The sequence below is a fragment of the Arvicanthis niloticus genome, chromosome 9, assembly GCF_011762505.2.
Source record: "Arvicanthis niloticus isolate mArvNil1 chromosome 9, mArvNil1.pat.X, whole genome shotgun sequence".
NCBI lineage: Eukaryota > Metazoa > Chordata > Mammalia > Rodentia > Muridae > Arvicanthis > Arvicanthis niloticus.
The window spans coordinates 59,891,716-59,952,663 of NC_047666.1; the positions used below are offsets into that span (position 1 = coordinate 59,891,716).

General features: G+C 39.5%; 1 protein-coding gene and 1 pseudogene across 2 annotated transcripts; one reads left to right on the top strand and one right to left on the bottom strand.

Annotated features, from left to right (window-relative positions):
• The first annotated feature begins 13,781 nt into the window (after nucleotides 1-13,781).
• On the top strand, nucleotides 13,782-56,502 carry LOC117715737 (murinoglobulin-1-like). 2 transcript variants are annotated; one of them, XM_076940514.1, is made up of 36 exons: nucleotides 13,782-13,974; nucleotides 15,158-15,341; nucleotides 15,801-15,960; nucleotides 16,074-16,126; nucleotides 19,389-19,409; nucleotides 19,638-19,806; nucleotides 21,284-21,368; nucleotides 22,353-22,461; nucleotides 27,904-28,033; nucleotides 28,175-28,284; nucleotides 29,278-29,439; nucleotides 32,235-32,465; nucleotides 32,653-32,716; nucleotides 35,045-35,187; nucleotides 37,086-37,235; nucleotides 38,127-38,276; nucleotides 38,891-38,972; nucleotides 41,083-41,206; nucleotides 41,800-42,028; nucleotides 42,764-42,890; nucleotides 43,150-43,271; nucleotides 43,741-43,792; nucleotides 45,670-45,753; nucleotides 46,578-46,754; nucleotides 46,969-47,056; nucleotides 48,111-48,267; nucleotides 48,484-48,558; nucleotides 49,284-49,464; nucleotides 50,234-50,457; nucleotides 51,837-52,055; nucleotides 52,216-52,343; nucleotides 53,189-53,279; nucleotides 53,945-54,013; nucleotides 54,794-54,896; nucleotides 56,000-56,041; nucleotides 56,359-56,502. In XM_076940514.1, the coding sequence occupies exons 1-36, from the start codon at nucleotides 13,886-13,888 to the stop codon at nucleotides 56,373-56,375; spliced, it is 4,401 nt and encodes a 1,466-aa protein (XP_076796629.1). In that variant the 5' UTR covers nucleotides 13,782-13,885; the 3' UTR covers nucleotides 56,376-56,502. The 2 variants fall into 2 exon arrangements, with proteins under 2 accessions (XP_076796629.1, XP_076796628.1); XM_076940513.1 differs by having other exon boundaries at nucleotides 56,000-56,414.
• LOC143443523 (thymosin beta-10 pseudogene) lies at nucleotides 22,468-27,894 on the bottom strand (annotated as a pseudogene).
• Nucleotides 56,503-60,948: the final 4,446 nt, after the last annotated feature.

Sequence of the window (60,948 nt, forward strand, 5' to 3'; positions counted from 1 at the left end):
TCAGAAGATGGAAAGATCTCCCATGATCATGGATTAAAAGGATTAATATAATAAAAATGGCTATCTTGCTGAGAGCAATTTACAGATTCAATGTAATCCCTATCAAAATTCCCACTCAGTTATTCACAGAGATAGAAGAACAATTCTCAAATTCTCAAATTCATTTGGAATTTGCATTAAATATTAATACTTTAAATATATAGCGAGAACTATTCTCAACAATAAAAGAACCTCTGGAGGAACCACCATCACTGGCCTCAAGGTGTACTATAGAGCAATACTGATTAAAAACTGCATGGTATTAGTATTGGTACAGAGACAGGCAGGAGAATTGATGGAATAGAATAGAAGACCCAGAAATGAACCCTCATACCTATGGTCAAGTCATCTTTGACAAAAGAGCTGAAACAATCCAGTAAAAAAAGACAGCATTTTCAACAAATGGTGCTAGTTCAACTTAAGGTCAGGATGTAGAAGAATACAAATTGATCCATACATATCTCCTTGTACAAAGCTCAAGTCCAAGTGGATCAAGGACCTCTACATAAAACCAGATACACAGAAAGTAATAGAAGGCCAGGCGGTGGTGGAGCACGCCTTTAATCCCAGCACTTGGTAGGCAGAGGCAGGTGGATTTCTGAGTTTGAGGCCAGCCTGGTCTACAAAGTGAGTTCCAGGACAGCCAGGGCTACACAGAGAAACCCCATCTCAAAAAAAAAAAAAAAAAAGAAAAGAAAAGAAAAGAAAAAGAAGAAAGAAAGAAAGAAAGAAAGAAAGAAAAGAAAAAGAAAAAAAAGAAAGTAATAGAAGAGAAAATGGAGGAAGCCTCTAACACATAGGCACAGGAGAAAAGATCCTGAACAGAATACCAATGGCTTATGCTCTAAGATCAAGAGTTAACAAATTGGGACCTCAAAAACTGCAAAGCTTCTGTCAATAGGACAAAGCAACATCCAAAAGATTAGGACAGTATCTTTACCAATCCTAAATTTGATAAAGGGCTAATATCCAATGTATACAAAGAACTAAAGAAAGTAGAATCTAGACAATCAAATAACCGTATTAAAATGGTGTACAGAGCTAAACAAAGAATTCTCAACTGAGGAAATTTGAATGGCCGAGAAGCACCTAAAGAAATGTTCAATATCCTTAGTCATCAGGGAAATGCAAATCAAAATAACCCTGAGATTCCACCTCACAACAGTCAGAATGGCTAAGATAAAAAACTCAGGTGACAGCAGATGCTGGCAAGGGTGTAAAGAAAGAGGAACGCTCCTCCATTGTAAGCTGGTACAGCCACTCTGGAAATCAGTATTTCGGTTCCTCAGAAAATTGAACATAGTATTAACTGAGGACCCAGCTATACCACTCCTGGGCATATACCCAAAAGATGTTTCAAAATACAACAGGGACACATACTCCACTATGCTCATAGCAGCCTTATTTATAATAGCCAGAAGCTGAAAAGAACCCAGATATCCTTCAACAGAGGAATGGATACAAAAATGTGGTACTTTTACACAATGGAATACTACTCAGCTATTAAAAACAATAAGTTTATTAAATTCTTAGACAAATGGATGGAACTAGAAAATATCATCCAGAGGGACATAACCCAATCACAAAAGAACACACATGGTATACACTCAATGATAAGTGCATATTAGCCCAAAACTTCACAAAACCTAAGATACAACATGAAGCTCAAGAAGAAGAAGAAGGAAGACCAAAGTGTGGGTGATTTTGGTTTTGTTAGATGGAGTATCAAAATATTCAACCAGAGCTTTCAGTGTCTAAACCTCTAGCCTGGGAACACTAAGGGAGGGACTAATGGCTCCACCTGTATAGGTAGTTGAGGATGGCCTTGTCAGGCATCAGTGGAAGAGGAGGGCCTTGATCCCTGAAATTTTGCATTCCCTAGTGTTGGGAAATTCAAGAGCAGGGAGGTGGGAATGGGTGAATAGTGGGGCACACCCTCATAGAAGTAGGAGGAGGTGGGATGGGATAAAGGGTTTGGGGGGTGGAATGGGAGAAGGGATAACATTGAAAGGTAAATAAAAAATATTCAATAAAGAAACAGATACTGAGTCTGGCAACTGTAGTCGAGCAGTCAAGACTTCTTGTCAAGAATTTATTACAGGGATTTCACGAATTCCTCAAGGAAAAGCTATTGTGGAAGAGGTCCATGGAACTCTAAAAAGATTGGTGAGACATACTGTTGCTGAGAAAAAGAATGATGCCAACCTGTGAGCTTGCTGAGTGCCCTGACAAGGGTGACTGGGGAGCTGTATTAGATACAGGTGTTTCTGAACCACCTTTGCTTGACTATATCCCAGATGGGACAAGCTGCCTTGCCTCAAGTTTTTAGTCCTTGTGGGATAGAGAATCAAAAAGAGAAATTATAGTGTCTCTTGTATTCTTCTCAAAGGTGACCAGCTATTAGAACTCAATCATATACTGGTCTAGAAATCAATCCAATATTGGAAATAACAGTCTCCTTTTAGAAGACTGTATCTGGACATTGTCAGAGACATATTTGGAAGTTAGTTGTAGCTCACTATGATGTTACAATAACAAGAGATAAAGTTGGGACAGGATCTGGATTTCAACAAGGGTTAGTGCATGTTTTAAGGCTCTTTTAATTGTCAAGCTAAAATTGGTTTTTTCACTTCTACAGTATTTATTGTAAGTTGCATTGACTGTATAATTTCCAATTGGTTAGTGTGTTGGAACATGGCATATCTGTTACGGGAGTCCATCAACCAGCTTTTGTCTTACTGCCCTGAATATTAGAAAACCTTCATTTGCTGAAAAAAGCTTGAAAGTGCTGAAAGAAATAAGTTAGTCTTTGAGCAGAAGCAAGAAGGTAGCAGGCTTGATTGTTGCCGGTATAACAGCTTTAATTTCATTAATTGCTAGCACCACTGCTTCTGCAATAGCATTGACACAAGGAGTTAAGACAACTATTTTTGTTAACCATCTAGCAAAAATATGTTACTAATGTATTGAGTATCCAAAAGGATTTATATAGGTATCTGGAACAATGGATGATGCTCTATAACCTATTCAAATTATCTGAAGGAGGTTCAGGGTTCAAGAGTTAGCAGCCATGCCAAGTGTCATGACAAATATGATTGGAGTAGTGTTACTTTGAAATTCACAATGATTGTTATTATAATTAGAAAAAAGTTTAAAGATACCTGTAAGATATTTGGCATAATCCTAACACCTCTCTGAGTGTGTTAACTTTGCATACTGAGATTATAAATTTAAAGAATGCTGCTCTGCTGACCTTTGATGCTCCAGATAATGCCAATAAAATTATCCATGGCCTGAGGTCAGTATTTCCATTTTGGTCAAACATCAGGAATGACATATATAGCTTGATCAGGCTAACCCTTCTTGTCCTGAAACCACTTTTATTCCTGCTCATAGTATTAAAGCTTGCCCTTACATCAACAAGCTGGCAGCCAAAGTACAGAACTTGAAACTGATAAAGGACTCCTAGATAGAGTTATTAATGTAACAGGCTGGCAAGCCAAGGACAGGTAAGTTTCTGCACACAGCCTTTCCAACCTAAGACAGAAGTGCATTGCTTTTGATAATGCATATTCCATGATGGGTAAGGAAAGCATTCTTTTCAGAACAACCTAAGACAGGCTCAGTCTTATTAATAAAATAAAAAAGGGGGAGAGGTGGAGAGACTTTGGGGCTGCTTGGCAAGAAGCTGACATGGGCCAATGACAAGGAAATGGGCTGCTTGGCAGGAATCTGACATTGGCAAAGGACAAGGAAGTAGGCTTCAGGCAGGAATCTGACATTAGGCTAGAACAAAGAAGTAATTTCAGGTAGGAATCTAAATCTTATACTACAACAAAGAAGTAATCTCAGGCAGGAATCTAAATATTAGGCTAGAACAAAGAAGTAATTTCAGACAGGAATCTAAATTTTAGGCTAGAACAAGAAAGTAGGCTTCAAACATGAAAATGAACTTGGGCTAGAACAGGGAATTAGACTCAGATACTTATCATCCTGATAAGCCTTTAGAAATAGTGATCAGAGGAGTGTTGACATAATTGGGTTTAATGCCTTGCTTTTTCTGTGACTATTTGTGTTTATTGTCTTGTTTGTCCCTTGACTATTTGCATCTATTTTATTGCTAGAGCCTCAACCTAGAACTCACATTAATGCATGCATGTAATCACAATGGTATAAAAGCACATAGGAAGAGGAAGGTATAGGATAGGGGTTCTAGGGAGGGGAAATGAGGAAAGGAGATGACATCTGTATTGTAAATTTAAAAATATTAAATAAAAAAGAAAGAAAGAAAGAAAGAAAGAAAGAAAGAAAGAAAGAAAGAAAGAAAGAAAGAAAGAAAGAAAAAGTTACAGGCCATTATTCCTTCATGGTCCTCATTTACATTTCTCTGATCGGGCATAACAGGATTTGGCTTATGTTACATTTTATCTCATGTCTATTACCTGTTCCTTTAAGAAGAATCATCAGAGCTTTTGCAGTTGTCAAAGCAGAGTTACCGTCAAGCTCCAACCTCTTCACTAGCAGAAGTTGATAGTCAATGACATGTAAGATCTTCTTGAAAACGTCTGCAAGTGAAGATGGGCCATGAATACAAGGCTTATTCAAGTGACAGTGATAGGTAAGAGCTGTGATTTCAGATAACAACCTAAGACGGCCATAACTTTATGCTCCATGACTGATAAAATGCCTCTTATAGATCAAAATGACAAGTATGATTTCTACAGAGGTGGATCAACCTAAGACAGGGCATGAATGATAGAATTCTTGTACCAATGACAGGTAAGGTCCATATATCTTAAGGGGGTGCCTAGACAAGCACAGTCTTTCTGTGCCAATAGCTGAAGCAGCTTTGGCTTTAATAGATCAAAAAAAGGAGGACATGTGGGGAGCACTTGGAAGTTAGCTTTGGCAGACTTCTTGCTTGTGAATAATCATGAATGAGTCTTCAGACATCTATCTTTGTTTTCAATTAAGACATGCATGCATTATATCCTGCCAAGTTCCTCCAATTACACATACATCCTTTCGAAACTGTCTTAGATTGAAGAAAATGGCATTAGTCAAACATAGATACTGTGAACCATGAACTCACCATGTAAGGAATTGTAACCATGGTTTATTTTCTTGCAATTGGTCATGGATTGTGTTTCTTCTCTTTAAAAGGCATCAAGAAAATATACTTGCTCACTAGAATGGTATTAACCAGTGAACATCCCATACTGTGGGAAGCCATGGCAAGGTCTTACTCTTGGCAAACATTCACCCTTGGCTTTCCTATCTACTATTCTTCTTTCTGCTTACCTTTCATGATTCACTTGTCAGTTCTCACAACTTCAAACAAGGCCTCATAGCAACCCACCTTAGTAACCCTTCCTCCTGATCTCTAGATTTAGCCAACATCCTGCTAGATAAATTTTTTTAGAACCCCTGGTAACAGAAAGGCTTCATGAGAATAACTTAGTTAGACCCTGCAGCTGCAGCTAGCTTCCTCCACCTGCAAAGCCCTCTTTTCTTTTTTACCCATCCCCATACCCTGTTTTTAGAGTATAAAATCTGTGTGAACAATAAAAAATTTGTCAGCTTTATCAGACTTGTTGACTTGCTGTGCCTCCTTATTTTCTCATGCATCTCAGTCCTCTTCACAGGATCTAAGGGTCCCACTTGATTGCCCAGCTGGCCTGGTCACTATACCTTCTCTTGCATCTTCTTTCTGTCCTTCCTATAATCATCCTCACTCACCCAGTCCTGGTTCTCACTTTGACTGACCAGCTGGCTCCAGTAGCTGTGGATACCAGCAAGTGCTGGTATGATATAGAACCTTGCTGATTAGGAGTCTGCTATGTTCACTTTACTAACTTTCAGGTAAGGAACAGCTCTCTGAGACAGCAAAGGCTGCCCAACTGACAGGGAATGCAGTTGAATCACTCAAGCTCATTCAGTTTCAGTCCACTGAGTATCTACTTGTGGTGGAAGATGAGTTTCTGAAGTCTCAACTTAGTGTAACACCAACATATTTGAGTGTTCTCTGCAGGCAGCTGGCTGTGGTCAATGGGAATAAGGGCATTTGTGACAGCTTATCAGTTCACATTCTTGGCCACATCTTACACCTATAGCCATGACCAAGTAGATACAGCAGTCTGCTCTATCCAGCCCTCATAGCAGTCATGGTACAATAGCTCATCATAATAAGAACTTGGATCTGGGTTCCATGATGCCCTGGATCATGTCCCTTCCCCTGTCCACTTACTGATGAGACCCATCCCTTCTGTCATAATTTGTAATCTATGGCCAGGCCAAAATATTATGATCAAGGTACTTTATAAGGGAAAACATCAAATTTTGAGGCTCCCAGTCAAGAAAAATTAGAGTCTGCAACCATCATTGAGGAGAACATGGCCACAAGAAGACAGGTACAAGTCTAAAGAAGTATTGAGAGTTCATCTCTGATCCTGAAGTGTGTGTGTGTGTGTGTGTGTGTGTGTGTGAGAGAGAGAGAGAGAGAGAGAGAGAGAGAGAGAGAGAGACAGAGAGACAGAGAGACAGAGAGACAGAGACAGAGACAGAGACAGACAGAGACAGAGAGACAGAGAGAGATGGGGGAGAATTCACTTGGAATAGCTCTGTCTTTCAAATGCTCATAATTGGCCCACCACCCACTAACACACCTCCTCCAAGTAGGCAACACCTCCTAATCCTTCCCAAATAGCTTCACCAACTAGAAATCAAAGTATCAAAATCATATATGTCCAAGGGAGTCATTTGCATTATACTCTCCCATATTGTCTGGAGAGTTGGAAGAGGACCCACTTAGGAAAACATCATACTACCTTCTAATGTAGAATTCTCACTGTTTTGTGCTCTGCTGATACTTCCAGAGAGCAGAACTATCTCCCATGTCTGTCTTCTCATGTAGACACTTCAGAGTAATTGCAGATTCATCCCTCTATGAATATCTTAGAACTGAGTTCTCAATCTTCCTAATGCTGTGGCCCCTCAATACAGTTTCTCATGTTGTGGTGACCCCTAAGCTGTAAAATTATTTTTGTTGATACTTCATAACACTAATGTGGCTATTGTTATGAATCATAATATAAATAATTATTTTCCAATGGACTTAAGTGACCCCTGTGAAAGGGTCACTGACCCTCCCAGGGGACTCATAGGTTAAAGAATCCACACTGTCTTAGAAAGATATGAAAAGAGATTCTTGTGCTCCAGTTTATTCCTCTGAGTTTTTGTTATCTGCTCTATTAGAGAACCCAGGTTTGGCTCTCCCCACCCACACTAGATGACTGGTATCCACCTTACAGGCTCAAAAAAGAATAAATCCTGAGCAGAACTCTGTTTCAGAAAAAAAAAAGACAAACACCAAGAACATCTCACAATTCTTACTGAGAGACAGAACAAACAAAATCAGTGGTCTGCCATATGTGACCATGGTAACAACCAGTCAATCATCCCATGCCATAGCCCTTTTGCAACTGGCTCAAACAGGTGGGCTCTTCAGTGTCAATGTCTTTCAGCCCCTAACTCTCCCAGACACAGTATGTCAGTGTGAACATGTGTTATGGCCCAGTGCAGTGCACCATGGTGTTTAGGCAGTCTTCTGTCCATGAGCAACTTGGCCTGGGAAAGTCTGCTAAGCAAACAATGGAAGGTTTTCAGAGCCTGGCTCACAAAGATTTAAGACATGGAAGTAGAAGAGATAATAAATACAGGATGACTGCAGTTATCAATATTCTGTCACAGTGAGTAGTATGTGAGACAAGGTTACTTTGTCTGAATAACATGTAAGCAGAAAACATTCATATACTATCCAATCATTTCTGAAGACAAAAGTTACCTAATTTTAAGAAATATGAGAAAAATTAATACCTGGTAGATGAGGTTACAAGAGCAACTATGAATGCTCTCCATTTATCCAGGCGACTTGCCTTCAATACTTCCTAGGCACAAAGTCTCATATGCTATGAGGCCATTTTTTGTGCCTGGACATGTTCATGGATGTGTCTATTTCAGCCAGAATATCCATTTTTGATATTAAAGATACAACTTTTAAAGCTACACTCCCTGGGTCACCAGTATTCTAAAATGACCAGAAATTGATAATAACCCATGGTGCTCCTTAGTTTGCAGGCTTTTATTAGTCATAAACCCTAAACAATGCAGAGACCATACTCTACAGCCAGCATGTCCTGCATCTTGTACAGAGCTGCAAAGAGCATTAACCATGGCACAATGTTTATGAGCCAAATGCTCTGTGAGTTAATTTAGGCTCATGAGAGAAGGAATACTATGAGAATCTAGTCAGTGAAACTACCCTTCTTCTGTCATGAATGAAAGCTCACTAGACAAAAGCCTCTGCAAATGGAGGGACATGAACTTAGAATTACTATCCACATAAAAGCCTTGCATAAAAGTGGTGTGCCTATAATCTCATCTCTATGGAGATAGAAGGAGACAGACCCCTTCATAGTTCTGTGTTAGATAGCCTCACCTAATTTACAACTTTCAGCATCAAGGAAAGTCTCTCAGTAAGCAAGGTAAAAATGACACAAGAGCTCTGTTCTATTCACACATGAATAAATGCATGCAAGTGATCTAAACCACACATAGAAACTCATACACCTGTACACAGGTACATACATACTATACCATACCATCACATATATGGGAGGTATAAAGTAAAGGAAAAAGAGGAAATCAATGATTAATATTTTATCTTTCCAAAATGATAGTTTTTACCAGCACCAAAAACTCAGGACTGAACCTGAGAGTACTCTCATAAGGGGTTTATAAAGGCATACCTAACAAGGCTATGTACTTCCTGCTTATGTGCAACCAGCCACACATCCCACCTACATGCAGAAAAGCACACGTCCTTCATGCTTTCAGGGGCAAGCAAACTTTTTTAGAGGAGTGGAAACATGTGATTTGTTATCTTACATGCACAAATCATATAATTACAAAAATAATTCCCAGGATTCCTGGAAGTCCATCTATCATTGGGCAAGTGGAGCTCACAGGTTAGAGGCATTTTGTTTTATATTTCTCTTAAACATAGTAATTTTCAACTTTTAAACATAATATTACCATCACACCAAAATATCCTACTTTTTTGTTTGTTTTTTTTTTCAGTATTTCTAGGAAATATGTGTCTCTTGATCTAAATACCTTAGAAAAAGCTAATATTTTTAAGTTAAAATATAAAACTACCTTTAGTAAAGTTGCTTTTTTGTATGTTGGTGCCCTTGCATAGATGTTCAAAACTGAGAGTTCATCTTGGTAGATTTTTTTCTTTTGATAAGTATGAACTGTCTTTCCTTATCTTTTTTCATTACTTTTGGTTCAAAGTCAATATTATTTGATATTAGAATGTCTACTCCAGCTTGTTTCTTGGGACCATTTCCTTGGAAAATTGTTTTCCATCCTTTTACTCTGAAGTAGTGTCTTTGTCACTGAGGTGCATTTCCTGAATGCATCTGAGTCCTGTTTATGTATCCAGTCTGATAGTCTACTTCTTTTTATTGGGGAATTGAGTCCATTGATATTATGAAATATTAAAGAAAAATGATTGATGCTTCCTGTTATATTTTATATTAGAGGTGGAGTTATGTTTGTGTGGCTATTTTCTTTTGGAGTTGTTGGAAAAACTAATACAGTAAAAATGGCAATCTACAGATTCAGTGCAATCCCTGTCAAAATACCAAATCATCTTCATAGAGATAGAAAGAGAAATTTGCAAATTCATATGGAATAACAAAAAACCCAGGACAGTGAGAACTATTCTCAACAATAAAAGAACTTTGGGAGGAATCACCATCCCTGACCTCAAGCTGTACTACAGAGCAATAGTGATTTAAAAAAAAAAAACCTGCATGGTGTTGCTCTTGGTACAGACACAGGCAGAAAGATCAATGGAATAGAATTGAAGATCTAGAAATGAACCCACATACCTATGGTCACTAGATCATTGAAAAGGGAGCTAAAAACCATCCAGTGGGAAAAGGTCAGCATTTTCAACAAATGGTGCTGGTTCAACTGGAGGTCAGCATGTAGAAGAATGCAAATCAATCTATTCTTATCCCCTTTGTACAAAGCTGGATACAAAGTACAAGTGGATAAAATAACTTCACATAAAACCAGATACAAAGAAACTAATAGAAGAGAAGGTGGAGAAGACCATCAAATACCTAAGCACGGAGGAAAAGTTCCTGAACAGAACACCAATGGCTTATGCTCTAAGATCAAGAATTGACAAATCATTAAACTGCAAAGCTTCTGTAAGGCAAAAGACACTGTCAATAAAACAAAAGGGCAACCAACAGATTGGGAAAAGATCATTACCAATCCTAGATCTGATAGAGGGCTAATATCCAATATATACAAAGAACTCAAGAAATTAGATTCTTGACAACCAAATAACCCTATTAAAAATAGGGTACAGAGCTAAACAAAGAATTATCAACTGAGGAAATTAAAATGGCCAGGAAGCTATGCTTTGTGCTTCCTATAATTTTAGTTAACTCAGTCACTCTGGATTTCTGAGAGGGTTGAAAACTTATAGTCTCATAGCCAATCCTGGCTATTTACTTTGAGAGAAAAGATTTGAGTGGATGGTTTTCAGCTGACATTCATTCTAAAGCCAAGAAAAAAGCCAGGTTCAGAACTAAGTGTTTCAGTTAGGAGAGATAACAGAGGTTCTGGTTAGTCAACAAAATGATGGACTGGGTAGTAGGACTATCTTGTACCTCACTGGTACAAATTGGCAGAATTATAAAATTGTATTTTGAGAGAAAAGTTTTATTTTAACAGGAAGGGTGATATGTAGGAGGAGCTAAGGTGAGAGAGGTACCGAGAGGAAGAGAAGGAGTAAGGAGAGGAGAAGAAGGAGAGGAGAAGCTAGGTGATGAGAGAGAGAAAGAAAAGAGAGGGAGGATGTGGAGGCAGTTGTTCATGTCTTCACCAGTCAAAGATAGTTGATATATCTAGGCTGGGTATTAGGTTACACTTCTGATTGAGCATTACCAAACTTATAAAGCCTTTGATTAACATTTTTAAAAAGTGTAGAAAAGCAAAAAGAAAAAGGGGCATGAGATAGGGTTTTCTGGGGGTGGGGAATGAGGAAAGGGGATGGCATCTGAAATGTAAATAAAATATCCAATAAAAAAAAGAAAGAAAGAAAAGAAATGTTCAACATTCTTAGTCATCAGGGAAATGCAAATCAAAACAACCCTGAGATTCAACCTCACATCAGTCAGAATGGCTAAGATCAAAAACTCATGTGATAGTAGATGCTGGCAAGGATGTGGCAAAAAAAGGAACATTCCTCCATTGTTGGTGGGTTTGTAAGCTGGTACAACCACTCTGGAAATCAGTATGTCAGTTCCTCAAAAAATTGACATAGCATTACCTGAGGATCCATCTATACCACTCCTGGGCATATACCCAGAAGACACTCCAACATTTAACAAGGACACATGCTCCCCTATGTTCATAGCAGCCTTATTTATAATAGCTAAAAGCTGGAAAGATCCCAGATGTCCTTCAGCAGAGGAGTGGATACAGAAAATGTGGTACTTTTACACAATGAAATATTACTTAGCTATTAGAAACAATGAATTTAAGAAATAGTTAGGCAAATGGATGGAACTAGAAAATATCATCCAGAGTGAGGTAACCCAATCACAAAAGAACACACATGATATGCACTCACTGATAATTGGATATTAACCCAAAAGCTCACAATATCCAAGATACAACTCACAGACCACATGAAGCTCATGAACAAGGAAAACCAAAGTGTGGGTGCTTTGGCCCTTCTTATAAGGGGTAACAAAATACTCATGGAAGCAAATATGGAAACAAAGCATGGGACAGAAACTGAAGGAGGGGCTGTCTGGAGACCATTCCACGAGGGTATCCATCCCTTGTGCAGTCACCAAAGGTTGATGTTGATGTCAGGAAGTGCATGCTGACAGGAGCCTGATATAGCTGTCTCCTTAGAGGTCTGCAAGAGCCTGAAATATACAGAGGCTGATGCTCACAGCTAACCATTGACCTGATGATGGGGTTCCCAATGGAGGAGTGAGAGAGAAGACTGAAAAAGCTAAAAGGGTTTGCAGCCCCATGGGGAAAGCAACAATACCAACCAACCAGAGTTCCCAGGGTCTAAACCACCAGCATGGGAGCACATAGGGAGGAACCCATCGCCCCAGTTTTATACATAGGGGAGGATGACATTGTTAGGCATAGGTGAGTGAGGAAGTCCTTGGTCCAGTGAAGGCTGAACGTCCCAGTGCAGAGGAAATCATGGATGGAGAGGTAGGAATGGGAGGGTGAGTGAGGGCATATCCTCATAAAAGCAGGACGAGGGGGGATGGGATCAGGGGTTTCTTAATAGGGAGGAAATGGGAAAGTGGATTACATCTGAAATGTAAATAAAATATCCAATAAAAAATTTTGAAAAGTATAAAACGTCCTACTATGTTTTCTGTTGTTTTTGTTTCGTGTGAATGTTGGGATCCATGGACATAACTTGAAGCACTAAAATGTACAATAAATCTTAATGCATGCTCTGTTTCTCCCACACCTGGGTGTCTTTGACTCTCATGGTCAGTGTGAGAGACCAGACCAACTCCACCTTGGGTTCAGGCTCCATCTTAGAGAAACTGACCTAATTTTGAACTAGAGATAACCAACAAGCCTGCACCTAGCACTAGTCTCCTATTGATTAATTGGGATTCAGAGGTCCATCAATGAAATACATAAGTTTTGTGTTACTCTTTTTTCCAAACCAGGGTTTTTCTCTGTGCAAGCCCTGGCTGTCTTGGACTGGCTTTGTAGATCAGGCTTTCTGCAAACTCATAGAGATATGCCTAACTCTGTCTCCCCAGATTTCAGACTAAAGGGGTGACCCACCATGAGAGGCATAAGTTTTATTTCTTTTTCATCCCTTACATCACCTTCTGGCATGTTCTTTCTTTTTACTTAATGCCTCAACATTATAATTGATTCAGCTTCTACTATGCCCCTCCTCAAGCCAATGTCATAGAATCTTTGCAAAAATAAACAGCCCCATGATCTAGAATAGAAATTCTAATATGGTTTCCAACTCATACCTTAATATCCTTCCAGAGGAACTGACCTGCATCCCAAATACTGACACCTCCACATTTGAAGCTATCACCTTGAGTTGCACAGGTTATACTTGGCCTCCTAGTAAACTGTAGAGATAGAAGCGAACTTCTAGATGAGGTTTGTGAACTTCTGTTCTAACAAAGATGATTAAGGCACAGTGACTTGTAATGGGTGAGTTTTTGAGCTTTCCCAGTATCCAAAGTCAACTTTTTATACACAAGACACATAAAAGTACATGCTTGGATGATCAGAGACAGGAGAACATAAAATCTCCTATCTGGATGATTCTAGTGACTGTCAAATAAGGACAGAGACCAGAGAGTGCTACTAGATTCTAAGTGAGTAGAAGCAGGGAGGTGGCAAATGTCACACAGTCATAGCATAGCCACCTACTGCAAAGATTTACTGGTCATTAGGACTGAGAGAGTCTGCTCAAACTGTGGCCTTGATCCTTTACCAACACTATCCAAAACTCTTCTGGCACCTTTCCTGAAACTTTTGTAATTTATTTGAGTTGTTCTTAGGCAACCACTGAACACAGTGACATTGACAGAGAGCAAATATTCTATGTTGCTATTTGTACACCTTGGGCAGAGCATTCTGTCCACACAGAGGACTCATAAATAAGCTGCTGTGGACTGGAGGACTCTGGACACAGTGTTGAGGAGGACACCATAAGCCCCGTCCTCCTGTCCTTTACCACACCATGTGGAAGGACAGACAGGCTCAGCTGTGCCTTTTTTCAGTTCTTCTTGCCTTCCTACCTTCTTCTTCTTCCTTGCTCAATGGAGACCCGTGAGTACCTCCAAGGCCCTCTTCCATATCAACCCTCCTCCAATCAAAATGATATTCCTTTCTTTTCACAGTCCCTTCCCCTGAAAACATTCCTAAGTTATTTTTGCTTTTTAATTAAAAAATAACTGTATATATGTTCTCTAACATAATTCTAGGTAATCTTTTTTTCCAACTCTAAAGCAATCAGTGTCTAAACTGAGATGTGGTGTGATTTAGAATATTGTACCCCTTATTACTGAACCAGCAGTATCTCAAATCCCAGCGGTCAGAGGCATTCATGGGTGTTCAAACTATTTAATCGCTTTGAAAATAAACATTTAAATTGCTGGCATTCTTGGTTGGAAATATGCAGCCTATAATTCAACCTTGAAACAGATAATACTTCAGGTACATCAGAACCCTGTGGATGTTTGTGTGCTAAAACAATATTTCTATTAGGATCAAAGACCTTGGATTAAACTACCACTAGAATTTGTTATTTTGTTATTTGTTATTTTGTGTCTAAAATAACCATATAATTAAGATTATATTGCTGAGTGTGGGTTTTTTTGTATCTGTGTTCTGAAAATAGGTTTAAGGTGGCAAAAATATAAAGCAAGCTAGTGATATTTTTGCATACTGTGATATAGCAGTGACAGGCTAGATTTGGGGGGACAAAAATCTCTAAATCTAGGAAAATGTAGAGAATGATTCCTACAGAAGCCTTTGGTACTTGCTAAAATGTAACATAGGTGAATCATGCAAGTTTGAATTTCATGGTTACATTATAACTCTTAGGTTGAAGAGTACCCAGAAATAAAAACAGAGTATTGAGGGTTTTTTTTTAAGAATCTAAAAATGGTAATGAAAACCAATCATGATAAATTTTTATGAAAATAGTAATTATTACTCCCATATTTTCATTTTAAAAAATAAAACCGTTCTAGACCTTGAGTGCTTGCTGCTTAGTGAAGTGAGGACATGCCATTTGAACCTGCCTTAACAGCTATCACTGATGAAACTGATGATTAATAAGTTGATAACTGTCTTGCCACTCTGCTGTGTGGCAAGCTGTGACAGCTACCACAGTGTCATCCTACCATCTCGGGCTGTGGAAATGTGAATGATAATGGTTACTGTGATGAAACTCCAGTTATAGACAATCAGATCTGCCATCAGCTGGCTGGAACTCCTTCCTTTCCAGGAAGTATATGGTGCTGGCCCCTTCCCAGCTCTACACTGAGACCCCTGAGAAAATCTGCCTCCATCTCTACCATCTGAATGAGACAGTGACTGTCACAGCTTCCTTGATATCACAGTTGGGAAGGAGACAGCTGTTCGATGATCTTACAGTTGACAAGGACTTGTTCCACTGTGTTTCCTTCATTGTGAGTACTAGATACTTGTCCTGATTTGTTTTATATACTTATGAACATGTGTGTGAATATGTATGTATAGTATTCAGACATATTTTAAAAGGTATATCTAGAAGCATATCCATGAACTCAAAACCATAGAAATTTAGAACATTTCCCCAATAAACAAATACCTTAGATCATCCCACCCCAAATTCTTTCATTTATTAGACATAATTCTTAATAACATTCTATTTACCCCCTAAAATGACTATGTTGCTGTTACACACATAAACTCACATTGACTTACACAAAAGGTTGTGTTTTCTTTTCATCCTTTTTTTCCCCTCACACAGTTTTTCTATTCATATAACACTTAAACAGAAACTGATGGACCCCCCATCTCTTTCCTGTGAGGTGGAAAGAGAGAAAGTTAATGAGGTAATCTAAGAAGTGCAGAGAGTCAGATGGTGAAGGTTCTCGTGTTCTCAGATCCCTAGATTATCCTCTTCTGAAGGGGAGGAGTCTCTTGAAATTGACATCAAAGGGCCAACACATAAATTCAACAAAAGGAATACTGTGCTGGTGAAGAACAAAGAAAGTGTTGTCTTCATCCAGACAGATAAGTCTGTGTACAAGCCAGGACAGTCAGGTATGAATCTCCATGGTGGGCAAAGGAATTAAAACACCATCTTCAACATGACATGAAGAAGGCCTGGGTCTTTGGATCTCACTAGAAAATTCTCTCTCTCTCTCTCTTTTCAGTTAAATTTCGGGTTGTCTCTATGGATAAAAATCTACATCCCCTGAATGAGTTGGTGAGTCTTTTATCTATAGGTATTGATGAGTTCTTCAAGACAAAAATGTCAATGCAATATCCTAATTTTCAGGCCGTTTTCAAGATGAGTTGGTCTTTTTGTCTATTCTGCTTTTTTGCCAGTTTATATTTATAATTCGGTTACCATAGGCCATACTATGGCTTCCTTTTATATGAGTGTCTGTATTTTGTAGTCCATTAGTGGGTAAGCATCTCTGGGTTTTCTTTATATTTTGTGGTGACTTACAATGTATAGAACCTCATGTTTTTCAGTCATGTGTTTTGCAGATTCTGTTACTTTGTGTCATCCTTAAAATTCCATTGCTAGTATAACAAAGGTATTTCTTACACAATCTTAATATTTTTATAACTTCATATTTAACACTTGCGTTCTTCCCTAATCAGGCTCTTTTAAGAATAAAATTGTGTTTCAGTCTCTTGTTTTGTATATGAAGGCAAGTTGTGGGTATCTGTGTTAAATACACTCTACTATGAATAAAAGCTTCTTGATGAGGGCCAAGGGATACTTTAATCTATAAATATAAAGATAAATTAGTAACAGTTGGTTTAATACTGTGCCTTTTAGCAGCATAATAATACTGGATTCTCTCCTGGGGCCTCTGATGCATGAAACCCCAGATTCTTGGCTCTACAATCATTCCAAGTATCTGATTACTTTTTATCACATTGAACTTGCTGAATTAACTAGTAAAAATTACTTACCTTGGATTCCAATAAGTTTTGTGTTCTGGTTATAAAGTGGTCTTTCTGCTACTGTTTGGGGTTCATTTCTCTGCCACTTAAAGAATTAAAAGGCAGGAAAAATCTTGAGCACAGTAGACAAAATCAGCCAGTGAAGAAGTACTTTTATTAGAGGTGAGGAAACACAGACACTGCAGGCACATGGGTGGGAAAACTGCAGAAGGGGACTGGGAAGTCCTGTCTCTCTCTAAGACTGGGGGCTTTAAGGATCTATAAGATGTCTTCTTTCTTTAATTTAGCATTGATCAGTTTGATTGAAGACAGAGACTTTAGGGCGAACTTGTCCTGGTCTTGGACTTGAGTGTGTCAGACTGGTCTACTGCAGAGGTGCCCTTGTATTAGGAGGCAGAGCCTCATGGTAGGCCTTTAGCTATTTGTCATAGATCAGGAGTGTGAGGGGGAAGGCAGAATTATACCATTTTTATTGTCTGTTTGTGATTCCTCTTTCTGTCTGTCAACCTACCAGGAACTGGTCTAATTTTTACTCCCTTGTTCTGATAGGAACAATTTTACTTCTTCACTCACAGTTTTTATAACTTAATTTTCTTTGCTGTCCAGTTAGGCCGAGGCCTACAGGCCTTCTGTGAAAGATTTGGGTTTTTTTTTTTTTTTTTTTTTTTTTTTTTTACAAATTTGATTACTTTGCAGTGTCAATTGTTTTGTTTGTTTTGTTTTTGAGTCATGGTTTCCTCTCCTGTAGCAATGGAGTAGGCTTGGCTGCGAGGGAGGAAGCCACAGTACCAGCTTCAGTTCTCTACACCCTTTACCTAACGTGTGTGGTGTCTTCCACAATAGAATATTATCAACTAGTTATTGCAGGCAATCAAGAAGAGTGACAAGATGCATTATGGTTTTGGGGTCTCTAGGACCTCTCTGACAAACAACTCATTGAAGAAGTATCTCATGCCTAATACTGAGAGCTTTGTTTAATGACTTTTGACCTTCACGTCCAACATCATCTAGACATGCAGGGTGTCTTCCTACATCTCTCCTTTTAATGGATGTTTCTTAATCTGTGTATAAAGCAGTAGGTTTCCACATGGCTTTTTCAAAGATGCTTAGTGTTGGTTAACCCTCTCACCTCTCCCACCTCACACACTGATTCCTGTTTCAACTTTCTGTATGTCCCCCAGTACACTGTGCTTTCATGTCACCTATATCATGCTATTTCCCCTATGTGAAGAATCCCCCCCCCAACCCCAGGTTGCCCTCTTCTGGTTTTCTCACTTCCACGGGTACTCCACATTAAACATATAACTAAATATTTGAAGTGAGGAACCACATTTGAGAAAGAGCACACAGCCGTTCTCTCTCTGAGCCTGCCTTATCTGTGTGTGTGTTTTTTTTTTTAAGTTTTAACTATTTGCCTGCAGGTTTTGTGACTTAGTTCTTTATAGCTAAATAAAATTCCATTTCAAACACCTGTACCATATTTTCATCATCCGATTCATGGCTTCTTTTCCTTCCTTTCAGAAATGAGTTCAACATCGCTAAAATTCCCTTACAACTGCCATTGCTTGCTCCTTTATTCACTGCTAGAATGGCTGTGTCTTTTTTAAGCTGTGCTCACCTGAAGTGAGCTTGCCTCTTGAGACAGCTCAGTTACTAGAGAACCTTAAAATGACTTTGTCACTGTCTGTCTTTACTGTGTACACTTCATCTGATTGATCAGAAACACTTCACCCACCAAAGCTCTGAACATGCAGTTTTTGCCCTGGTCAGCAGCAACTCTCTTCTGAAGCAAGAGCAGCTACTGAGCCCTTTCTTGATATTTCTTGGGCAGAGTTAGGCACTGATTTATTCTGTTGAACTGTACTCAGGAGGTGAGTACTGACTACACAAGCTGATCCCTTAGTAGCTCATCAGACAAGGAATGGGAAGGCACTGCCTCCTGTACAGTGGGTGTATATGACTTGCCCAGGACACCCCTAAGTTATACATTTTGAGTGGATATATTTAACACTAGTAACCCCAATTCACACTAAAAATGTTTCTGATTTGGACATTAAATTTTGTAATCTCCATGCTGTGAAAGCTCATGTCAGGTGGGTCTCCCAGAACATCAGAGAAATCCTGCACTTGATGTCCCTCACAGTTTCCTTTCTGAGTCCCTGTCCATTGAGTGATTCATATAATGCAGATAGTTCTAGAAAATATACGTAAAAGTTTTCTATGGTGATGAATTTCCTTATAATTGACTTTATTACTAGATATTAAGTTCATCACATTTTGGCTGAAACTCCCATCCTGTGGCCTATTCTATAAATGTATTTAATTTGCTGTGTTAGTGAAATTTTTAAATCAGTGGTTCGTATCTTTCCTAATACTGTGACCCTTTAATGCAGTTTCTCAGGCTGTGGTGACCCCCAAACCACATTTTTCTTTTATTTTTGTTGCTACTTCATGACTATAATTTTAATATTTAGGAATTACAATGTAAATATTTGTGGAAACAGGTTGGCCTGCTGTTCTAAACTAACATATTTTTCCTTGTGTTTCAGTTTCCTCTGGCTTACATTGAGGTAAGAGTATTAAATGTTTCATAATCAGAGAGAAATCAATCTTATGAAAGTAACCAGTTATTGGAATGTTGTTAACTGGTTTGTTATTTCCCAGGTCACCTTTATTTCTTCCTTTCCCAAAAGAATATGACCAAGCTCCCAAATGCTTCCACCACCAACACAGTGATCCTAGATGCACTGCTGACTTAATACTTTATTGACTTAGAGAACTTACAACCTCTTTCACAGGATCCAAAAACGAACCGAATTATGCAGTGGCGGGATATTAAGACGGAGAATGGGCTTAAGCAAATGTCCTTCAGCCTGGCAGCAGAGCTCATCCAGGGCCCTTACAAGATAGTGATGCAGAAACAGTCAGGATGGAAGGAAGAGCACTCCTTCACCGTGATGGAATTCGGTATGGATTGGGAAGCCCAAAAAGAGAGAGTGGGTGTCATAGGTTTCTGCTCATCATAGGATGCATTATTTTTTTATTGGGTATTTTATTTACATTTCAGATGCCATCCCCTTTCCTTAATTTTCCTCCTAGAAAACTCCTATCCCATGCACCCTTTTCCTTTTTGCTTTTATACAATTTTTTAAATGTTAATCAAAGGCTTTATAAGTTTGGTAATGCTCAATCAGAAGTGTAACCCAATACCCAGCCTAGATATATCAACTATCTTTGACTGGTGGAGACACGTGAACATCTACCTCCACGTCCCCTCCTTTCTTTCTCTCTCTTTCTCTCTCTCATCACCTAGCTTCTCCTCTCCTTCTTCTCCTCCTCTCCTTACTCCTTCTCTTCGACTCGGTACTCCTCCTACCTAAAGCTCCTCCTACATATCGCTTTTCCTATTAAAATAAAACTTTTTCTCTCAAAATACAGTTAGAGCATAACTATACAAATTTATGTCAGTAAGGTGCAAGATAGACCTAATACCCAGTCCATCATTTTGTTGACTAACCAGAACCTCTGTCATCTCTCCTAACTAAAACACTTAATTCTGAACCTGGCTTTTTTTTCTTGGCTTTAGAATGAATGTCGTCTAAAAAACATCCACTCTAATCTTTTCTCTCAAAGTAAATAGCCAGGATTGGCTATAAGACTATAAGTTTTCAATCCTGTCAGAAATCCAGAATGGCTGAGTTAACTGAAATTATGGGAAGCACAAAGTATAGCTTCTAAAACTTAGCCAATTTATGGATACTGCTGAACATCTGGACAGTTCCAATACTATAAAACGTTGGAGCATCTGATCTTCAGCCTTCTGGCCCAGGATCATCTGATAGACCTTAGTAATTCAGTTATTAAGGGCTGATTACTCTGTCTAGGTAGATATAATCAGTTGACTATTCTGCAACTGTGTCCTTTTCTGGACAGTAATTTGTCTGTAGATGGAAAGAGGCGATTCTTGCCTACTGGCTGTCTCTCCACAATTGGAGTAACTCCAAAGATGCTCAATTTCTTCTTAGAATCAAAGACAGGAAACTGTCAGGAGCAGACAGGTCTCTAATCAAAATGAACCTTAATACAGAAATGTTTGTAACGTCAATTCTGTAAACTTCTGACGTTTTGAAAACCAACTATCCAAATAAGAAAGGCTGGGTTTCATCTGACCCCAGCTAAGGTTATCCATGTAGCAACATGGGACTTCCAAAAAGTTCTAGGATTTTTCTGAAGCAAATTACTTGTTTGTTGTTTGTTTGTCGTATTTAAGTAGATACCCCTGTGATTTTCAGGTAGTGACATAATGTATAACCATTCAACATCCTAACTTTATTGGGGGAACATGCCTTAATAATGGGAACTCACCATTTCTGGGCAGAGACTGATCATTTAGGCAACTAGACAAGTCACTCGGCACCTGAATGTCTCCTCTCTCTCCCAATAGTGCTTCCTAGATTTGACGTCGACGTGAAGGTCCCAAATGCCATCTCTCTGCATAATGAAATAGTCAATGTGACTGTATGTGCAAAGTGAGTTACCTGATTCTGTCCTTCTACCCTGAATAATGTACTCAGACACAGAAAATCCCTAGAATAATGTATCATTGAAGCATACACAGAAATGCTATAGTTGTGTTTTTCCCACTAGAATGTTTCCCCTGTGGTGTTCATTTGTGTCACTTACTACTCTGCATCCATTACTGCGTAATCACTCACTGCATATGTTGCTGATATCAATGGATAAAATGAATTGTATGATGCAATTGCTGCCTCTGAAAACAGGAAGGGACCTAATAAAATCCACTGATCCATGTGAACAGAACACAGGCACTCAATCTAGGCATCTCGCTGCCCTCTTATAGGCTGACAGAAAGAGCAGAGAAACAAGAGCTCCCAGTCTGCCTCCAAGGCAAACCACTGCCACTCAAGTTTAACCTTCAGACACCTCAGTCTTCTGCTTGCATTTCTGTGCATGATAAATGAGGACATTGTACTACAGCTAATGTTTCTATTGAAGTCTAGAACCATACAAGAAGGAACTTACAATATGTGCCTGAATCAATCAGAAGACACACACCTCAGCTCACAGTTGCTAGTCCTTACAATGGACAGGCTTAAAAACTAAAACTAATAGAACAAAGGCAAAGGATCAAGGAGGTTTGTTAGATTAGGATTCTGACTCCTTTCCCATGCTCCCGTTTCATCTCAGCCCCATCATGTAGTAGCTGGGGATCCTAGTTTGGTTACTTAGCCTTTTTCAGAACCACAAAGGGGAGAAAACCATGTCTTCAATAGATTCTTAATAGGGCTATTTTTAATTAATTAATTATTTATTTATTTATTTATTTATAAATTGCAGATTCTTAACATATACAGTTAGAAAGTGTCAGTAGGTAATAATAATGGGCCATGTTTGTATCATTATAAAACTACACAGAATCAGTGAGAAGTCAGTAGGTGTCTGCTTTAGAAAGACCCTTGGTCTCTGTGAATTTATCTTGTGTCTTGTGACAGATATACCTATGGAAAGCCTGTGCCTGGAGATGGAGAGATAAACATATGCCAAGAATTTCAATTATCTAACTTTGATAATGTGTTTACATGCAGTTTATTCCTCCCCGAGGTGAGTGAATCTGTTCAAAGGCCTGTTTTAAATATCCAAGGTTAACTGACAGAAAAGCAGACAGCAAAGATAAGAGGAAATGCATGCCCAGACATTGAAGGAGGATGTCTGGGACCTTGGGCTGTAACTCAGGAATAGAACACTAGCCAGGCATGTGTTCAATCCCCAGAAGCCCCCCATTGACAAAAGTGATAATCCTGGGACCCACTACTATTAAAGGCATATTTTAACAACTTTCCTTGGCCACCAAATTTATTTTGAGTATATATTCATGGTACAAAATAGTAGGTTTATGATATTTCCATACATGAGTGTCATATATTTTAACTACATTCTCCTGTCCCATTGCCATCCCTGCTCCCTTAGGACCTTACTTTTATGTGTCCTTTTCCTCCTCCTATGTCACCCCCCACTTCCTTTGTGCCTTATAGACTATCTTTTGCAGGTGTGTTTCAATTCGCAAATATAAAGTGTAAGTAAGCTTTGTTACTATATATTCATTCAAGTGTGTCATGAACTTGATTCCCTCCATTATTATGTACCTCTTTCTTTCCATCCCTCCTCCCTCCAGACCCTCTTTCTTCCCAAATAGAACAACTTCTGTTTTGCTGTGTTTTGCTTCTCTTTTGTTTTATCCCATATGACACAAAACATGCACTGATGTGTGTTAGAGTCTGGTATATTTTGTAAAAGGTGATAATCTTTATATCCATAACATTCTCCTACCTGGTTTTGATTATCAATTTATCAGCTGGTGGACTCACTTGGCTGTCACTCACATAAGTGAGAAGCCATGAATGGGAACATGTTTTGGTGTGCTGATAGAGATTCCATTTGTAGATTTCTGACAGCTGAGCATATGGTACCTCGACCTTCCATTTTCTGAGGAGCTTTTATACTGATATGGGTAGTGTTCGTACCAGGTTGTATTCTCACCCACAACTTATGAGATGTATACGACTTCAGGCTCTGTGCTCACGGATAAGCGTTAGAGACAGCAGGAATGTTAAACACACAAGCTTGTCTCCTCAACAGATGAGACAAGGCCACACCTGAATCTATTTCAGACTCTTCCTTTCTAGACTTGTATCTTGATCAGTTTCTCAGGCAATAAAACCCATCGTTATGGGAGATGTCATATGTACTGTACAACAGACTGTGTGACCTGTGTGTTATCTGTAGGGTTAAGTGACTCCTGATGCCCACAACTTTTAATTCTATCTCAGGCATTCTCAGCACCTATTGGTTCCCTGTAGCTCTTGATCTAGGGGTGGGGCTTTGTGAACTTTCCCCCTTCTACCATGTTAGCAGGTTAACTTGCTTTACCATTATTTAAGTCGTGTTCAGGCAACCACTTTGTTGGGATTTTATGGGTGTCTTGTTCCAATTGTATCTGACAGCCACTATTTTTGCAGCAGGCTTTCTGATCTTTTACAATCTTGCTGACCCTTGTTCCATGATTTTCCCTTATCTTGCTATGTAGGGTTATGTTGGAGATGTATTGTTGGCATTGGGCAATTTTAGGCAGTTATCTGCATTTTCTAGGGTTGTAGATCTCTATAAAGATCTCTGACTGTTGAAAAATAAGATTCCTTGATGAGGTGAGAGCCACATGCATCTGTAAGAATAAGGGTAAATCTTTAGGTACAGTAATGAAATATATTGATCAAGGAAAATGGCAGTAGTAGGCTTCTCTCTCTAGAGTCTTTTGAAGTTATCCATTTCTTCTTAGTTTAACACTTGTGTTTTGAATGAATGTAGAAGTCTGTCCACTTGTTTTAGGTTTTAGAAATTAATTTCGTACAGGTTTTTGAACTATTCACCTACAATATGCCAAATCTCTTTAATGTCTGTGTAATGTTACCCTGCACATACCTGATTCTATTAATTTGGGTCATTTTCTTTCTTTCTTTTGGTTAATTGTGCCAAAGATTGGTCTTGATCTTATCTTCCTAAATAACCATCTCTTAGACTCATTTTTTTTGTATTCTTCATTTCTGCTCCAATAGTTTCTGCTCCGGTTTTTATTATTTCTTCCTCTCTGTTAATACAGAGTTTGGATTGATCTTACTTTTTTCTGAATCCTTGATTTATATCATCGAGTCATTTGTTTGTGTTATATCTTTTCTTTATTTTCAACAGAACTCAGAACTAGTTATGTCTCTCTCACTTTGAATATCTTCCAAAGGCTTTTGTGTTGTGCTATTATTTTCATTTAAATCCAGGATTTTTTTCTCTCTGAGCTCTTATTTGATTCATTCATTATCAGGTAGGGTATTGTTTGATTTTCATGGATTTATGTAATTTCTATAAATCCTTCTGCTGTTGATTTTAAGCTTTATTGCATTGTGGTCAGATAGGGTGCACTGGGTTATTTCAATTTTTCTGTATTTGTTCAGATTTGATTGGTGTCTTGCTTTGTCATCTATTTTAGAGAAACTTCTGCTCACTGATTCAAAGACTAAATATTCTTTGGTGTTTCAGTGGAATGTTCTATAAATATCCATTAGTTCCAACTGATAAATTGATGTCATTTAATTCTGACCATTCTGTGTTTATTTTTTGTTCAAATGTCCTATTGGAGAAATTAGGGTACAGAAATCAACTATAACCACTGACTTGGGTTTCATCAGTGTCTTGAAATCAAGTGGTATGCCTTTTATGAAAGTTTGTGTGTTAGAGCTTGGTTCATAATTGTAGTGTCTTCTCAGTTAATTGTTCTCTTTATCAGAATAAAGTGTCCTTCTTTATCTGATCTAATAAATTTTTGCTTCAAATCAGTTTGGTCAGATATTATAATGGTAATGCCTGCTTGCTTTCTGGAAATTTGTTTTGAATACTTTTCCAATCCCTTCACTCTGATGTATCTACCTTTGAAGATAAATTGAGTTTCTTGAAAACAACAAAATGACTGATTTTCTTTCTTAACCCATTCAACTATCCTATGTCTTTTGGTTGGAGAGTTGAGGCTATTAATACTTAAAGTTATCATTGAAAAGTGGATCTTGATTACTGTCATTTTACTTTTGGTATTATTTATGTTTAATCTTATTTTATGTTTTAGGATTTACAGTTTCATTTGTTTTCTTTCAGTAGCCTGTTAGCTTTGCTTTTTTCTCTCTTCAGTCCAAAGTATTGTTTTTAGTATTCTCTTTAGAGGTGGTTTGGTGGGTATACATTTTTTAGCCTGTTTACAATTTTGTCAGTTTTAGGAACTTATTGAGGCTTTTAAGTTGTTTATGCCCTCAGTTTTATAAGTCTTCTAAATGTTCTGAGTCTAAGTAAGCCTCCTTTCTGATGGAATATTTAAATTCAGATGAAATGTATATACAATGGTCTAAGAATTATTAGTTTTGGCCAGATGATCAACTAATTAGTGTGTAGTAGTAAAGTCACCCATTATTATTGTACCTGGATCTATCTAATCTTTGCTTAATAGTATTTATTTCCTGAAATATGATGGGTTGTCATGTTTACTCAAAATTCTTTTTTTTTCAGTTTATTCCTTTCACTACTAGGTAGTGACTATTTTATTTCTTGTAACTACATTTGGACTGGTCTATTTTATCAGACATGAGTATATTGTTTCTTCTCAGCTTGGATTTACTTGATTTTTCCATTCCTAGTCTTTCATTTTTAGTGTGTGTGTGTGTGTGTGTGTGTGTGTGTGTGTGTGTGTGTGTGTGTTCTTTTTAGTCTAATTAGCTAGCCTTAATTTTTTCTTCTTTTAGCCATGAGGTGTGTTTTATTTTTATCAATCATACAACTAATTTTCTATAATATCACAGGGGAAACCGAACAGCCTTGTGGGTTCACAGTGCATTTTGTGTCTTCTGTCTGTCCATCTTATAGGTAGCTCTTCTTCTACATCATGAGAAGTGTCTCAGAGACTATGGGGTGATGTGGAAAAATCCTCCTAGGCTTCTACGAAATTTCACTCCTCTTTTTCTATTCAATGGTCTCTTTGGTTGGCAGGGTGTTCTTCTCATGCATCCCGGGTTTCTACAGCTTGGCCTTATTGAAGCTGATGATTTTCCCCAATGCTGGCTTATCTGCCATTTTCTAACAACTCAAGACTTGTTCTGAGCTGGTGCTTAAGGTGCTCCCACTCGCATTGCTGCAGCAAGAGACCTGGCTTGTGTATCTTAATTAAAGTGTTAAAATAACGTATACTTTGGATTATTGTTGATGATTGTGTGTTTATTCCTATGACTTTATTGAATGTTCTGGTTGGTTCATGTACTATTTATCTTTTATTAACCATCACATCTGTTGCTAATTTTCTCAGTCTTTTTCTGAATTTAGCATTCTTATCTTCATCTGCTTGTTTAAATTCTCCTTGAGGTCACTGGTCATTTCCAAAATTAGACTACTGGATTATTTGTCCAACATTATGACAAATTGTGTATCCTAGGATTCAGTTAGTGAAGAGCTATGCACTTTAGTACATGTCATACTTCCCTACTTGATCATGTTTCCTCTGTTTCTTTTTTTAAAGTTATTTATTTACTTTGTGTCCTGTCCACAGATTTCCCTCCCTTTTTCCCAGTCCCAGTCCTCTTCCCAGTCCCTCCTTCTCACCTCCTCTCATCCCACCCACTTAACCCTTTTCCCTTCCTCCCTGAAAAGGGAAGAACTCCCATGAACTTTAACCAGGTTTAGCATATCAAGTTGCAGTAACACTGGGGGCATCTTCTATGAAGGCTGGGCAGATGAGGCAGCCCATATAGGAGAAAGGGGTCCAAACAAACTAACATAAGAGCAGAAAACCGAAGTTGTTAGAGCAATGTGATTTAAATGAAATAATGTATACTACTGTGCCAACAATAATTGCAACAATGAAAAGTGGGGGAAGTAAGCTGTGAAGGCAAAATATAATTAAGAACAAAATACTGATTCTGGTGACTCTTATCTTTCACTGTTCAGATTAATGTCAATTCTTTCTTATAAAGACTTTTCTTTCTCACAGAACCACATTCTGGCAGCTTCTATGCACCATCTCACTCTAGAAATGAATTTCACTTTACTTACTGGCACTAAGTATCAAGCCAACAATGTCCTGCCTGCTGGTAAAATGTAGCATTGAGGTACATTCATGACTGTAGTTGCTATTTTAATAATAGGAAGTTATTATTAAATCCTAATGGCATGCAAGTTAAGTGTTCCATACATTATAATTGAGAGTTTACTTAATACTCCATAGTAGATATCACTTAATACTTAATAGATAATCACTATTTTTATAGATGACTAAGCCAAGGCAGCAGTGTGACTGGTCATGATCATGGCACACAACAGCCCTGTCTTTGAGCTGAGTCCCATGCTTATAACCAGAACACCATTCAATAAGTGCTCATTTTTCTGAAAGAAGTCCTCAAGTGTGGGTTTGAGTAGACCATCAATCTGAACAGTGTGCCATATTACCTTGCCTATCTCATATAGAAGCTAGACAACAATGGCTGCAGGACACAAGAAGTGAACATCAGGTATCTACAATCAAGGGGAACAGAGAGACAATATTGTAAAGTCCAGCTCCTTCATGTGAATGCAACTGTTACAGAAGAAGGGACAGGTATGTGAGTAACCTATGAATATAGAAGATGAAGCTGTGAAAATTGATATCTTCTCACATCGAGATGATGGTTCAAAGGATGCAGATTGCAAGCTACTCTCTAGCTTGGGCTTTCAATGTTGTCACTATTTTCTTCTTCAGGATTACAGTACAGTGAATCCAGAACAACTAAAGTTGAAATAAGCACAAGCAAGCTCATATTTCTGAAAGCAGATTCACACTTCAGACACGGGATTCCATTCTTTGTGAAAGTAAGGTGCTTTTTGGTTTATAGATGGTTAAGCTGTAAGGTGGTACCTCAAACCCAGGCCATTTTGCTCATTGTTAAATGTATCTGACATCATTGGTTGCAACACAACAAGTACAGCTTTGTAGTGTAGTTTGTACATCACATGCAATTCCCAGAACTAAACTGAAGACTTAGAAAGGTTATCAAGAGGCTCCAAATCTAAAACACATGCAGCAAAGTTTTTATTGATAACTACTGTGCCTTAAACCTCAAATGTGACTGTGTTTCTATGGTCAAGCAACATGTGCTACATATCCATAACAAATCCATGCTCTCCATTAGCCTCTGTGCCCTCACAAGTTGTTCTTGTGATTGTATCAGAGCATCTACTTCCTGTAGTTTACCCAATGAATTTGTTGATGATTTCTTATGAATAATAGGAAATAGAAAGCATCTATAAAGCATCTGTTATGATGTTAAGAACATGATATGGGGAGAACAACAATACCAACCAACCAGAGCTCCCAAGGTCTAAACCACAGGCCTGGGGGCACATAGGGAGAGATCCATTGCTACAGCACTATATGTGGCAAAGGATGGCCTTGTCAGGCATTGGTGTGAGAGGAGGCCCTTGGACCCATAAAGGCTGAATGCCCCAGTGTTGAGGAATGCAAGGGCGGAGAGCTGAAAGTGAGTGAGTGGGAGTACAACCTCATAAAAGCAGGAGGAGGGAGATGGGATAGAGGTGTTCGGGGGGGGGGGGTGAATGGGGAAAAGGGATAACATCTGAAATAGAAATAACGAAAATGTCTAATAAAAAAGAATATTATACCTCCAGATCCTATACTTTCACAGCACAGCTAGTTCTGCTGGTATAAATTTTTGAAAACCAGTTTTTGCATGCTGAATTAGTTGGTGCATCTTTGGAATCTTTATATAATGCTGAAACAGGGTTTTCTCTTACATTCTGTGTCATGTTTCCATGCCTAGACTATACTTTTCTTGTTCAATTTAGGTCCGCCTAGTGGATCTCAAAGGAGCTCCTATCCCAAATGAGCAAGTCTTCATCAAAGCACAAGAGATTAGCTACACCAATGCTACTACCACTGATCAGCATGGCCTGGCAAAGTTCTCCATAGATACCAGCGGCATCTCGGTCCATTCCTTCAATATCAAAGTAAGTCAGAAATGAGGAGGGCATAAGACACAAGGTGAGGCTTTGCAACAGCATGAACTCAACAATGGCTAGCATAATGAAAAAAAATATTGCATACAAACTCTCTTACTTTAGAGCAAAACCCAAAAAGTTTCTGATCATCAATAAAACTATGATCATATGTGAACACATTTTTAACATAATAGGTTTTTTTCATAGTCTCTTTTACTTTATTTATGTTTTAAATATCTCAAGTTACCAGGCAGTGGTGGCTCACACCTTTAATCCAAGCACTTGGTAGGCAGAGGCAAGCAGATTTCTGAATTCAAGGACAGCCTGGTCTACAGAGTGAGTTCCAGGACAGCCAGGGCTACACAGAGAAACCCTGTCTTGAAAAACCAAAACCAAAAAAAAAAAAAAAAAGAAAGAAAGAAAGAAAGAAAGAAAGAAAAAGAAAAAAAGAAAAAATATATCTAAAGTTAGGACTTTCAAGTAAAAAGTGATTAAAAGTCCGTTTTTGTCTACTTAGTAAAGAATAGGTGTTATGCAAACTCAAATTTATTACCTCTGTATGATACCAACATCTTCATGTCTTGTGTCTTAACTGGGTTGCAGGTGCCTTGAAAGTCTGAGAAAAAGAAAAAAATTGTATAGTCTATAAAGAATAAAATTCTACAATAAATAATCAGATAGTTATCAAATAAATAATGTACCTTCTGCTGTACCTCTTATTGTTAACACAACTAGAACAGGACAAATACAAATTTGGTGAAAGGAAGGAAATAATAAATATGACTGAGAGTAATGATGGGGACCAAAGGGAACAGTAAAAAGGTCCAGTGGAACCAACAATGATTCTAAAGTCACAGAGATAACTGAAAGTGATTAGCCCTCATCTAAACCCAAAGAGATTTAAAACCCAAATTAGCAAATTAGAGATAACTATTACAGCACATACTATGAAATCCATGGAGTTCTTAGAGAATAATCTGAACACTTTCATTCCAATAAATTTAAAAAATCAAGAAGAAACAAATGAATTTCTGGATATTTATATTCTAACAACAGTGAACCAGGTGAATATAAAAAACCTAACAGATCAGCTATGAAAAATAGATTTGAAGAAATAATTAAAGGAACCCAGCACATTAAGAGCTGAGACTGGGAACTGCCGAATTGAATCAAATTTCAAAAATGAAATATTATTGTATAAAGATTCAAAAAGAAATACCTCCAAAGCTGTTCTATGAATCTAGAATAACCCTGGGGCCAAAACTAGAAGAGGACACACTGACAAGACATCTTCAGACTAATTTACCCAATGGCATTAAAGGAAAGTCTGGTTTGAAATTCCTCCATGTCAAATTCAACCACACATTAAGCAAAACATTTACCATGATTAAACTGATTTCATAATAAGATGACATGGATGGTTTCACATTTGTAAGCTGACAACTCTAAATGGCATATAAATTAGAATCAAGAGTTAAAATCACATGGTCATCTTAGTAGAGCCAACAAATAGTCTATATTTAAGACATCAATGACAAATGGTCAAGAAACACATGTGAAGATGCTCAGCACATGTGACTCTCAATAAAATGCAGGCTAACACTATGCTGAGAGTTCATCTCACCCATCAAAATGGCTATCAGGAAAGCAAATGTTGGTAAGGTTATGGGAACAAAGGAACCTAGATGCACAGCTGGTGCAAAGGTAAATAGTATGACCATTAAGCTCAGAGCTTCTACATAATCCCAAAGGGAAGCCAGTATACACTACAGGTATGCCACGGCCATATACATCCCCATATGAATGAAAGCTAACATATGTTGGAGACATCTACAAACCATGGCTATCTCAGCAGTTCTCAGCACAGTTGGGATATGGAGCCAACTTTAATGCCTATTGGTGGATGAGTGCTTACAGAGAATCTCTTGGTCAATGTATGGAAGCATCACCTGTCAATAAAATGCTGTTGGACTATATTAGCTTAGGCAGAATTTCTGGGATAGTTAGGCATGGGAGATTCACCCCAAACTGAGAAGAAGTAACCCCAGAAAAGAATAAACAGTATAATTGAATTAGGAGCTAACAGGAGAAGCCAAAGTTTTTGGAATAAATAATTATTCATAATAATTCAGTCTCTGAGTCATTATTTCCTGAACTTGGGCACAGCTGAAAAAGCCCACCATTACTTGAGTAGACAGAGAGTATTGGAATTGTGTACATATTGGACTTTTACTCAGATATTTATGATAGAATCATCTTATCTATAGAGAAAAAATGGATTTAGCAAATTGTCAATTAAGAAAAAGGATAAGACTAAGAGAAATTATCCCTCATATGTGGAATCTAGAGAAAGAACAGGAATGAAAGCAAGAGGGTCTGTTAAGGAGAAAGAGAACCAAAGGGAAATATAGGATTGGGTACTGGGATGAATGAGTATGCTCAGAGTACATTACATTAATGTATGAAAATGTTTCCATCAACCCATTATTTTGCACAGTCATAATGCACTAAAATTCATATATGTAAATTTTTTTCATTATATTATTAGATGCACATTAAATGCTTTCTTTTTCTGAAAAAATGGAAAGCTTTTCTTTTCTCTCTTCCCTGGTATAAATATTTGCCTCCATTCTGAAAATTCAGGGTGTTAGACATCAATTTATTTAATAAAATTCTCCTCCATTTTAATAAGCTGTACAAAATATTGGATCATTAAATGAGATGGGAAAATCCTCTGATTGATCACAGAAGAGAGGTTCTGCCTGCTAGACAATCTACAGCACAGTACTTTGTTGTTTCTCCAGGTCTACCACAAGGAGGAAAATTCAGGTTACTATTCCTTTTGCATGGAAGAAAGACATGCAGAGGCAATGCATAGGGCCTATGCTGTTTACTCCCCCAGCAAAAGCTACATCTACCTTGAGACAGAGACCAGCAGCATCTTGCCCTGCAACCAGATCCACACAGTTCAGGCACATTTTATTCTGAAGGGGAAGGACTTGGGAGTGCTGAGAGAGCTCCTTTTCCACTACCTGGTGAGTTCTGGCTCCACATTGGGGGGGAAAAAGACCTCCTCTCCTGACCATGTCTCTCCTGACACATTGGGTTCTAGGCTGGATATTTCTGCCTGGAATACAATAGATTCTTCCATTTCTTCTAGCACACTTAGAAGAAAGCCTTCTCAATTATATATGTAAGCTTGGAAAATGCTTTCCATTTTAGGTCATGGCCCAGGGCAGCATCATCCAGACTGGAAACCACACTCATCTCGTGGAGCCAGGAGAATGTAAGTGTCTCCCATACAGTAACATTTCTCCAACTGAGAGTCCACATGCTCACCAAGGGAATCTTACCACTGAGCAACTAACATGCCATCATGCTTCTGTGTCTCCATAGACACTCTCCACAGTAGGAACTCATGGCTCTGCTGTCCAATGTATGCTCTCACTCATGACCTTCAGGAAAAAGTCTCAGAGTCCCAAACTGAGTATCATTCAACATGGTGAAATATCTACTGTGAATTGTAGCACCTGAATAGACACAGTGCTCCAAGATACATTCTACATGAGGAACCTATGCATTCACATACAGATTATCCCCAAGGCAAATAAGTTATCTTAGTGTCTGTCCAAAAACAATCTGGAGGGTGCCAGCCTTGGTCCCTGCCATTCTAGCTACACTGATTTTCCTGTATTTGATTCATTTTTATTATTTTTAAATTGTGTGTGAGGTGCCTGTGGGTAACTATGTGCATGTCAGTATAAGTACTCTGAAAGCCAGAGGCATCAGATCTCCTGGATATCCAGAATCCAGAATTACGGAATTCTGAGCACCCTGGTATGTGTGCTGGGAATCAAACCTTGGTCTTCTAGAAGAGCATCATTTGATCTTAACTTCTGAACTATCTCTCCTTTTCTTTATTTTACTTTTAAAGACATTTTCTTTATTCTTTGAAAGTTGCATATATTTAGACAGTGTATTTTAATCATACCATCTCTCCACTAAGCCACCTTGACTCCTCCCTGCCTACCTCAAAAGGCCTCTTCCCTATATTATGTCTTTTTTTGAGACAGTGTTTCTCTGTGTAGCCCTGGCTGTCCTGGAACTCACTCAGTAGACCAGGCTGGCCACAAACTCAGAAATCCACCTGCTTCTGCCTCCAAAGTGCTGGGATTAAAGGTGTGCACCACTACTGCCCTGCTTCTTTTTTTAACCTACTGAGTTTAGTTAGTGCTACCCATACATGATGAGGTATTGGGCCAGCCTGTGAAACATGGACAATCTACCAGGGGTCATATCACTGGTGGTATCTGACTATTCCTCCCCTCCATAGCCATCAACTTTCAATAGCTCCTCAGTTAAGAGTGGGTCTTCACAAAACCCTCCCCTTCCATGCTGGAATATTGATTGGCTTGCTTTTAGTAAGGTCTTGGGCAGGGAATCATAGCTGCTGTGACTTTGTGAGTTAAGTCACCCTGTCATCCCCTGGTGATATTTGCTCAGTTCTACCAGAATGTTACTCAATTGTCACTCTCTTAATGGGGCTTATTGCACCCACTCCTATTAAGTTCCCAAGTTATCACTGAATCCTGGTAGTCTCAATGCTCTGATCTTGCCATCCTTTCCTTCCCAAAGAGCACTTACCACATGCAAACACATGTTCTATACTTTCCATCATATTATTCATTTCTCTCTATGGCCATATCAACTACATGGAGCACAATTGAAACCCTATACTATTTACAGGAATCTCACTCAAGTTAGTGACAGTAAAACTCTTTTTTATATTGAATTAAAAACAAGACTTATTGGGAATAATTATGTAATTAATCTAATGGCTTAAAAATAATTATTGGCACTGGCTAATAGCAAGTTTTAGATGTAAACCTGCTTGCTCCATACATTCACAGATGTCTTTCAAGTAATTTCTAGAAGTGGTGGATACTCAGTGAATGGTCAACAAATTTACTGAAAAGTGGTTTCTCTGTTATTGAACAATTATAAAAAACAATTTGCCTATTTAATAAAATATGCAATTAGTTCTTCAACAAACAGTAAGTAGGAATCAAAGCACCCATCTTGAGAAACAATAAGAGAGACTTCAAAAATGCATAAATTTCTCTCAAGAAATGTAAATACTGTGAACATTGCATTGAGAAAAAGTTCAATACCAAAGATATAATTATTATTGCCAAATGTGGCTTGCTCCTCTGAGACGATTATTAATTTTCAGCTTCCTGAGTACCAGGCTTTCCTCTCTATTAATCTTCCTTATATCTAAATAACAAGTGAGACAACAGCCAAGGTTGTCTCATCCCTTTTCATATCAGGAATATCTAACATGCTGTTTGGGATGCTAAGGTATACAAGAGATAAGAGGTTAGCATATGTCTAGCTATAAATAACCAAGATAACTTTTGACAGTGAACATCTTGGTGGAAGACATCTTTGGGATATCCTCCTGAGATCATTAGCATGCAGACAACTAACCACAGGACAGGAAGACTGTCTTCCACATATGGACAGTCCTCCAAATCCCTGTGCTCAGTTATGTGGGTTTTTCCTGTCAGTAGTCTGACCCATGACCATCTCTTCCCACTCCCTCCAACTGCAGTAAAAGGCAGCTTTGCCTTGGAGATCCCTGTGGAGTTCAGTATGGTCCCTGTGGCTAAAATGCTCATCTATGCCATCTTGCCTGATGGAGAAGTGATTGCAGATTCTGCAAGCTTTGAAGTGGAAAAGTGTCTTCGCAACAAAGTGAGAGATTTATTACCTACAATTTCTTTTTTTTTAAAGATTTATTTATTTTATGTATAAATACACTGTTGCTGTCTTCTGACACACCAGAAGAGGGCATTGGATCCCATTACAGATGGTTGTGAGCCACCATGTGGTTGCTGGGAATTGAACTCAGGACCTCTGGAAGAGCAGTCAATGCTCTTAACCACTGAGCCATCTCTCCAGCCCTTACCTACAATTTCTATTTAAAAGAAGGAAGTCGTGAGGACACAGATTTCAGATGAATATGCTAAACCCAGTTACTGGTGTGTGCCTCAGTGGAAAAGTTGTGGACAGTACCAGAGTGCCAGATTTTAATTTACAAACCTCACACATAGTCGGAGGTTTAAGAGAGAGGAAACAAGGAAGGGGAGAACAAGAGAGGAGAACTGAATCCTTAATAACTAATTTAAAGTTGTATAACTTACATTTTTATTGTGCTGTCCTTCCTCATGAGTCTGAGAGGTCAAGCTCAGCTCAACATGCTTGTCAGCAAGCACCTTTACCCACTGAGCTATCTTAAAGACCCTTAATGTCACAGAGTCTTATGTGTGACAAGTCATACAATCCAGGCCTGTCAATTGTTAGTATATTTATTTTCCCTCCAGTTTTTCATTATGATTTTTCTATATGTGTGATAAGCACATAAGACCCTTTAATTTTATGACGCAATGTATTGAATGTGTGCTGTATCATAGATCTTCTTTTCACATTGGGCAGTTGGAACTAAGTCTGTTGGTGAGAATCTATGCTTTTCTTACTTTAGAATAGTTAACCACACCTCTGATCTGCTTTCACCAGCCCCTATCAATACAACCCAGTCCATGGCACTGTGCTTCACTGGCTGCAATGAAATAGGAAGCATTATGAGATGAAGGTGAATAGCAGAAGACCTCGTAGTCAGAGAGGCAGATGTAGACATATTTCTAATTAGAATACTTATTTTTCCACCCCAGGTATGAGTTTCATCATGAAAAAGTCCTTTCAAATGAGTAACTTTTTTAGTTGGTTGTGGCATGAGCCTTTAATCCCAGCTCTCGGGAGGCAGGCAGATCTCTGAGCTCAAGTCCACCTTGGTCTACAGAGTGAGTTCCAGGACAGACAGAGCTACACAAAGAAATATTGTCTCAAAAAAAACCTCATCACGAGAGAAGGTGGGGAGGAGGGAGAGAGAAACAGAGAAAGATATACAGAGAGAAAGACAGTGGTGACAGAGACAGACATGGAGAAAGAGGGAGAGAGAGGGATTTGGGTGATATGGGAGAGGGAAAAGAAGAGAAGAAAGGGAGAGACGGGGAGTGTAACTTCAGGGCTACAGAGTGAGGTGCTTCCTGCACTGAATTCTGATTCCATCACACATATAAAAGCCAGGCAGGACCAGAGGGTCCTATAACTCCAATATTGTGAGGGCTGGAGGCAGAGAATTGCCAGAACTTTCCTGCTGCTAATTTAGCTCCAGGATTATGAGGGACATTCTAAAAAAAAAAAAAAAATGAGGTAGAGATTGTGAAAAGGGCACCCACACCCTCCTCTAGCCTCTGCTGGGTGCATGGGTACATACACCTGCACACACATGTGCATTACACCACAGTCACATTCATGTGCACACACACCAAAAATGAGCTATTTACAAGAATTTCAGGGAGTCAAAATTTTTCTCTGTTTCTTCGGAGTTTGGGTGATCCATTTCCTGTCTTCCTAAATCAATTCCAGGGGAGAAAGAGAAGCAATGAACCTCAGTTGTACTTCTGACAGTATTCACAATCTGAAAAAACAGATGTGCATGCAGCATTCAAGGGTGACTCTGCCTGGCAGGTTTCGGGCCGGCAAAAGAAGGAAACCACCACCCCCCTAAGTTTGATTTTTTTTTCACTCAGGTGGACCTGAGCTTCAGCTCATCTCAAAGTCTTCCTGGCTCACAAACCCATCTGCGGGTCACAGCTTCTCCTCAGTCACTCTGTGGACTGAGAGCTGTGGACCAAAGTGTGCTGCTCCTGAAGCCCGAGGCTGAGCTCTCCCCGTCATGGGTGAGTCCCCTTCAGCATCTGTCAAAACAGTTCAGCAGAGACCAGAAGTGACCCTGGTTCTGGTGAAGCAGTGATTGTTCAGCCACTGGGGCTCTTGAATGTAAAAACACTGCATTTAATGCTGACAGCATCTATAAGGGAGTTATTCATTATAAAATCCGGAAGAACAGATGAGAAAACTTTAGCTAATAAACTGAAGACAAAGAAGGAAATAAGGCACTCTGTGAGCTGCAAACCCTCTGTGTTCTTACTGCAGCTGTCCTGCCCCAGGAGTGGCTTGTCCCCTTCAGATGCCCATGATGGAGCTTTTCAGAGTCACACTGCACGTGGGAGCCAAAGGAAACCCTTTATACAAATAGAATCTTGGACATCTCAATGGTTCCCCCAAATAAGAAAAAATGGATATTAAAATTTTTAAATTTTAAAATGGAAGTTTCTCAACTTGTTTTGAAAATTCTTAGAGGCACAAAAGCAAAAATGAAACTATGCACTATTTACAGGAGTCTTGCCCAAAATAATGGCAGTAAAACTCTTCTTTATATTGAATTAAAAAGAGGACTTATTAGGAACAATTATATGATCACTTTAATAGTGTAAAAATTATTATTGACACTGGCTAATAGTATGTTTTAGAATGTACAGTGAAGTTCCCTGGCTCCCCCCACCCTTCCCTCTCCATGCACTGGGTGTCTGTACTTTTGTTAAGGACAGCTATTCTTGAACATTCAGGTATTTGTAGTAATCACATTTGTAGTGATGAGGAGGAGGAGGAGAAGAAGGAGGAGATCTTTAAAGAAGCCAACCAGTCAGTCAACTTGGGAACCACAATATCAGCCAAAGCTAACTCAGGAAGAGCTCCGACATGACCCCCTCATCTCCTGTCTCTTACAGATATACGGTCTGCCAGGTATGCAGCAGAAGAAATTCATCCCAAGTTCCCACTTGTCTGAAAATGATAACTGTGTATGGTACTGGAGAACTGATAAACACCCAGACTCAGTACGACACAGGGAAGAGAAGGATGTCTACAGATATATGGAGGTAAACCTTACTATCTATCAACATCCTGCTCTGTGAATTATTTAGGTTTAATGAAACACTATATTAATGAACAATTTTAGGCTTAGGCCAAGGATGTGAGTCACTGGCAGATCACCCACCTTACATGTAAATCTACATCTTGGAAAGTGGGCAGTCTAGACTATTTTATCTCTCTATTGCAGAAACTGTCACAGAGTGGGGACAAACTGCTTAGTAGTAGTAGCAGTAGTAGTAACGGTTTTTCAGACAGGCTCTCATTATGTAGCTCTGGTTGTCCTGCCTCTCACTCTGTAGACCAGGCTGGCCTCAAACTCATAGAGATCTGCCTGCCTCTGACTCTCATGTGCTGGGATTAAAGGCATGTGTGCCACCATGCATGGCTGTGAGTGACCTCTAAAAATAAGAAGAGCATTGCATCAGAAAGAAGGCCTGAACATATGCCTCGCTATAAATTCTGTTCCTCATTGTACTCCCTAATGAGTATGAGACACACAATTTAATAGGAAATATACTTGAACCTGTAAAACTATATGTGAAATATTTACTGCAAATTTTATACCTCCTTTTTTTCAGAATTTTGAGGTATTTTACTTGATTAATACTTTTCTTTTTAGGACATGGGTTTAACGGCACTCACAAACTTGAAGATCAACTATCCTACGCTTTGTTATAACTATGACATGGTTCCAATGGCAGGTAAAATAACAAATCAGTATTTTCAGAACAAAATAAATGTGACTTATTTATCAAAGCTGGTAAAATAAAATTGTAGTGCATGTATAGCATCCAAGTAAGAGAAAAAGAACCCAACATAACCAGAGCAAAGTGTGCTCAGATGTATGCTGCTACTACAAGGAAGTTAAAGGCTGGAGGTCCTTCCTTCAATGTTAAAATAAGACAAAATTCAATAGTTATTGTGTTACAGGATCATTGTGTGAAGTGGGAAGAACTTCTGTAGATGTGTCATGAGAGGTGAAGAGAGTCCCCTAAGTATTAGAGAGGAAAGATAGAAAATCCAGGAACTGCAAATAAAGGTGAGGATAGAAAGGAAAAAATGCACTTATGTCAAAGGGTGTGGCACACTCATAGATTAACCAATGAACCATTTAATCTTTCCCTCTTCCTCTCATCTGGGTCCCTTTCAGAGTGACTGCACCATTTGCATCCCCACCAACAGTGAATGAAGGCTCCCTTTCCCTGTATCTTCTCCAGCACTTGTTGTCAGTTATTTTGTTGACTTTAGACATCCTGATTGGGATGAGATGCAAACTGAGTTGTCTTAATTTATGTTTTCCTAATAGCCTGCATAACAAACACTGTTAGAAGATATGTTTTAACCTTTTAAATTTTCTTTTGAAACTGTTTAGATCCACAGCCCATTTTTTAAGTTGGACTGTTTGTTTTCTCGACTGTTTGGTGTTTTAGTTCTTTATATAGTCAGGGTATCTATCTTCTATCAGATGTACAGATAGCAAAGATTTTTCTCCCACTTTCTGAGCTTTCACTTCACTCAACTGATTGTTCCCTGGTTGTGCGAAAGCATTTCAGTTTTATGAGGTCCCATTTGTCAGGTATTTACCTTGATTTCTACGTGAATGGGTCTCATTCAGAGTCCTTGCCTACACGTGTATTTTGTAGAGCTGCTGCCTATGGTTCTTCCCCTAGCAGTTTCAGGTTTCATGTTGATGACCTTGATGCATTTGGCGTTGATTTTTGTGCAGGGCCATAGATAGAGGTCTACATTCATTCTTCTATGTGTGAGCATCCAGTTTTCCCTGCATCATTTGTGGAAGATGCTGTTTTTCCTCTGGTGTGTGTCTTGGCATCTATATCAACTACCAGATTCCTGTGATTACATGAGTATAATTGGATCTTGTATTTTGTTCAATTGATCTACATGTCTATTTTTGTGCCTTTACCATGATGGTTTTATTACTATACCTCTGTAATATAACTTGAAATTCTGAAACACTATCTTTATTATTATTATTATTATTATTATTATTTATATTCTACATACTAAAATTTTATATCTGAGTTAACATAAAATAAAACATTATTCTGACTGGACTATTTTAATTTTCCTCATACTGATTTGAAATGAAATTGAAATATTTTCACAAGTTTCTAAACACAACAGGGCCTGAGGCACTGTGACTACTCTAGACAATGGAATAATTGAGCAACTATCACTGTAGCTGTTAAGGTAATGGGAGATGAACTTCATCGCCACCTTTAAATGCTATATTTCTTGCCAAGAAAAATCAAGCCAGTGCTATGATTCTTGGGTAATAAACTTCCTATTTCTAACCCAAGAGTTTCTACTTATACCTCTTTCAGTTTTTATACAAATTGAAAACCTATTAAAATACTGAGTTAAGCCTAAAAACCTTAAGAAAGAAAAAACATTGCAAGAATATCTCTGCTGATATTGTAGACATCATGTAGTTCTGGTCTGGAGTGATTCTCATTATAGCCACAAGACCTGTTACCTAGGATCATAGTGTCTTCATTCCTCCTAGGGGGCACATTATATCTGTAAGCATTCACCAAGTCTCCAATATCCAACCCAAAAAGTATGCATCATGGTTCCTTGCAAGTTCAACTACTCTAGGGGAGATGTCTCCTTTGACAAAGATGTTACTCAGTCTCCCCCAAAATGAGTGATTCAATGCATTATTTCCAGTGTAACCTTAAGAGTGTTTAAAGTCCAAATTTAACTGAAAATTAAGCTGCATTTACATTGCACCATCGTGCCCCATTGTATTCAAGTTCTGTGTTCCTTTCTTCCTTTGTAACTTCATAGTAACTGCTTTGAAATCTGATTCAGCACTACTACCAAATAGAAATCCACCACCTGAAGAGCCACTTACTGAAACAATTCGGAAATATTTTCCTGAAACCTGGGTGTGGGACATAGTCACAGTAAAGTAAGTGATTTCCATTTGTATGAATTGTGCTGGGTAAAAAATTTTTCTTCGTTTTCTTGGATTTCTCTAATATGTATCATAAACAAAGAAAACTGGTCATATAGAAAACCATAGCATATCAACCCATCAATTATACAGCACGCCTATTACCATCACCCCCGGAAAATGCACATAAAAACTGTCACTTACCTTTCTGGTAGTTAAAACTATTCAGGATCACCATAATGACTAATGGTGCAGCAGTCTTACATGGAGCAGACTATGAGATAGCTATATGGAGTAGACCATATAAGTCATAAAACTGTTGTATGGTATTTTGAAGATGGTAATTCAGAGAAAACTTCAAGTCTATGTTCAGATTTCCACTAACCTATGAACTTTGAGATGCTGTGGGACTGTGAGTTGTGTTGGTAGAACAAGTCTAGAGAAAGACCTTTTATTTTGCCACCTGGAGTCCCATTTATTCTGTTCCCTTCCTATCATTCCTTTGAAGGACTGCAAAGAAATGGTGTCTTGTCACACTCAGAGTTACCATCTCAGAGATAACCAATTCATGTGCTCACTTTCTATGCTTTACACACCCACTCTCCCAGCTCCTCAGGAGTGGCTGAAGTGGAAATGACAGTCCCTGACACCATCACTGAATGGAAGGCCGGAGCCCTCTGCCTGTCCAATGATACTGGCCTTGGTCTCTCCTCTGTGGCACCTCTCCAAGCCTTCCAGCCCTTCTTTGTGGAGCTCTCGTTGCCCTACTCTGTCATCCGTGGAGAAACCTTCATGCTCAAAGCCACTGTGATGAACTTCCTCCCTACAAGCATGCGGGTAAACACCTTTCTGAATTAAGCATTACCAGAGGGAAAAGGGCAATTAGTGTCTGTAAATTATAACTAAGACTTAAGGGAATAGAAGAAAGAAAGTGGGAAAGAGACTGTATTGGGCCACTCAGCAAGCAGTTTCAAGTGCTTAAACAATTCCCAGACTCTAGATACATATATACAGCAAAGAGTTGTTTAACAATATGGATACTGCATAAAATTAGGTGATGTTGACAGTATTTAAACAGCACAAACTGTACTAACAGAAATAGGATATTCCATGTAGCCTCTGTGTACAAAGAACATAGTCTACATAGATATAGGAGGTTGATGTCCAGATAAAATGGCCTATTGTTTTACAATGGATTTTGCTTTTGTTAGAGGTAGGTGTATACTTCAAAATAGTAGTTAAAAATCTAATACAGTAAATGTATTTCTGCCATCAAAATAGAACAAATATGAGTAGAGACATATGTAATTATCTCCTTAATGGTTTGTGTAGATAATACATAGATGATAGCTAAATAAAGTTTAGGACATATATGTGTGGATGAAATCTATTCAAGCCTTCTGTGTCAACTTACATGACATTTTGGACATGTTTTCCAAACACATTCTCTCCTGTACTTGTTCTAACACAAGTCCCCTTCACACTCTTTTGCCTACCTACTCCCATGTATAACACCTTGTACTTCCACAGCAACATTGGTTTTTGCCCTTTCTTTTTCCTGTGGGGCCACAGATAGTTGTGCAGCTGGAAGCCTCTCCTGATTTCACAGTTGTTCCAGTAGAAAAAGACCAAGATTCTTACTGCCTTGGTGCCAATGGGAGACACACCTCATCCTGGGTGGTAACTCCCAAAACTTTAGGTGAGTGAAAACTTTGTAAAAGGGTTATACACAGAAAAAGGTGAGTGTAGCAAGTTTCTTCAGTTACTTTCTTCTCATTGGGTCCCCAAGAGGAAGCTCTCAGTCATTGCTGCTGCTGGAGTGTGTTTACCATCTTCTTAAATACAAGACAGGCTCCTGAACCACTCCTAGAACAGAGGATACCCTGCAGATCTTGGGGCTTGGTGAATGCCAGGTACCTGGCAGATCTGAGCTCAGCTCTCTGGACCCTTTGTTTCAGGGAATGTGAATTTCTCTGTGTCTGCTGAAGCACAACAGTCCCCAGAGCCCTGTGATTCTGAGGTGGCCACAGTTCCTGAAACTGGGAGAAAGGACACAGTAGTCAAAGTCCTGATAGTTGAGGTGAGTAACCCTCCCCAGTCAGCAGTGTGCTGATTCCAGAAAATGGAGCAATGTTGATTATACTTAGATGAAAAATAAAAAATAATAAAATAAAACTTTGAGATAGATCATAGCTGGCAAGCCCATGCTTTTAAACCCACATGTGTTCTGTTCTCTTTTCCCTTCCTAGTCTTTAAACTGATGCTTTCGGGGCAAGGAAGAGAATCTAAGACAGTTTATCTTCTCAAGGCTATATCTCTTTCTTCAGATTATGATCTACCCCTTTTTCTTTATTATCTTTCCCTATGGGTTTCTTTTTGATCTGGCATGCCTAAATTTTCATATGCTGAAGCCATTCCAGCCCATGGACTCACAAGTAAAGCTGTCTCTCAAAAGACAAAACAAAACAAAAAACTGCCCCCAGTAATTCTGTGTTTGCACACTCAGTGTTTGATTTCTCATGTCTGAATTTCCTGTCTTTTTGTCCAAGCCTGAAGGAATCGAGAAAGAGCATACCTTCAGCTCACTGCTCTGCACATCAGGTGAGAACCTGTCAAAGCACAATGAGATAGTGACTTAAGTCAGTTAATAAGAGATCTTGCAGTACTGCTTTAAGAAAATCAGAATACTGTGTACCTTATAACACCTAACACACAAACAAAACTGAGTCTCATAAATTAAGATCGTCATTTACCCAATGAAACTCTCAAGAGTGTATCACGGGTCACTGTAGCCCCTTTTGGCTTTAGAATACAGAAGCCTCTTCATCCATCTCAATACTTAGAAAGTTATAGAAAAGGAATGACTGAGAAGAGGTCACAATTGAGATTTTCTCTAAAAAGAGAAGGTGGGAAGATAGAGAATATCTTGGAAAGTACCATATTTGTTTTATGTTGGATCATAAATAGAAAACAAAGATTTATATGGCTGAAAAATCTTCATACTTGAGTCAAGCTAAATTGTGGTATATACTTAGCATAACGTTTTTCTCTAGTGGTTGTTTTTATGCCTTGCTCTTTTATTCCTGCTCCTCACCAGAAGCTAACTATTGCAAACGAAATATAGCAACGTATCACACAAAAGGAAGCTCACTGTCCCCTAGGGACAAGCATTAGGTCAGGGAATGTCCACTCGCAATAGTGACTGCATTGCTGGCACCTCTGTTAGCTGGTACTGGTAGTGTCTACTCAAACATATTTGTCAAAAGAATGAAGAAATTAGAACAACTTTAATTTTATGTAAAATCCATTATTATATGAAAGTTAGCAAAAGAGATTAAATAAAGCAAATTTCTGTATAAAGCAGGCAAACTAATGTAACAGTTCCAAATATGGTGGGTGGAAGAAAATCATCATATAGTGTTAAAATTATTTAAATGTTTTCCATGGAAGAAAAAGCAGGAATGAGTGGGGTGGGTCACTGGAGATATATGTTTTTTAAAGCCAAAGATAGGATAACAAAAGCCCTATTCTTTCCACTGGTCAGCTCTGCTTCCCCTCATAGTTACTGAATAAAGTGTAATCTACCCACTATCCCTGCTATAGGAAAGAGTCCATGACTGCTGCATGGAAGAGATCAGAGAGCCTCCCAAGCAACTCAGGGAACCAGAAAGAACAAAAGCCAGCTCAGGATTTCTCTATTCCCTTGTTCTGACACTTGGGATGTTTACTCACACATTGCTTTGTTTTAGGATTCCATCCTTGTGATAAAACACCATAACCAAAAGCAACTTGGAGAGTTGATCAGCATCCATGACCACAGATCATCATGAAGTGAAGTCAGGGCAGGAATCTAGAAGCAGGAACTGAAGCAGAAGCTGTGGTGTGGTACAGCTTCCTAGCTTGCTCTGCCCTTGCTCACTTTGCTTTCTTATACACCACAGATGGTGTACACTGAGCCAGGACCTGCCACAGCTAATATTTAAAAAGAAAAGCTTCAAGACTGGCTTCCAGGAAAAAGGCAATTTCTCAACTAAGGTTCTCCATCTCAGAAAACAATAACTTATGTCAAAGTACACACAGAGAGAGAGAGAGAGAGAGAGAGAGAGAGAGAGAGAGAGAGAGAGAGAGAGAGGATTTTCCTAAACCAAAATTCAGTCAATGACAAAGTTTCATGTGTTTATTAAAATAACTAATTAGGGCATTGATAGAGGTATAGGACCACATATCCAAGAGTCTCAGACATTCCATTTGGACAGATGATTGATTCAAAACAATGGGTGATGAAAGGGAAGGTGATGGAGATTGACAAGCCTGTGATACCAGGAAATGTAGATTTGTGATATTTATCTCAAGATCATTTTTTCTAGGGAGTCAAGACCTCAAAGCTTAAGACACAGTTCTGAAGCCACTGATCTTAGGGCACTTTAGATGTGCAGAGAACAGAGATGATCATCTACCTGTTTGTTTTGCTTATTAAGATGCTGAGGTATCAGAAAAATTGTCCCTGGTGCTCCCACCAACAGTAGTGAAAGATTCAGCCAGAGCCCATTTCTCTGTGATGGGTGAGTCAATTCATCCCTGGGAGACTTGGAACAATAGTCACTAACCCTGCCCTGTCCCCACCATAATTCCAAATGTAGAGTCCAAACTACTACACTTGATCTTTGTAACATTTTTAATATCCACTAAATAATACTGGTAATATTAAATGAATGGGGCTGTGCAGGCCAACATTCTAAGCGGCAGAACCTCTGCCTAGCTCAAGCCGCCATGACCTGAAGCCAAATGCTACACAGCTGAAAGAGACCAGAGGCCACTGGTGTTCCACAGCTAAAAATGTGCAGCCAGAAACACCAGCCCTGGCACCCACTAGATGCCAGCATGGGAGATGGCTCTGCCAATCATCCACACTGTGTCCACAAGGCTGGGCTGAGCCCAGACCATTCCACCATCCATGCATTACCATAAGAATGACACTCTAATATTGAAAGATTATATAATAGCTTTATATATTTGGTAATGCTCAAATAACAAGAAGCCCACACAATTAGAGGTTTTACCCAATACCTAACCTAGATATTACAACTACCTTAGACTGCTGGAGACACACATACATGCTCTGCCATTTTCCCCTCTCTCTCTCCTCTTTCTTTTTTCTAGCTACTCCTCATCCTTCTCCTTACTACTCCCACATTAGCTCCTCCCAAAATAATATATTGAGCTCCTCCCAAGTTTAACATAGAGGGAAATATACCACTACACCCACTGGGTTCCAGCACACATCACCCATAAAATTCGTTCACATCACTGAAAAGTGATTTTATTAAAGATGTTATTTTGTTCTTGAAGAAAATGGCTATTCTGATGTCATGCCTCTCACTTCCAGGTGATATCTTGAGTTCAGCTATAAAAAACACACAAAATCTTCTCCAGATGCCCACTGGCTGTGGAGAGCAAAACATGATCCTTTTTGTTCCCAACATCTATGTACTGAAATATTTGAATGAAACCCAACAACTGACTCCGAAGATCAAGTCCAAGGCCCTTGGCTTCCTCAGAACTGGTCAGTAAGGCTCAGTAACTACACCTTGTTCTTGTAAATATTCTCTCTAGAAGTGTCTAGAAATAGGCTTAGCATTGGAGGGGAGAGCTGAGCAATGTGCTCACTCAGTCCAATAAGCCAGGGTACATGAGGGTCTCTCTGACTTCAGATTTACTGCCTGCCATTCTCTCATGTCTCCATGTCTTCAGAACAAACCCAAAGCCTTATATTTCAGGTTATCAGAGAGAACTGAACTACAAACACAAGGATGGCTCCTACAGTGCCTACGGGGATCAATCTGGCCAGAGTCAAGGAAACACTTGGTAAGAATAGTTCACTGTATACCAGGCCTTGTGCAACTCTTGTTATTCACAACAGTTATACATGCTCCTTATTTTATGAGAGTCTAGCAGATGCCTGAACCTGAGAAGGATATGTTTGAGGTAATGAAGTCATAGACTGCAGGAGTAAGTTTTCCTCCAGGCTCATCTGCTTTGATTCTGTACCATGTGCTTTACTGGCTTCGGTAAGCTGGCTTTTACATTTCTCTCCAAGATCAGTCATCAGTAAATGACTGACTACACTTGGCTGAGAGTCCAAAGATGCTTATAACTAAGACTTGAAAATCTGTTGTCATTCTTCATGTGATCTTTCATTGCATAAGAATGTATTATTGATGGCTGAAGATATGGCTCAGCGGTTAAGAACACTGACTGTGCTTCTAAAGGTCCTGAGTTCAATTCCCAGCAACCACAGGGTCACTCAAAGCCATTTATACTGGGCTCTGATGCCCTCTTCTGGTTTATCTGAAGACACCGACAATGTGCTCACATACATAAAATAAATAAATAATTATTAAAAAATAATTATTCACTAACTTAAAAACAAAACAAAAAGACTGGGTTATTGAGATAAAAAAAAAAAAAACACAAATGACGAACAGGTGACAGAGAAAAAAGAGACAGGCATAAACCAGAGATAAACCAAGAAGAAAGACCTAATTTTTTGAGGCAGAAAACATATAGCTTGGGGTTTTAGGGAAGGAGATTATTTTTATCTACAAAAGGAAACCACAGGGAGTGGGGAATGCCTAGGATAAGTATGCAGGTGTGTCAGATAAACACCAGAGGACTCAGGATAGAAACAATGAGAAAGAAAAGCAGAAAGCACCTGAAACCACACCTAGTGAGTGTCCATCCAAGTGGATCAAGGAATGGAAGACTTTTTTGGAGTATCCAGGGTCACTGTCCAGCTGTTCTTCTCAGAGACCCTTAGACTGATTGCTCACTGGTGTGGACCGGGCCTCTGGACACCCCTGTGTAGAGGAGCTGCCTCAGAACTAAAGCTTCATCCCCCACTCTCCCTCTCTCCCATCAGGCTCACAGCCTTTGTGCTCAAGTCTTTTGCTCAAGCTCAAGCCTTCATCTTCATTGATGAGTTACACATCAACCAAGCCTTCACCTGGCTCTCCCATCAGCAGAAGGACAATGGCTGCTTCCGGAGCTCTGGGTCACTCTTCCACAATGACATGAAGGTGATCTTTTCTGAACTGGTGACCTAATAACACCTTAAAGTCAGGTCATACTACCTACCATGGGGAGGAATAAACCTCTAGGTTGGGAATGTACGTTTTCATAATGGGGATATGAATGGGAACTTCCATTGAATACATGGGTTGGCCTTGAGCAGGGAAGGCAACCTTGATAAATTGCTTCCTGTATATTCTGATGATCTCACTCCTTGTTTGCAGGGGGGAGTAGATGATGAAATGACCCTCTCTGCATACATAACCATAGCCCTTCTGGAAAGTTCACTTCCAGCCACGGTAGGTGCCATGTTGCTTTTCTAGCATCCAAAAGTGGTATAAACCCTGTGGCTTTTTAACCTCTCTAAAGCCAAGTGGCAGCTTGTTTTTTTTTTTTTAAATGATTTCCATTTGTCTGATTCTATTAATGATCATCCATTTGCTCAATGAAATCCTGGATATGTTACAAAGATCAACCAGAAAACACAGCCTCTGATACTGTCCCTGTTAGTTTGTATCTTAAATGGAACACAATTTATAAAACGGAATGGCTCCCAAAAGATAGAAGAGAGGATAGACAGACAATCAATGACAGGAATAAGAGAGGAAAGAAAGAAGGGAGGAAGGGAAGGAAGAAAAGAGAGGAAGAGAGGGTACAGGAAGTAAGGGAGGGAAGGAAAAGCATGGAATGGACAGAAAGAGAGGGAGGGATGACGGAAGGAGAGAGTGGGATAAAGGATGGGAAGTATGAAGGGAGGGAGGAGAGAGAAAAGAGAGAAGGGATGGGGAGGGTAGAGAAAGTAAGGAAAGAAAGGTGAAAGGAAGACAGAGAAGGAGAGGGAAGAAGGGAGAGGGAAGGAAGGTAAAAAAAGGGAGAGTTGAAGAAAGAATGGGGAGGGAGGAGAAGGGAGAGAAGGGGAGGAGAGGGACGATTCATTTGAAACACATAAACATAGCTTCCATATTTGTCTGAGACCTGCTATGACTTTTTTCACATAGCTCAGTTTTTCTTGTTCTGCCAAAAGCACCCCGTAGTCTCCAAAGCCCTGAGCTGCCTGGAGTCATCCTGGAAGACCACAGAGCAAGGAGGAAATGGCAGCTTTGTGTACACCAAGGCATTGATGGCCTATGCTTTTGCTCTGGCGGGGAACCAGGATAAGAGAAATGAAATACTGAAGTCACTTGATAAGGAAGCTATAAAGGAAGGTAGGAATGTGTGTTCTCATGTTTGTCTCCATCCAGCTCCAGTGAAGGAAAATAGAAGAGCACATGGAGTGTGGAAAGAGCATTCCATGTCAGTCCCATCTTCATAGCACACTGAGGTTTCTCCTTGGGCTGCCCCATTAAGAACTGAGTCTTCAAAACAAATTAAAAAAAAAAATAACTGAGTCTTCCTTCTATACAAAAGCCTTTTGTTTGGTATTTTCTGATAGTGTGACCAAAATCAACAAATACAATCTCACAATAGAACACTTGCAAGTCTAACTCAGTTAGGTGAATGTACCTAAAGCCCAGCTTTTCTCTTTTACCTATAAACGTACCAGGAAGAGCAAAGACTATGAAGAACACAAAGAGGAAAGGTGCATAAAGGTTTTGCTATTTCAGTGGCAACTCTGACCCCACTGGGAAACTTTAGTAGTCATCTGGTTTGAAAGCTACACAAGTGACGTTTTGTTGGATATGAGGGAGATAATGAGTAAAAGAATCTGTCTGCTAATGTCCCTTCACCAGCTCTGCTAGAGCACCATTGAGGATGTAATTTAGTTAATAACTTACACATTTCTGTCCATGGTCTTTCACAATCAAGACCTATAACACCAATTCAAGATTTTCACTATGGATTAGTAAATGTGGGCATATTGTGAGTGAAATTTTTAAAACCTTCTAAAACCTTTTATAGTTCCTTCTTTCTACATATGGACATGCAGTCATTGCCCACTCAGACTTTTCATTATTTCTCTATTTTTACCCCAAGACAACTCCATCCATTGGGAAAGACCTCAGAAACCCAGTAAATCCGAGGACACTTTGTACGAACCCCAGGCTGCCTCTGCTGAGGTAGAGATGAGCGCCTATGTCGTCCTGGCTCGCCTCACTGCCCAGCCAGCCCCAGCCCCTGAGGACCTGACTTTGTCAATGAACACCATCAAGTGGCTCACAAAGCAGCAGAATTCCCATGGTGGCTTCTCCTCCACACAGGTCAGTGGTTTTCCTTCAAAGTCCCCATTCAGTTAGAGGATTTGAACAAGAGATGCAGGGACCATAGAAAGCGGAAGAGGAGAGAAGAACAAGGGCATGTTATTCATGGATATTTTGTGTCTGTAGGAAGTGAGGGCTCCTGTATATCATAATAAATTGCCCTAGTTCCTGTGTCTGGCCACAGGAGTTCTCTTCAGACTACAGTTAGTGAAACAAGCCTACATTGCCTAGAAATTATAACCCAGATCCAATCCTTAATATAAAACGATGACAAAAATCCTGGTATATCCAGAATCCTAGACATAGTTTCCACACTCTAGAACAGCTTGTGGAGACCTATGAACAAACAGACATTTTTATTGCCCTACTGACATTAGGTACAGCTGTTTCCCTTCTCCTGATAGATTCTCCTTAATCTTATGAACGGGTAGATCACCCTCAGGTTTTCTCCAAGCTAGCCAGAGGTCCTGCTGCTTTGCTGTACCTCTTGATACTTGGGAACAACCAGAAATATAAACTATTCACTTTATCATCTAGATGGTATAACTCTCAAGGGGTAATAATATCTCCCACCCCAAAAATATACATCTACCATAATAACTAATTTCTGTTCCAGGTATTCTGGGTATATAGGGCAGAAATAATCTCCAGAGAAGAATTGTGAGATGGTAGGGTCCTCTAAAGGAGAAATGCAATGTATGAAAAGAAAGCTTCTGCTTTGCAGTTCAGTTCTTTCCCTCTCTATTCTATTGAGAATGTTGTGATTGTAAAACCCTCAATGAATGCATCTGCTCTCTTGTTGGACTCTGTTCTCAAGACAGCATCTGGAGCTCTTAGGATAAGAAAGGATCATGTGACAGAGATCCTTCCTGAAGCATGAAGTACACTTGCAGAGAGCATGCCACTGAGGAGCAAGGCAGTGAAGGACAACATTAGATCATAGATCTAATCTATTTAATAAGACTGAATTATGACAGTCACTTGGCCATGCTGTTTGTATGTCTTGATGACACAGCAAGGGAAAAATCAAGATTGTTGATGAGAGTAGGAGCAAGATTTTGTGGGAAGATGAAGGGTCTAACCATGGGAACCTGGGACAGAGGAAGAAAAACAATAAATACTGGGAGAAAATCGCATTTGTATTTATTTTCTGCTGGTTGTTGAGGGGGACTGCATATGCTAGGGTACTCTAAGGAGGAAAAACCATGTGAAGTTGACTCCCACATGTATTCTATATTAAAGCATGAAATAAAGTCTAGAGCTCAAATAATTAGAGACAAAATCTCATGACAGTTTGTTGCAGCCAGAATGAACTTTGAGAAGAGCTCCAGACCTTCCAAATGGATGTTATCCTGAATGGTTTTATTCATTCCTGTCAGGACACTGTGGTGGCCCTCGATGCTCTGTCCAAATATGGAGCAGTTACTTTTTCCAGAAGCCAGAAAAGTGCTTTGGTGACCATCCAGTCTTCAGGATCATTTTCCCAAAATTTCCAAGTAGAGAACAGTAATCACCTGTTACTGCAGCAGGTCCTATTACCAGACATTCCTGGGGACTATACCATCAGTGTGTCGGGTGAAGGATGTGCATATGTTCAGGTAAGATGCTGGGAAGTTGTGAGTATGCATCTGTGAGCCTCCTTCCCCAAAATGCAAAGTCTGGCTTTGCCTAACAGCACACATTGTGCTCAAATTGGGAAAAATTGATCCAAGGACACAGTGCAATGGAGGTGAAGTATTTCTGTTCACTGATTATCAGACTACACTGAGATACAACATGCACATGGAGAAGCAGCAGGCCGCATTTGCTCTACGGGTACAGACAACACCTCTAACTTGTAATAATTCCAAAGGCCACAACAGATTCCAGATCTCACTAGAAATCAGGTATGACATAAGCATGTGTCTCTGTCTCTGTACGAGCATCTGACTGTGTCTCTCAGCTACTATAGGACTGTCTTCCTATAACTCATCATGGAACAGTATGAAAAATAACTAAAATGGGTCTCTTCATTAACATTTTGCTTTGTCTGTAAAAAACAAATTAAAATACTGGACTTCAACAAAATGAACAATGAAGTATTATAGAATTATAATTTCTAATTAGTCTAGATTTAGGGTTCCTTTCGTGACCATTATCATAATAATACATTATTCTTGTACGTGAGACCTTAACATGGATTATTCTTCTTCACCAACAAAGAATAGTCTTCCTTGTCTTTTAAAATTCCATTTTTTTCTAGAGGAAAAAAGATATTCAGTTCTTCTGACACTCATCAAAACTTTGTGCAAAATATAACCAGCATCAGGGTCCAACTGCAGAAACTGAAGGGATCTTGAATGGAAAGTATACATCCATAGCCTGACTTATCATCATACAAACACAAATGTGTGTGTGTGTGTGTGTGTGTGTGTGTCAGCATGTGTGTGTATGACAAAGAACAATGTCAGCCATCAGCCCTCAGGTTCCACACATACTTGTTTTTGATATTAGGTCTCTTACCAGATAAGCAGACGCTGTTGGCTCACCAGCATGCCTGGCAGATCCAGTGATTTTAATGCACTCTCCAGATGATATTGTTATGCAGTCTACTTATATTGACTACAAAGGCCATATATTTTAAGATATGGACAAATAACATAGGCTATATCAGGAATTACTGCTGGACCTCAAAGGAGGCAAGATTCAAACTATTAAAATGACTCCTTCTGTCCACTTCTCTGGTCTGTAGTTACACAGGGAGCCGTCCATCCTCCAACATGGTGATTGCTGATGTGAAGATGGTATCTGGTTTCATCCCATTAAAACCAACAGTGAAAAAGGTAAGCAGAGAGGAGATGTTTGGATTCTCTGTATCCTCAGACTAGGAGCCTACCAACACCATCATAATTATGTCAGGCCATGTCAAAGCAATGTTAGCACTCATTTAACACACTTGAAGTTGTTAAAATACTGATTGATATCGGTATGGATTGTGATAGCAGCCAGTACAATCAAAAGAAAGAATAAGAAACATAAGAATGGAGTCTGAGTTCATTGAGTCCACAATCTAGCTAAGAGTAACTTTTAAAGTGTAATGACCCTGGTCAATAATGATTCAAGGGAAAATATTATTAAATGCCAAAATTGAAGGTGTCATTTTAGATGTTTTTTTTAAGACCTATGAAAACTAACAAGGTAAGGTTGATAACAGTGTTGAGAGAATATGGGGTAAGTACTGACAAATGGGTGACTATTTTTATTTTCAAACAAAAGTCAAAATTATGAATTACTACATTAGATTATATTAAATCAGGCCTTTAGTAGCAAACCCTTCACAATTTTCTGAATATATGTTCATTCTTACTGGAAAGACTTCTTCCCATTCCTTTAAGTGAATTCAATAACTTCCCCTTTTTTATCACCTGCAGTTCCATAGTCCATTTACTGCTCCCACCCCCAAGGCCTTTGCTTCTTCAGTAACGTGGAAGTTTTCTCTCATTTTCAGCTTGAAAAATTAGAGCACGTGAGCAGAACGGAAGTGAGCAAAAACAATGTCTTATTCTATCTGGATCAGGTACAGTTCCTTCTGCCTCCTTAGACATGCCAAGGTGGACAGTCCTTGCGTGATCTATGTAGGTCAGGTGAGGGTCCTTCCAGCTTTCCTATATGTGCGGAGGTAGACACACTTTCTTGGTGAGTTCATGTGGGAAGCCCATAGCAGAAGAGAAGCAATTCTAAAGAAAGCCTTTAGAATTAGAGGCACATCATTCCCTCATTCTACATGATACTTTGAGTTCTTTTTCTCTGGCCTGGACTCATGACTAAGAAGTTAAGAACACTTACTATTCTTGCAGAAGACCAGAATTCAGTTCACAGGAGCCATACCAACTCAAAACTGTCTGTAATTCCAGTTCCAGGGCCTCTGATTCCCTATTCTGGGCCCTATCAGTACACACACACACACACACACACACACACACACACACTAAAACAAATCTTTAAAATATCTTTCCTCATTGCTGGCTTTCCTGAGACTTAGCATAGGGGCCCAAGTCAGAAAGTCAAAGGATTAAACTCTCAGTGGACAAAGTCAAATATTATACATTAAGGAGGAATATGGATTTTTGGAATGGTTTAATAGCCTGGAAAAGTTTCATATACTCTCAGAAGCCTCTACTTCAGTTCCTCAAGTCCCAGTCTAAAATCCATATCACCATATCATGGTTCACATAGGTGGGCAGTTACAGAACAGTGGCTGTGGGGTTAAATGTTATCCAACACATGACTGTGTCATGCTGAAGAAAAACACTGGCCCCTTTCCGGAGTCAGCATCATTTTTTTCTCTCTTTTCCAGGTGACCAATCAGACGCTGGCCTTCTCCTTCATCATTCAACAAGATATCCCAGTAAAGAACCTGCAGCCTGCCATTGTGAAAGTCTATGACTACTATGAGACAGGTGAGCAAGAGATGGTAGTGGACCCTAAAGAAACTTGTTGTTCTTTTTGTTGTTTTGATTTTTTTTTTTACAGTTTCTCACTATGTAACCTGGGCTGGCACAAATTCTCAGTCCTCCTGACTCAGCCTCACGAATGGTGATATTACAGGCATATGCCATCATATTCATTAAAAATAATTGTTGCTCAGACACTGACCCATTATGTAGGCCAGACAACCATTTATACATTTTTAGTTTATTCATCTATTCATGCCTTGTTTGTCCAAGCAATCATGTGCCATGGCCAAATAACCCAAGGGACCAAACATTATGCAAAGTAGGCTCTATAGGTTGAAACACAAGAAAATCTTATGAATAGAGCAATGGGAAAATGAAGAGTTGTACAAATAATCACAAAAGGAATAAAAAGATGAGAGAATTATAGCCTGTGTGTTCAACGGTGAACACAGAAAGCAAGAAAGCAAGCAAGCAAGCAAGCAAGCAAGCAAGCAAGAAAGCAAAGCAAAGCCAGAGCTGGGGAATTAAGTTGTGGGATTCCTGTCAAGTGAAGAGATATAATAAATGTTTCAGACAAGAATAATTCAAGAAATATTGAAGGAAAAGCAGAAACATAGGACAGAATTGGATAGGATACATGTCTACAAGGATCATGGCTAGTACTCTGCTCAAACACTGTAGAAGAAGCACACTTTGATTTTTCTCTACAGGGTAAATGATTCCAGTTTTGTTATACATTTGTTCCTTTATTGTGTGAGAGGCTGGCACATCATGGTGCCTGTGGAGGTCAGTGGGCTATTTGGGGAAATGCTTTCTGTGCTTCTGCCATGAGGATCATAAAGACTGAACTCACTGAGGTCATCAGACATGGCAGCAAGCATCTTTCCCCACTGAGCCATCTTGCTGTCCTAGGGTAAAAATGTCAGCCAGTGGCTTCAAGGGGCAAAATACTCTCCTTTGGTTTGTCTGATGTCCCCAGAGAGATGACTTTTCAGCAATCATCCGGGTCCTGATTAAGGAAAGTGGTCAGTCCTAACACATCACCTGCCCTCCACAAAATCCTCTCAAAAACTCCCATTCTCAAGTTTGACTCCCATGTCTTTCAGATGACGTGGCTTTTGCTGAATACAGCAGCCCCTGCAGCTCAGGTGAGCACCTAGCATTCCTACCACAAGCCTTCCTCTGACCTCCTTCCCCTCAAAATGACCCACAACTTTTGTGAGATGAGCTCAGACAATTGTTGCTGAGTGACAGAAACACAGAAATGTGCACCTTTGGATTGGTGTGCTAACCTGGAAGACTCCTCTGACTCTCTTACCAAAGTGTATGGTAGCTCATGGTAGAAAATCTGAAGGATCCCGTTCTCCACCAAGGCCAGTTTGCTTTCCTGCTGAGAACCCTGCTGCCTGTGCCCAGTTAGATTATACTCACCACATGTGCTGTTTTCTTCTCTTCCCATACACAGAAAATCAAAATATTTGAGACTCCTATCTGTGGACAATGCATTCCTGGAATCCCAGACCCAAGAACCTTCAAGACTGTGATTTGTGTTTGTCTCTGAAATTCAAATACTGAACATGCTTGGAAAATAAATGCATAGTTCTTGAGAGTCTCTAGCTCTGATTATTTTTCACTTAATCCAAATTTTCTCCGTGTTCAGTTAGTGTTTTTCCCTATACACTACATTTGCAATGAATAGAAATTACATTTAAACACAGGAGCATGCATTGTGAACATGGGGAACACTTTACAATTGCTTCAATAAAACAGCGCCCCAAACATGAGGCATAACACGGTGGCAACCTTCCCTTCATAAGAGAATCATGACAGTGTATAGTGAAACAAGAATGTACTGCAAGCAAGAAATGGTGATTCTGGCCTGCATTCAGAGCATTTCTAGAAAATAAGGCAGGAGAGTCACAAATTCAAGAGTGACCCAGGATACTTTGCAAGTGGAAAGTGAGCCTGGGCTTCATAACAAGACTGTCTCTCAAAAAGTCAAAATGCAGGGATTATTGATTGATGGTAAACATACTTCACAATTTTCAAATCTGTGGACTCAGTTTCTAACAATGGAAAAAGCAAGGGATATAATACATCCAGGTAAAAACACTTTTAACAAAGGAAAAAGAAAACAAGCCTTTAGTGCCAGAAAAATAGCTATGCTTACCTTACTGACCAGGAGGATGCCATGTTGAAGACTGCAATGGTAAATCTATTAAGTTATGTAATGGAAGGAATAGTGATTGAGTTCAAAATGTCCATGATGGGCTTGGGTGATGGGCTTTGAGTATGTTTTAGTGCCACGCTGGTGCTGATCTGCAAGGGTGTAAAGTCTTTGGTGTATGGGTCCTACTTGGAAGTAGGGGTGAAGCTTAAGAATTCTAGCTCAGCTGTTTGCTTCTTGACCTATAAAGTATGAGAAATCCATTTCACAAGTTTTTCCATCCTTGGACCTAAACATTTCTAGCCACTATGCTTCCCTACCATAACAGGCTGGTGTCCCCTGGACCTGGGAACCATCAGCTGATGACCAGGTGTTTACACACATGAGCCTATGGAGATATTAGAGATTCAAACCCTAACAGTGAGTTAGCCTGCTATTCTGGAGCCTGTGGCAAGGCAGCATGTCACAGGGGTGGATCCACTCACTTAAGGATCAGAATTCAAGAAAGAGAAAGGAGAGGGCAGAGTCCCATAATCCCCTCTGTGAATTATCTTTTGCCCATTGGCCAACCCTTTTCAAAGTTTCACCACCTTCCAGTAGTGAGGGCCAAACCTTGAACACAAGTATATAGCTGTAAAGGCCATAGTTGTTAATGTGACCTTTTCATAGGTTATGGGGATTTAAGATCTGAATGATGTCCTCACAGGGTAGTGGGAGCTGGCTCCTTCTCACTGGCTTACTGTTTTTCTTTGATGACCATGAGGTAACAACTTGACTTACTTTTGCTTTGGTTTGCTGTGTCTTGTGGCCTCTGTGCTCCCTCAGCACAGAACCTAAAAGAGCAGGCACCATCAATCAATCAGAATGAAACTTTCCCTTTCTAAGTCGATATGTCAGATACATGCTCCAGGAAACAAGAGGCTGTTCTAGCAGAAGCAAGAGGGCAGTGTTTATTCATGCCACTGTGAGACTGGGGAAATGAGTTGAGGGTAATGTATCAAGGATCTTTATCATAGCTGTGTAATCATCTGTGTTTTTGGAGGGCAACAAATGGCAAACAGATGCGGTGGGAAGCTCACAACAGATCTGTCTCATGGAAACTCTGGAAGACTAGTTGTAAATTTATTCAACTTCTTTAGAACATTTGTTATTTAATTTTTAGGGAAAGCCAAAATGATTTCAGCCAATACAAGTTCAATTTTTGTTTCTTAGGAGACAAAATCAAAGTCTCCTAAGAGATTTTGACAGTGGATTTTTTCTGAAGCCTAGCCCAGCTTCCTGTGCAATTTTTTTAAACTCCATTTAGGTAAGAAAACAGGATGGAACAGGTGTTTCCAGAGTCATTGCATATCTTTGTATTATTCTTATTAATCATTTTATTCATTTACATTTCAAATGATATTCCACTTCTCCGTTACCCCTGTCCCATGGCCCTGGCCCTCTCCCCTTTGCCTCTATGAGGTTACTCCTTCACCCACACACCCACTCCAGCCTCACTCCTCTACCATCCCACTATGCTGGGGCATCAAGCCTCCCTCCCCTCTCACTGATGTCAGATAAGGCCATTCTCTGCTGCATATGTATCTGGAGTCTTGGATCTCTCCATGTACACTCTTTGGTTGGTGGTTTAGTCCCTGGGAAATCTGAGTGATCCAGTTAGTTGATATTGTTCTTCCTATGGGGTTTCAATCTCCTTCAGCCTCTTCAGTCCTTCCAAGAGCTCTTCCTTTGGGGTTCCTGGGCTCAGTCAGATGGTTGGCTGTGAGCATCTGCATCTGTATTGTTCAGGTGCTCATAGAACTTCTTAAGTAACAGCCTTATCAGCCTCCTGTCAACAAGCACTTCTTGATATCAGCAATAGTGTGGGATTTTGGTGTCTGCAGATGGGATGGATCCCTAGGTGGGTGAATCTCATTTTGAAGAGGAATTAGGAATGAGAGACTATTCAAATAATGTTAGGTGCAGATTAATGGAATTTTAAGGCATAAACACTTCAAAATAGTAGTGTATACTTCAAAATAGTAGTTTAAAATCTACTTCAGTAAATGTATTTCTGTCATCAAAATATAACAAATATAAATAGACACATATATAATCATCTCCTTAATGGTTTGTGTAGATAATACATAGACGACAGCTAAATAAAGTTCTAGGCATGTATGTGTCTAGATTACCACATGGTGGCAGCAAAAGCTAAACATATAAGTACTGACATTTTATTAAAACCATGCAAAAAATAAGAAATTGGGAACAATCTCCAGTGGGTGGCCCTACACCACATGCAGACACACTACTCTGTCTGGACTCAGTGAGTGACAAAACAGGAAGAAGAGAGAGAAGATGAAGTTGGAGAGGAACATGAGGTGGACAAGATGATCAAAGGATAAATAAAATAAAATGGCCAAAAAGAAGAGAAATGGGTGAAAGGAAAGTAACCATAAAATGTAAAAGTGATAAAATAAAAAAGTACGTATAAAGTATAATGTTCCATTCTCTTTAACCCACCAAAGCCACAGTCCCAGCTTCCAGGGCAGATTTTAAAAGATTAAACTCCAGTAACCAGAAAGTCTAGAGAAAAGAATGAATTTCTAATCATGTATCTGACTGATAAACTATATATGTTTCTTGGCATACATGTGAGTAGACCATAAACGTTTCTAGACATATGTATGATATAGACCAAGGCAACATCTACAGGGAAAATAGAACTAATAATCCGCTCTTCCGGATCTGAGGCCCGGACCAGAACTCTGCCCGGCCTTCTGGTGTGTGGACCCCGGATCCCACCAGAGACATTCTGGAGGCTCCAGGATCCCACAGCCAGCGTTAGATAGGAAAACCCACATACTGCCCTGAGCCCATAGCTGGATGCTGTGAGTGCTCAGATTCCAGCAGATATCCCCTCCCCGCCCCTGCCAGCTAACACTCCCCTTCCGCCCCTCGCCCCTCTTGTGGATCTGAGGCCCTGACCAGACCTCTGCCCAGCCTGCTGGTGTGTGGACCCCGGATCCTGCCTGAGACATTCTGGGGGCTCCACGATACCACAGCCAGCGTTAGCACTCCCCTTCTGCCCCTCGCCCCTCTTCTGGATCTGAGGCCCGGACCAGACTTCTGCCGGGCCTGCTGGTTGGTGGACCCCGGATCCTGCCCGAGACATTCTGGAGGCTCCACGGATCCCACAGCCAGCATTAGCACCCCCCTTCTGCCCATCTCCTGGATCTGAGGCCTGGACCAGACCTCTGCCAGGTCTGCTGTTGTGTGGACCCCAGATTCTGCCTGAGACATACTGGAAGGTCCACTCAACCCAGAGCCACAGAGGCGGATCCCACAGCCAGCATTAGCACCCCCCTTCTGCCCATCTCCTGGATCTGAGGCCTGGACCAGACCTCTGCCAGGTCTGCTGTTGTGTGGACCCCGGATTCGGCCTGAGACATACTGGAAGGTCTACCCAACCCAGAGCCACAGAGGAATAACTGAACTCAGAGCGTCAGACAACATATCCTGAGATATCCAACAGGAGACACTGTACCCAGAACAGCAAACAACTAGCTGGACTGCCACCTTGGAAGCACCATATCCTGAGGCATCCTAGAGGTACCACTGTAATCAGTGCAGCTGGAAAAATTAACAGAGACATCTGGACCCCTAGAAGATCAGACACAATTGAGATAACTGGAAAGGCAGGCCTCAGTCAGAGACAGCAAGTACAGGTAGCACTAGAGTTAACCAGATGGCAAAAAGCAAGTGCAAGAACGTAAGCCACAGAAACCAAAGTTACATGACATCATCAGAACCCAGTTCCCCCATCATAGCAAGCCCTGAACACCCCATCACACCAGAATAGCAGGATTCAGAATTAAAATCACTTCTCATGATGATGATAGAGGA

Bases quoted from the DNA above. Each gene is read 5' to 3' on its own strand.
- LOC117715737 (XM_076940513.1), top strand. From the start codon at position 13,886: ATGTGGAAGGACAGACAGGCTCAGCTGTGCCTTTTTTCAGTTCTTCTT. The intron at 42,029-42,763 runs GTAAACACCTTT...GTGGGGCCACAG, and splicing joins TCCTCCCTACAAGCATGCGG to ATAGTTGTGCAGCTGGAAGC. The intron at 54,014-54,793 runs GTACAGTTCCTT...TCTCTTTTCCAG, and splicing joins TCTTATTCTATCTGGATCAG to GTGACCAATCAGACGCTGGC.